This window comes from Chenopodium quinoa, unplaced genomic scaffold (assembly GCF_001683475.1).
Source record: "Chenopodium quinoa cultivar QQ74 unplaced genomic scaffold, ASM168347v1, whole genome shotgun sequence".
Taxonomy (NCBI): domain Eukaryota; kingdom Viridiplantae; phylum Streptophyta; class Magnoliopsida; order Caryophyllales; family Amaranthaceae; genus Chenopodium; species Chenopodium quinoa.
In genome coordinates this window covers 344,351-416,439 of record NW_018745275.1, presented here as the reverse complement: position 1 = coordinate 416,439, position 72,089 = coordinate 344,351, and the positions used below count along the sequence as shown (strand labels likewise).

The 72,089-nt window shown below is 40.4% G+C and overlaps 3 protein-coding genes, 1 long non-coding RNA gene and 2 pseudogenes across 4 annotated transcripts; 3 read left to right on the top strand and 3 right to left on the bottom strand.

Annotated features, from left to right (window-relative positions):
* Positions 1-35,223: 35,223 nt before the first annotated feature.
* Positions 35,224-36,410, top strand: LOC110711440. Its single transcript, XR_002509360.1, has 3 exons — positions 35,224-35,656; positions 35,821-36,006; positions 36,286-36,410. It is a non-coding gene; the product is annotated as an uncharacterized LOC110711440 (long non-coding RNA).
* A 1,679-nt stretch (positions 36,411-38,089) lies between these two features.
* On the top strand, positions 38,090-40,518 carry LOC110711456. The gene is made up of 3 exons (XM_021889829.1): positions 38,090-38,129; positions 38,283-38,460; positions 40,110-40,518. The coding sequence occupies exons 1-3, from the start codon at positions 38,095-38,097 to the stop codon at positions 40,326-40,328; spliced, it is 432 nt and encodes a 143-aa protein (XP_021745521.1). The 5' UTR covers positions 38,090-38,094; the 3' UTR covers positions 40,329-40,518.
* On the bottom strand, positions 40,345-45,701 carry LOC110711465 (protein FAR1-RELATED SEQUENCE 5-like). The gene is made up of 5 exons (XM_021889845.1): positions 45,273-45,701; positions 44,548-44,861; positions 43,505-44,109; positions 42,732-42,965; positions 40,345-40,403 (listed from the first exon to the last, which is right to left on the bottom strand). The coding sequence occupies exons 1-5, from the start codon at positions 45,699-45,701 to the stop codon at positions 40,345-40,347; spliced, it is 1,641 nt and encodes a 546-aa protein (XP_021745537.1).
* Positions 45,702-52,204: 6,503 nt separating this feature from the next.
* LOC110711441 (DNA replication licensing factor MCM6-like) lies at positions 52,205-57,825 on the top strand. Its single transcript, XM_021889819.1, has 18 exons — positions 52,205-52,398; positions 52,497-52,649; positions 52,780-52,905; positions 53,108-53,270; positions 53,385-53,578; positions 53,672-53,870; positions 53,954-54,031; positions 54,513-54,742; positions 54,865-54,979; positions 55,324-55,398; positions 55,480-55,620; positions 55,742-55,945; positions 56,039-56,200; positions 56,281-56,336; positions 56,451-56,587; positions 56,870-56,992; positions 57,144-57,274; positions 57,358-57,825. The coding sequence occupies exons 1-18, from the start codon at positions 52,325-52,327 to the stop codon at positions 57,496-57,498; spliced, it is 2,502 nt and encodes an 833-aa protein (XP_021745511.1). The 5' UTR covers positions 52,205-52,324; the 3' UTR covers positions 57,499-57,825.
* Positions 57,826-59,169: 1,344 nt separating this feature from the next.
* On the bottom strand, positions 59,170-60,063 carry LOC110711442 (annotated as a pseudogene).
* Positions 60,064-60,478: 415 nt separating this feature from the next.
* Positions 60,479-61,252, bottom strand: LOC110711443 (annotated as a pseudogene).
* Positions 61,253-72,089: the final 10,837 nt, after the last annotated feature.

Below are 72,089 nucleotides of genomic sequence, written 5' to 3'. Positions count from 1 at the left end.
TACGCCGCAGAGAACTATCCAAGTCTTGGCCGTACACATGACGATAAACATCTCAGTTTGAGGCAATTTCACTGTACATCAACTGACGCACTAAAGCGTAGTTGTCTTCACCCATCTGAAACACATCAGCCATGACCCGAAATCCGCAATTACCATCTGCAACCACATCATTCCACCCATACAAGTATTCCATGGTGATGTTAGGGATCCTAACCTTATATGAAACCGATCAATATCCACTCTTCCTGTTGCACATATCAATAAACACAATTAACAAGTCAATAAACAAAACAAACTAAACAAACATTCTAAAAAGTAAATTAAAGTAAAGTAAAGTAAACTAAACAAACATTCTAAAAAGTAAATTAAAGTGAAGTACTATACAGTACCCGGTTCCGGGCATATTCACCGACAAAGAAGATTGGCTACGACTGGATGACGATGAAAGACCACGGCCATGACCACGACCATGAATGTACTTAAACGCACTCATGTTTCGTCGTGCTTGTCGACCTCTAGGTCGCTCGACCCTTTAGGTTCCTCGTGATCCAAGCATGACGTGTTGAACATGTCATGAAGTACGTGGGTAGCATCACGAATGATTGAAGGGTGACTGGAGGACACTCGGTCAAACATCAAACGAAACTGCTTCAACTCCTCCTGTTCACGGTCGACCGTCTGTGGAGCACCATGCTCTCTAATAACGAGCGTCCGCCAGAATGGATGAACCTGATCAACATGTAACGACGCCCTATCTTGGGTAATTACGCGGTGAATGGTGCATGCACATGGTAGTCCATGAGTCACTGATATAACACATCCACACCGAATATCCACTTCATCATCCAACTCCTTCATCCTGTTGTGCTCGCTCAGAATCAACCCCAAGCAGTAGTGTGACACACGACCATGGAGAATCTTAAATATGAAATGGCAATACTCATGTCACCGTCTAGAGTCCTCGAGAGAGTTCTTGATGTTGTTCTTCTGAGTATCAATAGCCTTGTTATTCTCTCGAACAGTGTATCCAGAGCAGAGGTGGAAGAATCAATCTAGTCCTTCAAAGCTCTATGAGCGCTCTCAACTCTACATGTTGTAGTGTTTCCTAAATGAAGAACTTGGTTTGTCCAATATTTGACAAACTTTACCTTGTGAGGTATCCACTACTGCATCACATAGTTTACCACTGCCGGAAACCATTAGTACGCATTCTTAAAGTTATCCAAGGCTCGACTGTACTCTGCCTCTGTGGTAGCTTGCAGGATCTTTCGCCACTTACCATTTACCAATCTCTCTGCTGAATCTAAATTCTTGTTGAAAAAGTTCTAGGCTTTGACTTTCACACAGTTGTTGATGTGCCATGTGCACAGTAAATGCTTCGATTATGGAAACAACTCTGTTATAGGGGAAAAGAGACCTCCCTCACAATCACTGACAATGGCTGATGGCTGAACATTAGGGCCGATGTAGTTTCTCAACTTCTCCAACACCCAATAATAACTCACAGCCGTCTCATCCTTGATGACTGCATAACCAATCAGAAAGTTCTGGTTCGTTGAAGCCATCCCAATCATCTCAACCAGTGGGAACTTGTACTTGTTTGTCTTTTATGTTGAATCGATCAAAATCACAGATGGCCAAGACTTGATCATATCAGCACAATCAAGATGCAGAAGGAATAAATGAGTCACCTCCAAAGTCTCTTCATTAGAATTAAACTAGAACAGGTAACCACGTGCTTGTGCCTTGTGTAGAAGCTGTTGTATAGGGTTCCTTCCCTCTGACCGTTCAAACCTCAGTTTTTGTCTGACATTGTAGATGTGTCTTTGGTTTGGCTGGTCTTTAGGAAATTTCTCTAACACAGATGCTAATATTTTAGCAGGCTTCACTTGAGTATCACTCATTTCTTTGACAACTAGTTTTGCAGCAGGACTTAGGCCGCTTAACTGTCGATGACCCACTTCATGTACTATCATCTCATGGTTGTGATACCCCCATTTAGAGTAACCCTTCACTTCCCAACCGTCACGACTGTGGTGATGTCGAACATTTACTCTGAACTCACACCCATAACCTTTCCGCTTTGTATCAAACCGAATCGCTGTACTGAAATCTCGTTCCTCCCTTTTGCGATAACGGTCGCATCTCAAAATGCGATCCACTCTACCATATTGTTGAGATTTATGAGTTGCTACTACTAAATAAAAACCAGATCTAATTGCAACCTATTTTGCCCAATCAATCGCTTGTTGAGCATCTTCGAAGGGACCATCATGTACAAAAATCCCACTATAATCATTTCCGTCTCCACATAATCCTGCAATAATGACATATTATTTTTAAATACATATAATTATATAAAGATTAAATTAATACATTTAACACAAATTAACTCATAATTAATTTCTAAATTTTTTATTTGTAAATTTCATATCTATATTTAACGTATAATACATTTAATTTCTAAATTTACACATAATTAACACATAATTACGTATAAAAGTTGTTTAGGGGATTTTTCCCGCCATGTGAACCAGTCAGCACCTACCACGTGGACCATTCAGGGGCTACCACGTGTCATCGCTCCACGCCACATGTCCCACCATCTGCCAACCTGGAAAACGGCCAACTGGGCCCGAATCTCGAGGTAAGCCCAATCAGTCCTAGGTTTACCATTTAACTTAGTATTGGGCACGTACTTCAAAGCTATAAATGCAGTAATTAGCCTTCATTAAACACATTTAGAATTAATTACTCTCACTAAGAGAAGCCAAAATACACGTGCATACTACTTGCTAGACCAGACTTAGCATTAATTGCACTCCTTGATCACTCCTCCCCTTAGAGGAACCAGATCACCTTTACTTTCCGCACCTTTTACTCCTAAAACACGTTCTAACTTGATCGTCGGAGGCGGAGCTCCCACCAACCGGAGTTTTCGTTGTTTTGCAGGTACAGCTGCACGGATCCAGTCCCGAAATTGTAACTCTCCCGCAGGACATCAAAATCCCTCTAAACATTTTTGGCGCCGTCTGTGGGGAGAGTACTTTCGAGATGGAATCACAGTCTGTACCGATTCTAAGTGAGAAGCGTCCCATGGACGACCCCCTGGTTCAGACGGACCAGGATACTGACAATGAAATTGAAGTCAAGACTCATACGGCCTCTGACGGGACCTTAAGAGCTCGATGCACCCGACCCACCGAAAGGAGGGAACGGGAGGACTGCCTGGCTGGATCTAGTAAACCAGCCGGCCACCCGCTTGATCATCAACAGGCGACCGAGGGATCTGCCCCCATCACTAGAAACGAACTCATGACCTTCATGAATAGTTTCAAGGGGGAGATCCAGGAGCTTATCAACAAAAGGGCCACCGTTCCACCAAAGGAACAGTCGGCCAGAAGACCTTCCCAATCTGGGAGGAAGAAGCTTGTAAAGGATCAGGAGGCGACTCCTTACCCTAAGCCTAGGGAGAGGGAGGCACCAGTGATCGACCTAACTAAGTATCGCTTCCCCTCACCAGGGAAGAGAAAGCCCATCCGTCATATTCAGGCGGACGGGTCAAAGAGAACATACTCTGATGCTCGAATGTTGCTTGAGCAGAAGAAGAATGACCGACTATCAAAATCGGCCTCTACGTTTGATTTTCAAGACAATCTACACAATACCTCCTTGAGGTATTAAAAATCAAATTATGAGAGCCAGACGCTAGGAGCCTCCTCCCGTTCTGATTCTCAGAAACATCATGCGGCCCCGTATGTGCCTCCTCAACCATACGTTCCGCAGTCCCAATATTTTATGCATCCTACTCTTTTTGGAGGACAGGCGGCAAGGAATGTCCAGCCTTTGGACTGGAAGCTTAGGTTGCTCAAACTTGGAGAATAGCCCTCCGCTTTCTCTAAGGAAATAATAGAGGCCGCCTAGCCGGCCAAAGTAAAAAATGTGTTAGTGGGGCATATGATGGCACTACCAACCCAGAATATCATTTGATGGCATACACTAACCTTATGTACCTCCAAGCGTTGGATGACGCCACATGGTGCAAGTGTTTTCCGGCCACATTGAAGGGCGTCGCCCAGCAATGGATCGGCAACTTGCCGACCAGGTGTATTAACAATTTCAAGACCCTCGCCTACTTGTTCACATCAAACTTCGCAATGAACATTCCTGCTAAGAAGACCACCCTTGATCTGGGGGCCATACAGCAGGGAGAGAAAGAGGGACTGCGCTCCTACCTCAAGAGGTTTAATCTAATGAGAATTCAGATATAAGGACTCTCTGATGAAGTAGCTTACACGGATTTTTTTCAAAGGTTTGAAGGACTTCAAATTCGACCTCGTCAGAAAGAGGGTGACCACCCTCCAAGAAGCAATGATGGAGGCGGACGCCTACATTCAGGCGACTGGCCTTTGTAATGTTGGAAAACAGTCAGACCACAAAAAGTTCGACAAAAGAGAGAGTCGGCCAAAGCAGTCGGCCAATAAAGAAGAGAAAAAGAGAAAAGAAGTTTGGGCAGCCGACTCCTCTGAACAGCCGTCCCAGAAGAAGAAGAGGGAGTTTAAACCATACTCCCCCAAGTATGAGTTTAACAAGGATAGCTATACCATCCTCAAGGAAATCAAGGACCGACTCTCAATTGAGAAGCCGGCTGCCATGAAGAGTTCTGTCAACAATCGGAACAAAGATAAATATTGCTATTACCATGAGGACATTGGTCATGACACCAATAAGTGCATCAGTCTCAAGCGCCTCTTGGACCGCTTGGCAGACAAAGGAGACCTCAACTCCTATGTCAAGAAATCAAAAGGTACCCAACACCCCAAACAGAAACAGGCGGACCGGAAGAGGGCGACACTTGCTGAAAGCTCCGATACTAACGAAGTGCTAGTCTATACAATAGCAGGCGGCTTCGCAGGAGGAGGCCCTACTATCCGGGGCAAAAAGGACCACATCAGACGTCTAGATGTTAACTCCGTCAACCAGGGACGGGCCTCCAAAAGTTCATTTCCAGAAGTTGTTATCACTGAGGAAGACTTTAGGGAAATCATGGGGCCGCATGACGACCCCACTGTAATTGAATGCAAGGTGGCCAAGAGAGTTGGCCGGATTCTTATAGATACTGGGAGTTCATCTAATCTCATCAGCAACAAGTGCTTGGCAAAGCTCAAGTACAAGCCCGAAAGCATACACCCGGTCTCCCATCGCTTAGTGGGATTTAGAGGAGGTGTCGTACATCCAGTTGGACGGGTGGATCTTCCTATCCGCCTGGGCGAGAAAGGGGAGGGCCGTCACATGGCGGTCCAGTTCTTGGTGGTCGAAGAACTGTCTGCCTACAACATGATCTTAGGACGAACCACCCTGAATAATTCAAAAGCTGTCATCATTCCCTCGCTCATGCTTCTTAAGTTTGAGAGGGATGACGGAACCGTCGGCTCCCTAAGGAGATACCAAAAGATGGCCAGGGAGTGTTATCTCTCTGATATCAAGCCCACTGTGGAGGCATCCAGCCCCAGTGGAGAGACTACGGACCTTGAGCAAGTCAAGGGAGTCGAGCCTGCCCCAATAGTAGCCGACAAGAAAAGAAAGGCCACCCCTCTGGAGGCCGAGAGAAAAGAAAAAAATAGCAATCATTAGCTGAGGAGCGGTCAGATGAGTTCCACCCTCAGCCGGCTTGTGAACTTGTAGACCTCGTCCTGGATGAATCTCGCCCTGAGCGAACTATTAAAGTCGGGACGATTGCTTTTGCTGAACTTGGTGCTGACCTCCACCAATTGTTAAGAGAATTCAAAGATATATTTGCATTTGAAGTTCAAGAGATGCAAGGCATAAGCCCGGATCTGGCCGTACATAAGCTTGCTGTGGATCCAAAAAAGAAGCCGGTCAGGTAAAAAAAGAGGAACCATGGTGAAGAGCGAAGCCAGGTGGCAGCCGCCAAGGTTAAAAAATTGCTGGACGCGGGATTCATTCGACAATGTTACTTCCTAGACTGGGTAGCGAATGTAGTACTTGTCAAAAAGTCGAATGGGACCTGGCGCATGTGTGTAAACTACACAAACTTGAACATGGCATGTCCCAAGGACAGTTACGCACTCCCAAAAATCGACCACCTGGTTAACTCTATAGCCGGCCATGCCTTGATGAGCACTCAGGCGGCACCAGGTCATGCTCAATCCCAAGAAATATGTTTTTGGTGTTGAGTCTTGGAAGTTCCTTGGATTTCTAATCAATCAAAGGGGGATAGAGGCTAACTCCGAGAAGGTACAGGCGGTCATAGACATGTAGTCGCCCCGCACTATCCGAGAAGTTCAAAGGCTTACGGGTTGCGTGGCAGCATTGGGGAGATTCCTTAGCCGATCGGGCGACAAGTGTCTCTACTTTTTTAAAGCAATCAAGAAGACCATGTTTGAATGGGGGCCGGATGCAGAGGCAGCCTTCTAGAAATTGAAGCAACACTTGCACTCCTTGCTAAGATTGGTCAGCCCCCTACCCAAGGAAGTAAAATACATGTATTTAGCAGTCTCTGACCATGCTCTTAGTGCCGTCCTCCTTGCTGAAAGGGACGGCTGCCAGCTCCTGGTCTACTACATAAGTCACGTCCTAAAGAACGCTGAGTTACGGTACCCTATGGTTGAGAAGTTTGGACTTGCCCTCTTCATGGGAGTTAAAAAATTGAAGCCTTATTTTCTGGCACATCCGGTGGTGGTCTACACTGACTAGCCAATCAAGTGGCCACTGACAACCATGGAGTCGTCAGGCCGGATGATCAAATGGGCCATCGAGATCCAAAGTCTAGAGATCACTTTAGAGCCAAGGAAAACGGTGAAGGGGCAAGCATTCGCTGATTTCATAGTGGAACTAACCAGGCCGATTGATCTTAAGAACTTTGAGTAAGTTTGGAAAGTCTATGTGGACGGGAGCTCTACAATGAACGGTTGTGGAGCAGGCGTCATATGTCAGTCCCCTGAATGGGACAGGTACGAGTACGCACTACGATTTAAGTTCCAAGCCTCGAACAATGAGGCGGAATATGAAGCCCTTTTGGCCGGCATCCGCATGTGTAAGGCGGCTGGGGCAAGAAAGCTAGTCGCCTGTTCTGACTCACAACTGATCGTAAGCCAATACCATGGTGACTATGAAGCCACACATCCGGTTATGATCAAGTACCGACAAGCGGTAAAGCAGGAGGCCGAGACAATTGAAGAATTTCACCTAAATCAAGTGCTTAGGTCCGAGAATAACCAGGCGGACGCCCTCTCTAAATTGGCATCATCAGCTTCCTGCGACACACCAAGAACCATTTTTTAGGAAGTAATGGAGAAACGAAGCATCGAGGAGGACCCTATTGGGATCCTAGACAGAAGCTCCACCTGGATGGACGACATCCGGACATACCTAACAGACGGCACCCTGCCGGTTACTCACTTAGAGGCGGTCCTACTGAAAAAACGGGCGTCCAAATTTGAAATGCATAAAGGGGAACTCTTCAAAAAGGGCTATCTCCAACCTCTCCTCAAATGTGTCACCCCGGAAAAGGGGCGAGAGATCTTAGAGGACTTGCACTCGGGATACTGCGCCTCCCATGTAGGCGGAAGGGATATTTCTGGCCAACCCTAGAAGCAAACGCTATGGAGATGGTGAAAAAATGCGACAAGTGTCAGAGGTTTGGCAAGCTAATCCCTCGTCTGACCACTGATCTGACGGCCATACATAGCCCCTAACTATTCGCCAAGTGGGGCATGGACGTCTTGGGTCCGTATACACCAGCAACAGTCGGTCGAAGATACATCCTGGTAGCAATCGACTACTTTACCAAATGGGTATAGGCCGAGGTTGTCAAAGGTATCAAGACCAAGGACGTTATCTCATTCATTTAGAGGAACGTCATTACACGATTTGGGGTGCCTATGTCAATGGTCTTTGATAATGGTCCTCAGTTCGAGACGCCTGTTCTTAAGAACTGGTTAGGGGATCAAGGAATTGCATACACTTTTGCATCAGTTGGCCGAACCCAAGCAAACGGCCAGGTAGAAGCATTCAACAAGATTATCTCCGACGGAATCAAGAAAAAGATTGAAAAAGCAGGCGGCCTATGGGTAGATGAACTTCCACATGTTCTCTGGGCCACAAGGACGACTGAAAAATGGGCGACTGGGGAAACCCCATTCCTCCTGACCTATGGGGCAGAAGCTGTTCTACCCATTCAGCATTATGAGCCGACTCTTCTTGTCATGCTGTATGACGAGGCGGCCAATTGGGAATCCATGCGCATAGAATTGGACTCACTCCCCGAGCGTAGGGGCAACGCTGCCTTACGCCATGAAATCTACCGTCTAAGAATGACCAAAGCTTATAACAAGAAAGTACACAGGCGTCCACTGAAAGTGGGGGACTTTGTACTACTGAAAATGGAAGCAGTCGTTAGGGCTAATGAGTTGGGAAAGCTAACTCCCAACTGGGAAGGACCCTACCGGGTCTATGAGGAGGTTAGAGACGGCACCTATCGCCTGGAAACACCAGACGACTGGCTCCTACCTAGAACATGGAATGTAGACAATTGGAAGAAGTATTACTTCTGAATGATGTAATTGTACAAGGGTTATTAACAAAACTTGCAATTATTTCAATACCTTGTACTTTTATCAGAGGGATATGCCGCCTGTACATTTGCAGTCGGCTACTCTCCAATATGTATTTTACTCTTTCATTAGAGGGGCATGCCGTCTGAACATACAATCGGCTACTCTCCATAGAAGAGGGTCGTCTGAACCTAAAAACAGACGGCTACTCTCCTATACTCCAGCCTAAGGTAACTTAGCATCTACGTTCACCATGAACTAAAAAGGTCTATGGCCGGATGATCAGCCCAAGTGTTAGGCCGACTGATCCTATCTAAAAATTAAATTAATACGACTTGTCCTAACAATATAGCAGGCATCCAGCAACATCCCTCCGGATGAGATTCGTCGCAGAGAGCAGCTCCCATTTAGGTGGAATAATGCTCTATAAACTATAAACAAACGGACCCGAACGACTGTCCCCAAGGACAACCCTATTTTCGTTTACACTTTAGACAAAGATAACTACTGCCACTAACCGAACCAGTGGTAGTCAGTTTACATCTGAGTCGGATGACCGCTTGTCATTACTTGGGATAAATGTAGACGGTACCTTTTGAGTTAATAGCCAAGCAAAACTTGGCGAATCAAGGGGGCCAGCCGGTCTACGCCGCCTGGTACCTCTACCACTCAAGTCAGTCTAGTTTGGAACCTAAAAGGAACAAGAACACCTGCTTTTTGGCAAACAAGGGTACTTGGCCACAATTCCAACTAGGTCCACCAATATAGGCGTAGTTGTACAAACCAGGTGCCTCGTCCACATGAACAGGCGACCTGTCTCTACCAAAATATCAACGTCCTGTAAACTGTCGAAACATTTTGGCATAATTTGGGTTAATAGCCAACGAAACTTCGCGAATAAAGGAAGTCAAGCGGCCTCCGCTGCTTGACCCTCCTACCACTCAAACAAAAGAGGAAATGACTGGATAACCAGTCGCCCTCCCTTGAATGGAACCAAAAGTGCTAAAGGACCACCTGTTGCGGCTGTTCACTACTGTTCCCTCTAGACCTAATAAGGAAACGTCTGTAGCAAATACAGGCGGATCCCATCAAAAAGGCATCCCGATTACATACGACCTGTTCCCATCAAACTTTAAAAACAATTAAAATAAAAGTAGGCGTTCAACCACCTAGGTAGCGCCCTTATAAGATCAACGTAAGGCCTACTAAAATAGGATGATTGTTCCTCAACTAGGCAGCTTCCCACAATGGTCCAAGGCTTGGGGAACCCTGCTAAGATCTTGATACTTGGCCTCTCAACTATGCCTACTACGACCATTGCTTAAAACCCTCAAACAGCCGCCTGTGCCCAAGCGCGACCAAAAGGCGGCCCGGGTAATGTTCCTAAAAAAAATCCAAGTTTGGAAAGTCTGCTATCCCAATCTTTCAGGAGAAGGCCGACTGAACTCATGACCGATTGACTGATAAAGAAACAATCAGTCGGCCAGGGGCAACAATATCAGTCGGTTGCGATACCTACTAAGATGTCTTCTATACTTAGCAACATTCAACATTCAAATGGCAAATTTTGATGCAAAAAGGAAGAGAACAAGCGAGAACAGTCGGCATGATAAACAAGCGGTGGTTAAAGATTCTCTACACTTGGCAAAAGGAAATAACAAAATAAAGATTGTTGGATAAGACGACCAAACAGTCGTCACATTCATATATAAACAGCCGGCCAGAAAGACCGGCAAAAATATTCATAGACCTCGACCCCTTGGTCGGGTAAAAAGATACAAGAACAAACGGCTCGCAGGCCAAAGAAGAGTTCAAAAAATAAACAGCTAAGCATTGGAGAAGGGGGTTTCATTAATGGCGGCCGCCTGATCAGCTTCGGCAATGGGCGCCTGCTCTTCTGGCACATTCTCTTGTGGCTCATTAGCCGGCGCCTGATTTTGATTGGCGTCCGCCTCCTCTTTCTCAGTCTCCCCTTAGTCGACGTCCGCCTCCTCCTCCTCCTCTTTGTTCCCATCCTCACCATCGAAAGAGGAGCCGTCCGCCTCATCCTTCTCTTCATCCTCATCAGCCACTTGCTGCATAATCTTGATGTTATACTCTTTTGTGCAGGCGGCAAATTTGGACTCCCATTGCTCATAGCCTAAGTCCGGGAAGAGGGCAGTCCAAGTCATCCTCATAATGTTTGAGGTGTCCTCCATCATATCTTGGGCCAGGGCCATCTTCTCAGTCTCAGCCTTAACACTAAGTTGCTTGGACAAGGTCTCCTCTTGGCTGGCCAGACGCTCCTTAAGCTTTTTTTTCGCCTTTTTGAGCTCATCGGCCGTATGTTTTACATGTTTAAGCGGTTGCAGCTGGTCTTAAAGATCCTTAACCGCATTCTCCAGCTCCAAGTTTTTCTTCTTGACCGCCTCCAATTTGGCTTTGACCTGCAAGGTGGCATCGCCTGATCATACAGAATGTCAATTGTCAAAATATTATTCTAGGCAATCTGAAACATTGCCCAGTCACAATCAGAGGCGGTCATGGCCTTCGCAGCCTTCACCTCATTCTTTTTGTTGATGGGGCGGCGGAGACCATGTATACGAACCAAGGCCTGTGAATCAACAAAATAGGCGTCAGAGTCTTTCAAAAAATTGGCGGCAGTTAAATGCTAATGATTGTTTAATGACGAAGAAAATTTATCAAGTTTACCTCAGAGAGTAGACCCATGATAGAGTCCAAGTCAAGGGTACCGACTCCCCTGACCGTTTCCCTTTCATCTAGGGGAATGGCCTTGACCATAGACTTGGTCATCTGGACCAAGTCCGGCTCCTGATGGCTGCCTGCAATAAGAAGTATGGAAAATTTATCAGATAAGAGGGAAGCAACATGCCGCCTGATCCAAGAATGTTTAAATTGACAAGGTAATCCAAGAAATCAGTTATACCTCTTGGACGCCGGGTGTCCCTAGGGACGATTGTTTGTTTCGCCCCACTTTGGGGGGTCCTCGCCTGTTTATTAGACGGCTGTTTCCTAGAAGAACCAGGCTTACTCCCAGCCGTCTGCTTTCGAACCTTAGGGTTAGGTTGCTCCGAGGGAGAGGGTCTGAGTGTCCCACCCTGCAACAAGACGTCAAGATCATTAAAAAATAAATAAATAAAAAGAAGAAGAAAAGTAATGCAAAGAGCATGACCAAGTTTTGAAAGCTCACCTTAGACGTCTCCCTTGAGGGAGAGTCGGTAGAAGGCCGCTTCTGGTTAATTATAGCTGCGCGAAGAAGGGCGGTCGCCTTCTTGGAAGCAGAGATCTTGTCCATGGCTTTGTCTGCAAAGGCATCTCAGAGTTAGTAGAAATTCAAGCAAAACAAAAATGTAAGAACATAAAAGGGGCCGACTACCTCTAGGGGTCCGTTCACTAAGGCCACAGGCGGCCAAGAAATACTGGTCATACAATCAACTGAATTTGGGTATGCAGTTTAAGGGGATTAACTCTCGTACCCCTGTAGTAGAGTTGGCTCTGATCTCCACTTTGAAGAGACCCTAATCAAGGATCTCCTCCTTGGCTTTACGAGGAACAGGCGGCAGGCTAGAGTTGTCGCGAGGAGAGGTGGATCCCTATTCCACCTATTGTACCTCTTGTTAAGAAGTTTGTTGGGGCTAGAAACAACAAAGAAGGTGTTCCTCCAGTCCTTCCACTTGTTCTTCTTCCCCCTTGTCTATAAGTAGCCCTTATGGCTGGAAATCTGGTACCACCCGGTACCGCTTGCTTTTGGGGTCCGACTCAGATAGTTCATTTGGGCGAACGCTGCAAAATTTGGTTCAACCCCATACATTTCACAGCCGGCTACGAAGCCTAGAATGTTAAACCATGAGTTTGGGGCCAACTGACAGAGCCACAACTGGTATCCATCTAGGATTTGTTGAACAACCGGATGCAAGGAGAATCTTAACCCAGCCTTAATGGCCGGCTCATAGCAGCCAAAACAGGCAACCCCATAGCTGGCCCCCTCTGGCCAGACTACTGCATCCTTAACATCCGGCACAGACAGAAAATAATCAGGGCCCATTACATGGTTCGCATGAAAGGTCCCAAACCTCTCGACCATGGCCTTAATTTGGCCTTTTGGGACATGACAATAGTAGGGAATGTTCAACTCCCTATGCCAGCTGACTCCCTTTTCAACTGCATGAGACGCTCTCGCCTCATGAAGATGAGAATGCCTCTCTTTTGAGTCTAGAGACTGCCGGCTGGAAGAGCTGGACTCAGAATCACTTGAGTTCTCAGAGGAGGTCGACTCCTCTTTCTCAGAAAGGACCGGCTCCAGTCCTGACATATCAAAAAGCATGGGAGTGGCCCCCTAAACCTCCTCAAATTCTCCCAAAATTGAATCACTCGAGGTGCCTTGGGGACCAGGCGGCTGGTCCGAGAGCTCGCTCATCTGAACATAATATGAGGAGCCGTCCGAATTTGTATATCTGGCCGTCCTGTTTGTTCTGGCCATAGTGTCCTGCACAGTCACAAAGATAGTCGGACTTGGAGCACAGGGCAGAGATTGGTCCAAAAAGGGGTAGGCGGCACTCCTAGTCCTAGATTCAGCCGTCCCCAGTTACCGACTAATCACTAACTTAGGTCGTGCCGGGTGCTTTTGGGATACCATATCTTCAAAAGAAAAATGCAAAGAAATGAAAAAGAGCAAGAGCAGACAGTTACCTGAAGTGTGTGTACTGAGAAAAGGAGATGGGAGTCTTAAACAGCCGGTCACCATGAACAGTTGGCTAGCGCAAACAGTCGGTCGATTATCAGTCGTCCAGAAGTCTCAGAGCACAAGTTCAGGGTTTCGAGTTCTCTTGAAAAGTTCACAAAATGTGAACTAGACCATGGTCAACATGCCCTTATATAGGGTTATTTGAGAATTTGAAGGGTCACACCCCAAATTCAATAATAGGCGGGAAAAACAGACGGCCAACCACAGGCCGACACCCGTCACAGGACGTTGCACAGCTATAGGCCGACACCCGTCACAGGACGTTGCCAAGCTACGGGCCGACACCCGTCACAGGACGTTGCCAAGCTACGGGCCGACACTTGTTACAGGCATCACGTAATAAATCACGTGACCCTTATGAGGGGCAAATGTTTAGGGGATTTTTCCCGCCACGTGGACTGGTCAGCACCTGCCACGTGTTTGCCACGTGGACCATTCAGGGGCTGCCACGTGTCATGCTCTAAGAGGTCCAGCATGAACCAATCATGCCACGCCATGTGGCCTACCATCTGCCAACCTGGAAGACGACCAACTGGGCCCGAATCTTGAGGTAAGCCCAATAAGTCCTAGGTTTACCATTTAACCTAGTATTGGGCACGTACTTAAATGCTATAAATACAGTAATTAGCCTTCATTAAACACATATAGAATTAATTACTCTCACCAAGAGAAGCCAAAATACACGTGCATACTACTTGCTAGACCAGACTTAGCATTAATTGCACTCCTTGATCACTCCTCCCCTTAGAGGAACTAGATCACCTTTACTTTCCGCACCTTTTACTCCTAAAACACGTTCTAACTTGATTGTCGGAGGCGGAGCTCCCACCAACCGGAGTTTCCGTTGTTTTGCAGGTACAGGTGCACGGATCCAGTCCCGGAATTGTAACTCTCCCGCAAGACATCAAAAAACCCCGAAACAAAAGTATTCATACACATACAAATTTAAAACATAATTTTTTTTTTTGAAATTATTAACACATATTTAATTTCAAATTTATCAAAGTTAAAAATACCAAAAAAAAAAACAAAAACAAAAACTTTAAATAAAATTAAAAAAAAATATTACGATTTGTGGCGGTGGCGTCTGGCCGGGACGCCACCACTGTGGCTGTGGCGTTCTAGCCAGATGCCACTACCATGGCAGTGGCGTCCTGGCCAGGCGCCACCGCCACAGTGGTGGTGGTCACGCCAAACGTCGGCCTGCATTTCGTAGATTTTTTACCGCAGTGTACCTCGTTTTCCGGCGACGATGACGACTCTCCGGTGTCCCTCGGTGTTCCAGTCCTGCTCCACATTTTTCGTGAGAGAGAATTTTGTTTTGGGTAAAAATTAGAAAAGGGGAAAAAGCGTCAAAGTAAAAATAATTGTGGGCTTTATGTAGAGATTTGTGGGCGATGTTTAACAAATCCCAAAAAAGCAATGTTCAATGACTAATGTAGAAATGCCTACATGAAAAATTTACCCGACGAATAAGGAGATTAAGGGATATTTAGTCCCTCCATCCCCCCTCTCCCAAGTGGTTGGGGTTCGATACCATACCTAGTCCCCCTTCCTGTGATAGAGTAGGGCCTAGGGCCTACCCCGTATCATACCGTATAAAATTTAATGAACAAATTCACCCTTCATCATTATTTGTTCCCTTTCTTGTAGCATAGCAACTGCTTTAGAACTTGCTAATGTATAATTGTAGAATTCGTAGCCATTAGACCTAGTTGGGTTAGATTAATGCGGGTCAATTATGAGTTGGGTCAAATTAGGTCAAAGCGGATCACAAGTCAATATCAAGCTGATAATGTGTGGGTCAATAATTGAGCTAGAAAACAGAAAAGAGGAGACAAAAGTAAATACATATCAATATTTGATAACTATATATTGAGACGTACCTAATACATGATACTTTTTTATTTATATATATATAAATCACTAATATGGGCTAATGTGGATTATGTAAATAATACAAAAAAAAATATTTTGAAACTGAAAGAGTAAATACCTAACTCCTCACTCCCACTAACAAAAGTAATGGTCCCCACACCTTGCTAACTACAATAAAAAAAATAATAAATAATCCATTACATGTAGGGTTTCGTAGTGACCCGACACTACGCGGAAGGAAACCCCCAAGACCCGCCCCTTAATTAAAGCAATTAACAAGCATAATAAACTTAATCAAACAAGATTAAGAACAAGAATTATACCTTTGTTGCGTGCTTCGCTCCCGATGAGCTCTTACATCAAAATCCCGAAACTACGAGATCTCCGACGGATCGTACCCTCGACCCGACCCGAGCGTCCCAAGTCTTGAAGGTTAGCCAAGACCCGGACAAATAAAACTATGAGTTTTACGAATCAAAGGTTTACTCTAATTATTAGAGTTGCCTTTTTATTTCCACTCAAGGTTGTTTATTTCCCAATACCATGCCTTTGGTATTTATAGGGAAATGCACCCTTGAACTTCATTCCCCAACCAATGTGGGAGAATGAATAATTTGGCAATTAATTTATTTCTAAAATAAATTAATAATTAAGTTCAATCACAATGCAACAAGTGTCAAGGGGAGAGAGAAGGTTAGGTGAGGACCATGGAGAGGTGGGGGGGACCATTGCCTTGCTCCCCAAGGCTTTGCCCACGCCTTGGTCCCCACCCCTCACAAAACCGCCCTAAGCAAAAGGGCTGCTGGGCTGCTGCCAGCTAGCACGCCAGCTAGCAGTGCCAGCTAGCCCAGCCAGCTAGTACCAGCCCAGTCAGCAGCCTCGCATCCCAGCCAGGCAGTGCTGGTCGATGCTTGGCGCTGGTGCTTGCCAGTGCTAGGCGCTGGTGCTGGCCCTTGCCTCTCTCGCACATGCTCGCATAACCAGCATGCGTGCTGCTAGCGAGCCACCCATGCTGGCCCCTTGCTTCGCCAGCCACATGCACCACCCTCGCATCCCTCGCTGCACCTCTCGCACACGCATCAGCCATGCACCCCACGCACATGTGCCACACGCATTGCTAGGCCAGCCAGTGTCTCTACGCACGCAAGGGACTAACATGCGTGTTGGGCGATGCTGCCAGGTGCCCTCGCACTAGCACACATCAGCCAGTGCCTAGCACTGCTATGCTTGGTGCGAGGCACGCACACACGCACATGCACATGCGCCAGTGCCTAGCACTGCGATGGCTGTGCTTGGTGCGTGTGTGTCCCTGCCATGCGCACTTAGGCATCCAGGCAAGCACGCTGCTAGCTGCGATGGGTTGCCTGGTGCTTGTGGTGCTTGCGATAGGCTGCTAGGAGCCCCTGGTGTGCCTATTGCTTGCGGTAGGCAGCGATGGTGCCTAGGCATCATGCCATGGCTGCGATAGCGCCTAGGCATGATGCTAGGGCTGCGATGGTCGGCGATGGTGTGCCTAGGCTGCGATGGTGCGCCTAGCACACCTAGTGTGCTTAGGCTTGCGCCTAGCCATGCTAGGTGCATGTTAGCTCGAACTAGCCTAGCATCCACATGGCTAACCCAGTGTGGTGCTAGGGCTATGTTCATACTTGTTGCTTTGTGATTTTGCGACGCTCGGTCTCGACGCCCTAGGCTCGATATCCGACGTCTCTATTCGTAAAACTCTGTCGACTCATTAAATACTTTCGGATTAATTCGTCGTCTCGGACCGGTGATTCAATTGGGTTCGACCCGAAGGGTTCAGTTAAGATTATGCTGTAATATCAATTGTACGTCAATATTACTGATCGGAAGCGGCCTCCACCTAGGCATTCCGATCACTTGATCTTACTGAAGAATTAACTCTGTAATAATTCTAACCCTCTATTAGAATAATACACTTGTTGGAAGGACTCCATTCCTTTCAATCTCCCACTTGTCCTTCCGGACAAGTGTGCATACAGTGTATATCCCATTTCCTATGTCTCTTAATGTTTCTTCGTGAACTATAAGGTAAGATTCATCGTCATCCTTAATACGTTCAGAAGTGTTTCTCGATCTCCGAGTTCGACTGTCAATAAGCAGATGATTTCTAAAATCCATCTGAGCACGGCCATGCATTTTTCACAGTCTCGCTCTCCGAGCGGCCTTGTAAACAACAAAACATTTTCCCTATTGTCAATAGGGAGACAATCCCAGTCTTGCATTGTAAGTTCCTCTTACTAAGAGGACTTAGTCTCCCGAGTGTTCCCGTTGTGATCCCCCAGTTACGGCAGACGTTAGGAAACATCAAAGAGTCTAGTACTCAAACAAGAAAACTTCACAATACTCATGGTTGGAGGAAACAGGTTCTGATAGTCATAATGAGAAATGTACTTATGACAATTTGAAATTTCTTAAAGTACTCTCATAGGTCTTATCCAGTACGGTTCCAAACATTACATGTGCAAATGATTTATGACTGTCACGTCCTCGCAGCACAAGAAACGGTGTTGTAAATCATACTACTCACTAATCTATGGCGGTCATCAATCGTCCATCTGTTAGATGACCTCGTTTAGGGATAACTTTTCAATTTAAATATTCAATGTTCACTTAACAGGTGTTTCTTTATCCAAGACATGGTCTTGATACCCTGTTTTGAATATTTTTGTAAATCGAATGGACTCATTATTTAATTCTAAACCACAATTAAATAGTAATGGAGTGAATGATAATTTTGCACAAAAATTAATTACTCCATAAATGAATGATTTCAATACACTGTCTTACATTAAAACTACTAGTTTAATTAAAACACATGTACAGGGAATTTCAAAGCCAGTCTCCAACATGCTTGATTCCCATCGCCTCAATGTGCTTGTTGTGTTTCACCTGAGACAGCGGTTTAGTCAAAGGATCGGCCACATTATCATCTGTGCCAATCTTAAAAATTCTGATTTCACCTTCGGATTTCCATTCCCTTATCATGTGAAATCGCCTTTGCACGTGTTTGACCTTATGGTGTTCTCTCGGCACCCTGGCCTGAGCGATAGCTCCATTGTTATCCAAACAGCTTCCTTGGCAGCTTCTGAAGCAGCCAAGTACTCGGCTTCAATTGTAGAGTCTGCAGAGGTGCTCTGCTTGGCACTCTTCCAGCTAAACGCTCCTCCATTTAGGCAAAATATGTACCCTGACTGTGACTTGAAGTCGTCTCTGTCAGTCTGGAAGCTAGCGTCGGTGTAACCTTCAACAGCCAGTTCTTTGTGGCCTCCATACACCAGGAACTTATCCTTGTTCCTTTTCAGGTACTTTAGGATATTCTTTAGGATATGCTGAGAGTTATGCCATGGGACATGGGTAAATGCCCTCTCTTGGCATTCTCCATGTTGAATCGAGCCAGTACCTTATCAATGTAAGTACTCTGGCTTAATCTAATCATCCTTTTAGATCTATCTCTGTAGATCTTGATGCCTAATATGTACTGTGCCTCTCCTAAGTCCTTCATTGAAAAGCACTTTCCCAACCAGCCCTTTACGAACTCAAGTAATTTTGTGTTGTTTCCAATGAGAAGTATGTCATCGACATACATGACTAGGAATGCAATATCACTCCCACTTACCTTCTTGTATACACAAGATTCATCTGGATTCTTGATAAAAAAAAACTTGCTAATGGCTTCATCAAATCGCAGATTCCAACTTCTGCTGGCTTGCTTTAGTCCATAAATGGACTTCTTCAGCTTGCAAACCTTTCCAGCGTTGCCTGGATCGACAAAACCTTCTGGTTGTGTCATATACACAGTTTCTTCCAAAATTCCATTAAGGAAGGCGGTTTTGACATTCATTTGCCATATTTCATAATCGTAATATGCAGTAATCGCTAGGATGATCCAGACGGATTTTAGTATTGCAACTGGTGAAAAAGATTCATCATAGTCAATCCCGTGGATTTGTCTATAGCCTTTTGCCACCAATCTAGCTTTGTATATCGATACATTGCCATCCTTTTCTGTCTTCACTTTGAAGATCCATTTGCAACCAATGGGTGTATAACCCTCGGGCAAATTCACCAAGTCCCAGACTTGATTTTCAGACATGGAGTCCATCTCGGATCTCATGGCCTCTTGCCATTTTGCAGAGTCGGGGCTCGTCATAGCTTGTTTGTATGTCGCCGGCTCATCACCATCCATGACTAGGATGTCCTGATCATCGGTTAAGACGATACCGAGGTATCTGTCTGGTTGAGATCTTTGCCGTTGCGACCTACGAAGGGTAATCGGTTGAGCATTTTCAGTGTCAGTTTGATTCTGACCAATCTTCTTAGATGCTTCCAAAGCATCTAGATTGTCAGTTTTGTCAGGTTGACATTGTTGCTCGTCCTCTCGAACTTCGTCGAGTTCGATTTTACTCCCACTTGTCATTTTGGAAAGGTGTTCCTTCTCCAAAAAGACACCATCACGAGCAACAAATACTTTGTTCTCGGATTTATTGTAGAAGTAATAACCTTTGGTTTCTTTTGGATATCCCACAAAGAAACATTTATCCGATTTGGGGTTAAGTTTGTCTGAAATTAATCGCTTGACATATGCTTCGCATCCCTAAATCTTGAGAAAAGACAACCTAGGAGGTTTCATAGTCCATAATTCATATGGAGTCTTTTCAACAGCTTTTCACGGAGCTATGTTTAGTGTTAGTGCTGCAGTTTGTAGCGCATGTCCCCAGAAAGAGATAGGGAGTTCACTAAGACCCATCATTGATCGAACCATGTCTAACAAGGTTCGATTCCTCCGTTCGGACACTCCGTTCCATTGAGGAGTTCCGGGAGGTGTCAACTCTGAAAGAATGCCATTTTCTTTCAAGTGATCGTCGAATTCATGGCTTAAATATTCGCCACCTCGATCCGATCGAAGTGCTTTAATTTTCTTGCCAAGTTGATTTTCAACTTCTTTCTGAAATTCTTTGAATTTCTCAAAGGATTCAGATTTATTCGACATTAAGTAGATATAGCCATATCTACTAAAATCGTCGATGAAGGTGATGAAATATCGGTAACCTTGTCTTGTGGGTGTAGTCATTAGTCCACATACATCCGTGTGTATTAGACCTAATAAGTCACTTGCCCTTTCTCCCAACTTGGAGAATGGTTGTTTTATCATCTTGCCTAATAAGCATCCTTCGCAATTTTCAAACGAATCTAAGTCGAATGAGTCAAGAACACCTTCTTGAAGAAGTTTCTTGATGCGTTTGATGTTAATATATGGCCAAGACGACAATGCCACAAGTAGGTTTGATTCGACTCGATGGTCTTAGCCCTTGACAGTAATATCGATGTTATAAACCTGTTTGTTTAGTGAAATCACATAAAGACCATTTTCTGAATGTGCCTTACCATATAAAACATTATCAAAATAAATAAAACAACTATTGTTTTTGATTCGAAATTCGAATCCTTTGGCGTCCAACGCCGATATTGAAATAATGTATTTGGTCACTCTTGGAACATGATAGCAGTTTTCAAGTTCTAGAATAAGCCCTGAGGGTAAAGATAAACTAAGAGTTCCAACGGAGACGGCAGACATACTTGCTCCATTACCGACCCAAAGCTCGACCTCTCCCTTCTCTAGCCTCCTATTTATCCTTAGTCCCTGAGCATTGGAACAAAGGTGTGAGCCACATCCGGTATCTAATACCCACGATGTTTTGCTAGCGAAGTTTAAGTCTATAACGAAAATACCTGATGAAGAAGCAACGTTGCCGTTCTTCTTATCTTCCTTGAATTTGAGGCAGTCTCGTTTCCAATGTCCCTGCTTCTTGCAGTAGAAACATTCGGAATCAGATTTAGAAGAGGCTGCCTTTTTGTCCTTGTTGCCCTTGGCAGATTTTGACTTAGGCGGGAACTTCTTCTTTTTCCCTTTAAAGCTCTTCTTTTTGCCCGGACGTTTGAATGGCTTGCCCTTCCTCAGCATGAGCATGTCATGCTTTCCCTCATCCTTGAGGGTTTGCTCGGCTTGCTTCAACATACCATGAAGCTCGGTGAGGGTTCTCTCCATAATATGCATATTATAGTTCATTTTGAACTGATCATAGCCTTTTTGAAGCGAGTGGAGAATGATGTCAATTGCCATCTCGGTTGAATACCCAGCATCAAGCCTTTCCATGTTCTCAAATAATCCAATCATTTTGAGGACATGCGGGCTGACTGGCTCTCCTTTCTTGAGCTTGCTCTCAAGGATCTGCCTGTGGGTTTCGAACCTTTCAGTTCTGGCCTGCTCTTGAAACATATTCTGAAGCTCAGAAATGATCTCAAAAGATGTCTCCTTTTCAAAGAAAGTCTTTTGAAGATCCGGAGACATTATGGCCAACATGATGCATTTGACATCCCGATTGGCACTTTGCCATCGGTTAAGGGCAGCCTGAGTGAGTGACCTCCTCATTGGGATCGTCGGGCATTTCCTCATCAAGGACGTATTCCTTTTGCTCTTGCATTAATACAATGCGCAGATTTCTTTGCCAATCAAGAAAGTTTGGCCCGCTCAACTTCTCCTTGTCGAGAATTGAGCGCAAAGAGAATTGGTTGTTGTTTGAGTTACTTGCAGACATGGTTCTACAATTGAAAGAATTTGAAGTGAAAAACCATTCATAAATCAATAAGTTGAAATTTAAAACGTTCATGCATATTTTCAATCTTATTGAGCATTTTATCCACGCATTTATAAAAACGTCCCTTTTAAGCGAGAATAAAATGATTCCGAGATCCCAAAGATCAAGAAATTGTTAAGCATGCTTTGGCTTGTCTTAATCATTAAATATCTTAAGGTAAGCAATCCAATTGCTAATAGCTCCAAGCTACTCTCGGTTTGATAAAATGTCGCATCTAATGCATCCTTGACATTTTATCTCTTTTGCCACGACATCTAAGGACTCCTTACTGATATCGTTGAGCTTAACCAAGACAACTTGTATACCTAGTATACCTTACGTTCCTAGGGAAGTAGTGATGTCTCTCTTTGGCGTAGTACATCACGTACGCGCATTAGTTCGATAAGTGTTGTTCTTGGAACGACAAATTTTAGCTCAATATTATTAAGGGACCTAGGGTTTCTATGTTGGTTGATTTAAGTGAACTTAACTAATCGTCGCAACATGTAGAAATCCTATACATGCATCTAGCAATCATATATAATACCAAAATATATAAAGCATAAAATAGATGCATTTGGAAACTAGCATGACCCCTTGAAATCTTCAATTTCCATGGGTCTTCATCTTGGCTTGTCTTCATCGAAAACGCCGTCTTGAGACATCTTGGCCAAAATAAAATAAATCTAGCTAGAACGACTAAGATTAATCTAATAGTACAAAAATACTTAACGGTTCGCAGACCGTATTTAGATTTACAAAAATACATAACGGAACGCATTTCGTATTTTCTATCCTAGTCGGGTCCCACTAGTTGCCATTTTCAATAATCTGTTTTGAAAAACAATCTTCCATTCACCCATTCACTATTTGTGAATGGCCCAAGAAATTTTACGAAATACATAATTAAACACGCAAAACTAGTAACTAACTTAGGTGGTTAATCCGATTAACGCGCCTAATTAAAACTAGTCAAAGTTGTTTAATCCATTATTTCTAAACGCAAAATGCTCACGCAATTAATTAAGCTCCCACTAAATTCCGCATCCATACTTAATTAATCCGATTAATTAAGTCGGCATAACCCATAATTTGTCAAAATTTTGCAAAATCGAAAATCGAGGTTTTTAACCTCGTTAAATAATTATTTAAAATTATTAACACGACAATATTTTCGCAAAATCGTATAGCTCAAAATCAAGCAAAAATCCCACGCAAATGCTTGGTGGGTGCGCACCATGGCTGCTAGGCAGCCATGCCTTGTGCTGTGGTGCGTGGTGCTAGCATGCTGCGCCCAGCACAGCAAGCCACGCTGCTAGCACCAGCAGCCTGCCAAGCATGCTACGCATGCTGGCTAGCAAGCTGGCGCCTGCCAGCAAGTGGTGCGCTGGGCTGGTGCTTGCTGCCATGCTGCCCAGCAGCATCCTTCCGCAAGCCAGCTCTCACCGCTGCTCCACACACTCAGCCCCAAGCCTCCCTGCCACACAGCAGCGCACGACAGCATCATGGCACACCCCTGTCCGCACCATAGGCAGCCACATGTGGGCTGCTAGGCAGCCCGGCTAGCCTTGGTGGCGCTTGGCTGTTTTTGCCTTGATTTGCGTGCCATTTCTCGGAGTTTAATTCCGATTTGTGTGTGACATAATTTAATTCTAAATTACATTTTAGAATTCATTTGAGGAAAAATAAAATAAAATAAGACTTAAATAAACTTATTTTTCATTAGTGCACAAGCCTAAGTTATCCAAAATTTTATTTTGAACAAAATTAGGTCTTACTTAATGCTTGAAATAAAATGAGCTATGTCCATAATTAATTTTGCCAATATGAAAATTAATGATGGATTTGACAAATGGGAGTTGGAAAAAATAAACTAATCATCTAATGAAATTTTTTCCAACTTTCATACTTGTGTTAAATACCAAGATTATATCTTCCAATATGAAGATTAATCAAATTTTACTCACAAGTATTTGAACTTGATGGATTTTAATCAACCAAACATGAAAAATCCAAACTTTGTTCAATATGGAATTTAGGGTTAGGGTTCCAATCATTTAAACCTTTTAAAGATTAGAACTTTTAACATTATAGGAACTTAAAATTACAAGATCACAACAAGCTTTCACATTTTATTGCAATTTATTTGCAAAATTTGTGAAAAACAAGTTTATGTGAAAAATGGTATATCAACTTAAGCACTAATAAAAACTCCATTATTATGCTTAAGGATATTTTAAAACCAGTAGATTAGTGATGCAAATGTGCATTTAATCTAACCTTGTAATGCTTGCATTAATCAAGGCTTAAAAAGAATTAAAATTTTCGTTGAAAAACGAAAAACCCCAGAAAAAATGGGTTTTTGGTTCGAATTTGGCTTCTGGACAGCCCTACAGTAGGGTTGAATCTGTTCCAAAATGTCGATTCCACCAAAAAATCACTATTTTGAGCCAAAATCTGGGTTCGACATCCAAATCGAGAATAAAATCGAGTTTTAAAATTAATTAAAACGAGCATCTAATCTAATTAGAAGAACATGAACCAGAAAAATAAATTCCTTTAAACACCTTAATTAAAAAAATTAATTGCAAAAATTAAAAGGATCGTGACTCCGATACCGCTGTAGGGTTTCGTAGTGACCCGACACTACGCGGAAGGAAACCCCCCAAGACCCGCCCCTTAATTAAAGCAATTAACAAGCATAATAAACTTAATCAAACAAGATTAAGAACAAGAATTATACCTTTGTTGCGTGCTTCGCTCCCGATGAGCTCTTACTTCAAAATCCCGAAACTACGAGATCTCCAACGGATCGTACCCTCGACCCGACCCGAGCGTCCCAAGTCTTGAAGGTTAGTCAAGACCTGGACAAATAAAACTATAAGTTTTACGAATCAAAGGTTTACTCTAATTATTAGAGTTGCCTTTTTAATTCCACTCAAGGTAGTTTATTTCCCAATACCATGCCTTTGGTATTTATAGGGAAATGCACCCTTGAACTTCATTCCCCAACCAATGTGGGAGAATAAATAATTTGGCAATTAATTTATTTCTAAAATAAATTAATAATTAAGTTCAATCACAATGCAACAAGTGTCAAGGGGAGAGAGAAGGTTAGGTGAAGACCATGGAGAGGTGGGGGGGACCATTGCCTTGCTACCAAGGCTTTGCCCAAGCCTTGGTCCCCACCCCTCACAAAACCGCCCTAAGCAAAAGGGTTGCTGGGCTGCTGCCACCTAGCACGCTAGCTAGCAGTGCCAGCTAGCCCAGCCGGCAGCCTCGCATCCCAGCCAGGCAGTGCTGGTCGATGCTTGGCGCTGGTGCTTGCCAGTGCTAGGCGCTGGTGCTGGCCCTCGCCTCTCTCGCACATGCTCGCATAGCTAGCATGCGTGCTTCTAGCGAGCCACGCATGCTGGCCTCTTGCTTCGTCAACCTCACGCACCACCCTCGCATCCCTCGCTGCACCTCTCGCACACGCATCAGCCATGCACCCCACGCACATGTGCCACACGCATTGCTAGGCCAACCAGTGCACCTATGCACGCAAGGGCCTAGCATGCGTGCTGGGCGATGCTGTCAGGTGCCCTCGCACTAGCACACATCAGCCAGTGCCTAGCACTGCTATGCTTGGTGCGAGGCACGCACACACGCACATGCACATGCGCCAGTGCCTAGCACTGCGATGGCTATGCTTGGTGCGTGTGTGGCCCTGCCATGCGCACCTAGGCATCCAGGCAAGCACGCTGCTAGCTACGATGGGCTGCCTGGTGCTTGTGGTGCTTGCGATAGGCTGCTAGGAGCCCCTGGTGCGCCTATTGCTTGCGGTAGGCAGCGATGGTGCCTTGGCATCATGCCATGACTGCGATAGCGCCTAGGCATGATGCTAGGGCTGCGACGGTCAGCGATGGTGTGCCTAGGCTGCGATGGTGCGCCTAGCACACCTAGTGTGCTTAGACTTGCGCCTAGCCATGCTAGGTGCATGCTAGCTCGAACTAGCCTAGCATCCACATGGCTAGCCCAATGTGGTGCTAGGGCTATGTTCATACTTGTCGCTTTGTGATTTTGCGACGCCCGGTCTCGACGCCCTAGGCTCGATATCCGACGTCTGTATTCGTAAAACTCTGTCGACTCATTAAATCCTTTCGGATTAATTCGTCGTCTCGGATCGGTGATTCGATTGGGTTCGACCCGAAGGGTTCAGTTAAGATTAAGCTGTAATATCAATTGTACCTCGATAATACTGATCGGAAGCGGCCTCCACCTAGGCATTCCGATCACTTGATCTTACTGAAGAATTAACTCTGTAATAATTCTGAACCCTCTATCAGAATAATACACTTGTTGGAAGTACACCATTCCTTTCATTACAAATTTTTACATAGCCCCTCTTTTTCGTAATAATCATAACATAGACATATCACAAAGTTTTATGACAATTATAGGGTAGGATTATTAGGGAATTTTATGAATACACAATAGATTATTAGTTTACTAAATTATTTATATCAGATAAAAAAGTTATCTCTAGGAGTAATAATTTGACTAAAAAATTTCTCCATTCTCTCTCTTCAAATCTAGCCACCATAGTAAAATTTAACGGCTGTCAACGATTTAAATCGATGGTTAGCCCCAAATTCTTCTTCAATTTAATGTTTTAGCCGATAAAGATCACCAACTGTATGATGATTATAGTCAGTCCCTCCATGTAGGGTTTAATCAATTCCCTAACGGTGGGATGTTTTTCTTGTGTGCAGGGATACAAATTTGAAAGATTCATCTTGCAAATTTGTGGAATTGCGAGTCTGTTGGTATTGGGGTGCAGATTTAGAAGATTCGTCTTGCAAATTTCCAAATCCCTGAGAATGTGGAGGATTTCACCCAATTTGAGAAGATGGCTCGAAGCGTAGCAGTCTTTGACAGCAATCCCTGAGAATGTGGAGGTTGTCACCCAATTTGAAAAGATGGCTCAAAGCGTAGCAGTCTTCGACAGCGCTCCCTGAGAATGCGGAGGTTGTCAAACAACCCAACTTTGATTCAACAAGATGTCACCTAGAGACATGTGCTCGGAAAATCCAGATACGCGTTTCTTTACCCTTAATTCCTTTATTCGTAGAACTGACACTCTCTGCAGGTATCGGTGTTAAAAAGGATGATTTAGGATCGTAGAACGTTTTGAAGCATTCTCCGTCATTATCGATCTACTTTGACTTTTGTTTTTGAAACTTACGTTTCTCCAAACTCAGTCAAAGTGGGGGCTTCTATAGACACCTGATTGTGTCTCCCCAAAAACCAAACCCAGTGATGAGTACTTTTCACGCCTTTGATTAATGAGTTTGGTAAAGAGGTGAAGAATCTTGTGAAGTTTCATTAAGCCTTAACCGTATTTCTAACCTTTCCTAAAATGTTTTAACCCAAAATCATTCATTTCGTGTCTTTAAACCCAAAATCATTCATTTCGTGTCCAAATCTTAAAAACGTCCAAACCAGATTATTTTGGTCCATAATCCTATTCCAATTATTTTTTAGTTGGATGGGGTTTGAAAAGAGCTTTCCAATGATATATAATAATCTCAAATCCGATTTAAAACAAATAAGTTATGGCCAAAATACTAATCCGAGGCCAAAACTTAGTCGATACTTTGTAAACCGAGCCATTCAGAGTTTTGTACCTCATTTTTTTTAATCCAAATATTGGATTGTTGGATAGCCCTTGAAGTTATATTTCCAGTGATATATCATAATCCTAATTTCGATTAGAAACGAAAAAGATATGATTAAAATACTAAACTCTAACTGTTCTACTATTTCGATTGTATCTCAAATTCTAAAAAAGATATCAATATTATTCTAATTGTTTTGGAAAGAAGACTTCTAGATCTTTTTGACGATATATTATTTATCTTATTTCGATTTCTGGATCAAAAGTTATGATAAAAGCAAAAACCGCAAAACTGCAGGACCATCGCACAACGTCAGTCCTAACGCGCTGCGATAAAAAGAGTTTTATTCCGTTCCAAATTTTGATCTTTTCTGATCGCTTCAACTCTCTTTTTCCCTATAAATAGTGGTTGTTTTCCCCGTTTTGAAATCAGCTAGAACCATCAATCATAAGCTATAACCACCTAGCTCCAATCATCATCAATCCTTATCAATCATCCATGTTCTTAGCCTAAACACATCTTTGAAACATCTAAATCATCCACAATACCTCCTTCGCGAGATTTGAATACTCCAAACCATACTCAACGTTGCCTTTGACCTCAAAGTTTGATAGTTATGAGGGTTTGGTTCCAAATCTATATTTTAATTCATATTTACTTTATTGATTTAACTTTCTTGAAGTTTACTAATGTGTGTATTGTTTTAATAACAAAATGGTTGAGGCATCAAAGTGAGTAATTCATTCACCATTATGATTATTCTTTGATTTTTAGAGTAAAAATCATGTTTACAATATTATGTTAATTCCTAGTATCATGTTTAGGATGTTGATTATATTAATTCCTAGTATCATGTTTAGGACGCTTATTATGATTTCTAGTATCATGTTTAGAATAATGCTTTGATTTGATAATTAGTGACATGCTAGGATTTTTTATTAATCTGTTTAGTATCATGCCTAGGATCTTATTAATGATGTTTTGATGATGTTGTTTATGCTGATGATTGTTATATAAATCATATGTTGCTTGATTATTCATGATTTATTGTTATTGCTTGATCACGCCCTTTTTTTGCAGGTTTAAAGGGATTTGGTACTTGAAATCACGCTTAATAAGATAATTAATAATTAAATTTAGAATAATATGATTTTAATTCAAGTGATTACCAATAATAGATTTGATTGTGCATTAATAATCAACCAACGTAGATTAAACAGGTTTAGGATTAATTTGATGTATGTATGTTGATCGAAAAGCGCACATGAATATCATAAGAATTAAGTACAGACCTATTTAGGGCGGGTTCAATCTCTTTTAGGCTGGATTTGTACCATGGAGTTAGTGATCTATGTGATTGTGAATGGGGTGTAACCGTTTACACCCGTGAACGGTTTACAAGTTCCTAAAACTTGTTGGTGACTCTTTTTCACTATCTTCTTTTCCTTGGAACACCGCCATTCCTAAAAACATGAACCACAGTAGTGCTCAAAGAGTTTGGAAAATTCCCTACATTTATGATTTTCTATGGGCGGGACACCAAGGCATACAATGCACCAAGGCACTTCTAGAAGAGGTATACTATTGGCCTCATATGCGGGATGACATTAAGGCCTATGTCAAGACTTGTCTTGTGTGCCAGCAAGACACGGTGGAGCAGCGAGTGCCGGCGAGACTATTACAGCCTTTATGTGTACCGAAGTGGCCTTAGGAAAGCGTCTTCATGGATTTCATGTTGGCCTTACCCAAGTCGGTGCGGCTCAATCATGGTTGTTGTGGATCGCTTTTCCAAGTATGGCACATTTATCCTGACACCGAGGGATTGCATCGCTTAGCAAGCCGCCAAGTTATTCTTCAAGCATGTGGTGAAATATTAGGGCTTGCCACCGCGGAGCATCATTAGTGACAGGGACCCAACGTTCACAGCTAAGTTTTGGTCGGAGTTGTTCAAGCTCCTTGGTTGGGACTTCATTTCTCTATAAGCTTTCACCCACAATCAGATGGCCAAACAGAGAGGGTGAATGCCTTGTTAGAGTTATATTTGAGGCACTATGTAAGTGTCAATCAGCGAGATTGGGCGAAGTTTATGGATATAGCCCAACTTTCCTTCAACTTGTAGCTGTCCGAGGCTACACAACAAAACCCTTTTGAGATAGTCATGGGCCAACAACCCTTGACACCACAAGACATTGAATCGGGCTACACGGGTAGCAACCCCGCTGCCTACAAGCTTGCCAAGGGTGTGGCATGAGCAATTGGATATCACAAAGGCATACCTTGGCAAAGCCGCCAAGAAGATGAAGAAATGGGCGGACAAGCATAGACGTCCGTTGGAGTTCGAAGAGGGCGACTTGGTCATGGTTAAATTGCTGCCCCAGAAATTCAAGGTCTTTCGCAAGGTACACTAGGGGCTTGTGCAGAAGTACAAAGGTCCCTTCCCGATCATTAAGAAGGTTGGGAAGGTTTCCTACAAGCTTGAGCTACCACCCAAGCTAATAATTCACTCGGTGTTCCATGTTAGCATGCTCAAGCCCTAGCATGGAGATGAGGACAATCCTACAACGGGCGAGTAACACCGAGCACCAATGGCGGTCATGACATCTTTTGATCAGGACATCAAGGCTATAAAGGCCAAAAGGGTCATTCGAAGGAGGGGTGTGCCAAGCTACAACGAATATCTTGTCCGTTAGAAGGGTCTTCCGGAGAGTGAGGCGTCATGGGAGAAAGAGGAGGACCTATGACAGTACAAGGACAAGATAGCCAATTTTGAGAGTCGACCTTGACGAGGACGTCAAGAATTCAGTCGGGGAGCATGTCACAACTCATGTCCCATACCCTTGGTCTCGTCAATGCGATCGTATGGGCGGTAGGCAACAACTTGGGCCAAGGGAGATGCCCATGGGTGCCAGTCAGCACTTTCCCCCTATAGAGCTTTAGCTATGGTGCTAAAATAGTAGTGAACACAACATTGACAAGAACGCAATAATGGGCCTTTTGGAGGCCCAAATGAAGCCCAAACGGGTTGAAACTTGTGGGCCCACTGTTTTTGGACCCAATGAACATATGCAGTTAGATTTTCAAGGTGGGCCCCAGAACTTTCCAGATTCCGCTAGGAGTCTCAGGATACGTCCAAAATCTTCTAGAACTTTCTAGGATACTCTTGTACATTCTTGTAGTCCTAGAGTTTTGTAGAACACTCTGAAATAATGTAAATATGAGTTGTAACCAGAAATTGTATAGAACTCTCTAGAGAACTAGTTTCTAGGACCCGCCATTTGAGGAGGTTAGAAGGTTCTAGAGAAGAAACCTCTAGGCCATTGGGAGCCCTATAAATAGAGCCTCCCCCTTCATTTTTTGCATCATCCAAGCATTTTGTAAACACTCACATTCTCAAGCAATCAAAGTTTTCTTAACTTACTCTCTTGTGCTTCCTCTTACTTACTTTCTCACTTACTCAAGCTTTCGTTGCCTTCTGTGCTAGAAGCAATACTCGGGGTTAAGCCTTGACTAGTAGCCTTAAAGAAGAAAGTTAGTGGGCGCGGATGCACAAAACTAGGGGGATTAGTCAGCATGGGACAATGTGCTCCCTAATTACTTTTCTCTAACTTATTTTGTATTGACATTCATGATGAATTGCAACAAATAATGGATTATGTTTGGCAAAATAAAGAATTCTGGTGTCATTAATCGAAATATCACGACACAAATTATAATAATTCAACCAAACAACACATCAATTTCAACACCAACTAATACTCTATTTTCATGAAATTATGAAAATAAGACAAATAACCAAATACATGTATTCAGCACAGGGTAGAAATTGAGTTTCAAAATTTACCAAAGTACAATTTAAAGAATGTCTTGTGCCAATTGATTGCCTAGGATTTTAGGATTGGTTTATGTTTTCTTCCTCGTTTATATACATTGGTGTTATTCAAGGAGTAGTAAGTAGTAATTTTATTAATTGGGGGAGGGGGTAATGGGTGAATTATAATAAAGGGGGCATTTTCTTAGTACAGTAAAATAATTATGTAGATGAGAGAAAATTAAAAAAAGAGGTGAAATTTGTTAAAAATATTAAAATAATAATATGCTTTTCGGCAAAATCACCGGTCTCCGATATCATTTATGACATTTTATGCACCAACCTTAATAGTGTGTGATGTAGATGCACTTGATTAAGGTTGTGCTATTCTTTGCACAGTACCTATAGTTGGTGCTATTGAGGCCAATTTTGCTTAAAAAAATGTAGTGTAAGTGGAATTAGAAGGAGATAGAATAATAAAATACTTGTAGTAGATACTTACCAAATAATGAAGTGGTGCAATTATTATGAAAATAGACGTTAAAAAAAATAAATAAATAAATAAAAAATTGTTGCGATTCTTTTGAAACGAATATCAAGGGAAATTATTGCGATTATTATGAAACAGGGAGTAATAAAATACTAAAACTAATAAAATGCTTAAAACACTGTGTCGATCAAATTATGTTAACTAAATAGGGACAAATGGAGTAATAATATATCATTTCCTCCATTTTGTAATAATTGCAACATTTTTCTACCTATCTTTCCTAACTAGTTTAGCTTCCGTGCTACGCACGGTAATCAACTCCAAAAATATCATCTTAAATTAATTATATGTAACAGTTAAAATTGAAAAAATAAAAGTAAAACAAATAGGGTCAAACACGACATTTGGACTTTATTAATGCAGTTACATGTTTCCTTCTTTTATCATTATTTACTAATTCATTCTCTTTGGTTTTAATCATCTTAAAAAAATTGTCAATTGGTGATATTATTTTTTTGTCATCTAAAAAAATGCCGGACAAAAGTTGTTGCCCCTAAAAATCATCATTTTTCTAATACGTATTGAAATGATTGAAGCTATATTATAGTAATAATTATTTTAAAAAAATTGCATATATATATATATATATATATATATATATATATATATATATATAGGATCATATGAGACCACCTCCCTTATGTGAGAACCCTATTTTATGTGAGGACATATTACAACCGTTGGATCAACTACATCCAAGGGTCATAATACAACCCGGTAAAACAAACAAAACAAAGAAAATTTATTTCAAAATTTATTTCCTACGTTTTTTTCTCTCTCCTTCTTCTTTTTCGCTCATTTTTCTTTCTCCTCCTTCAATTCAACGATGTTCTACTCTGCTGCTCTCTGATTTTTCATCACAACTTCTTCAATCTTCATCAATTTTTCGTTAATGTGAGTCTATTGTTTATACATTTGCTGTTTTTCAATTAATTTTAGGTTACATTCATTGTTTTATTTTCGTTTTGATGTTCGTTTAATTTTTTTTGATTTTAGCTCATTAATTTTAATATGCAATGTGTCGATTATGTTTTATTTTGTTATTTTTTGTTGATTTTAGTTTTATTTTCGTTTTCTTGAGTGATTATCCAGTAAATTTTAGTTTTATTTTGCCTGAATTTTGGTTTTACTAAGTGTTCTTGTTTTGGTTTTGTATTTGCGATATTATGTTTTTTTGTTGCGATTTTTGCTTGATTTTGTTGCGATTTTTGCTTGATTTTCGTTTTGCTTTTCGTTTAATTTGTTCTCATTTTAGCTCATTAATTTTAGGTTACTTTGTGTCGATTATCTTTTAGTTTGTTTTTTTTTTGTTGATTTTAGTTTTTTTTCGTTTTTTTTTTAGTAATTATCAAGTTATTTTTAGTTTTATTTTCTCCGAATTTAGGTTTTTACAAGTCTTCTTGCTTTGGTTGTGTATTAATTTTAGGTTACTTTTTGTCGATTATCTTTGAGTCACTAGTGACCATGACTCTGTTCAACTGTGTGTCTGAGTGTATATTGACTCAAGGCTGGGTCCCAAGGGGCAAGGTAGTCAAGGTACTTAAGGCTGCTGATGGTGATATTGTTTGTGCTATTATGGAATTGACCACCTGATAAGTTTGTGTTCTCTTCTTTTGCGTTTTTTGGTGCTTAGTTAGTCATTAGTGCTGGGTGCTGGATAACTCTGGGTCACTTTGTCGTATACTCTGGTAGTAACTTTAGTCCTAGCATTCTTTCCTTACCATGAATTCTTACTACAATCTTCTTAATTTCTCAATGATTAATGTTGCTCTATTCCATGCTTTGTGTACTTGGGTCAATCTTTATGGGTGTCTTCTTTCGTCTGTATATTCCTGTACCTTGCTCTTTGCAGGTTTTTAAACTGGTTCATTCTGTACCTTGAACGTTTAATGTAATGATTTTGCCCAGAACTGAATTTGGGGTGGTTTGTTTCATGTAAATAGTGGGAGCGTTGAATGTGTTATATTATCTAACCGGTAAAGTCGATGGTTCCGAGTCTTTTGTAAGGTCCTCCATGATGTGTAATTGCACCTTTATGTCATGTAGTCTACCTAACCTGCTGAATTTTGTTTAATCTCCTGACCTTACTGAGCTTTTTTGCTTGAAATATTACATCTCTGTAACACATGTAGCTGTTTATATTTTTATTGCAATCTAGAGCGCTCTATCACTATTCACTAGTTGTTACACTACCTTTCCATCATATTCCTTTCGGGAAAGGGCTTCTGGGACAATATAGGCCGGTGTTCCTACCGTCGATTTTGGTTGAGAATGTAGCACTGCAGACTATTATAATTAACAAAGATTAGTCATGATTAGTAATTGATTATAAACAACATGATAGATTCAGAGGAGTTTCCCTGCCTTAGAGTAGCCAAAGTCGCAGGTTTTGAGACGCGATTCTAAACTGCCATCTAAGAGAGTGTTTTCCAGCTTAAGATCTCTATGACAAATTTGCTGCATTCAGGAAAAAAAAGCATTATTAGCCTTGTTTATGTGTATAAAAAGCTTAATTCATTTGAAATTAAGCTTTAATAACAGAACACAAATCTAATATCAGAGAATAAATATAATGAAATGTACTCCATAATTACTCATTCTCTCCTGTTTGTTTTGTCATTATGGTCTTGTAGTAAATGGAATTTACTCATTTAAGTCTACTGATACAAGGTCTATCCAACATTGGGGGAAATTACAATCAAAGTACACTCATCCACATTTTAGGAACACACTATAGCCACAGTTGGGTTTATGGTTGGTTCATCACTTTGATGCTTACACATGCTCTTTAAACATTCCAGATTTTGAACCTTTTTGTATCACTGAAGAGCATGTGCATCAAGTACTTGGGCTGCCAATGGGTGGCATAGAAATTGACAAAAAATAATTTTTCCAGAGATAAGAGAGTGATTCAGCAATGGAAGAAGCAATTCAAAAGCAACTCACTCTCTATCAAAATAGGGGAGCTGAAAGAGTTTCTGAAAGAGCATAACTCAACTAGTCTTATGTTCAAAAGGAACTTTGTAGTGCTATGCGTTTCTACATTGATAGATGGTAAACTTTTTATTTTTATTTTGCTTATTTTTAGTTAAAGTTAGCACTTAGCAGTTGTGTGCTATATATAGCAATTATATTATCTAAGTTGTTGGTCATATATGTATAGAATCAGTTACTTGAAACTATACATCATTAGATAGAGACTGTTGACACTTTCAGAATAAGATATATATATATATATATATATATATATATATATATATATATATATATATATATATATATATATTTATATTTTGTTCTATGTATTTATCTTTTGGGCTATCTTAGTAGTTTGTATAATTTGTTGGATTATTGTTGTTAGTCAATGATGAGATGGGTGAACAAATTTGGAATAGGATTTGGTACATACTTCATATTAACATACTTGTCAAAAAATTTCAAGTTATATTATAAATTAATTATATCATCGGGAAAAGGTGGAGAGTCAACATCGTGGTTTTAAATTTTATAGGAGTTTTCTCATTTTCAATTTTGTTTGCTTATTTATATTATATTTTGTTCATTTAAATTTCCTTTTGCTCATTTTTCTTTTGTTTTGCTCATTTTTTTGTCAGGGAAACAAAATGTGAATATCAATTCTGATATTCTCACATTTCTTTCTGATGTTGATAAAATAAAGGACTTGAGTTGGTGCAAGTATATCCTTGATTCACTTGTGAAGGCCAAGCTTTTCTGGGAAGAACGTCAAACTCGTTCTTTTCCTGGGTCTTTACTGTTTCTTATGGTATTACTTTAATATTGTTGTTTTTTTAATGTAGTATTTTTTACTTATTTGTTGATTTTTAATTTACTAATTATTTTTTCTTACTTGTTTGTAGTTATTTTATGTATTAATTGTTATTTGTTTAATTTTAATGTACTAATTTTTTCTATCTAACTTGTTTGTAGCTTTTATACGTTGATCAGTTTGTCATTGAGGAAGTTAGAGCCAAACGAGAAACTCCAGTTCTCAACGGTTGGACAACCAATATGTTTTCAAGTCGTGAGAAATTGGAAATTTTTAAGGGGAGGCTTGTAGTTTTTGATAAAAATCAGAAGCTTGTTGGTCCTTCTGGCAACAAACAACCAAAAATGGTATTTCACTTGTAACCAATACTTAGTTTTTCTATGTCTTTGGCATTGCTTGAAGAATTGAATTGGAACAAACCTTGATTTTAGGAAAATGATGCAATGTGGTGCTCTTTATAGAACATTAATTGACCTCCTAAATCAGTAAAAAAATATTTGCTCATTTGTCAAATGAGCAATTATTTTTTGCTCATTTATCAAATGAGCAATTATTTTTTGCTCATTTGATACTCTGTGATTTGGATGAAAATTACACAATTACCTTTTTTTTTTGCTTGATTTTAGGAACAATCTGATCCAATTCATACAAAAAATGAAGAAATTGAACAAGATCCGAAGAAGGTATTTATATGATTTTTCTGGAAACTTATATTAATTTGCTCATTTTTATATGACTTTGCTCATTTTTTGTTTTTGTTTTTTTTTCTAAATTTTTGTTATTTTTTACTTAATTTGTGAATTTGTATTGTTGTTTTGTGAATTTGGGGATTGCCGTGCGATGAAAGAGTAGGGGGTTAAAAGGTTGGGGGTGTGCGAGTTGTTATGAGGTGAGGGTGACTTTCATGGTGAATATCCTTTGAGTTGTGCATATTAATTGAATCCGATATCATTTTTTTTTAACTATCAGCATATATCTAGTTAATTTAGCCTCTATGATTTTGAAGATTAGGGTATTTTGGGTTGTTCTCTATACTGAACTCATTGTATAATATCTTGGATTGGACTATTTCTGTTGCTTCTGCTTACTGGTTTGTTAAGTTCATTTGTGCTACTTAGTTAATATCCAAAATTATAGTTATGCCTTGTTAAAATGTCTTTGATTTGCCTTTAGCATATAATTTTTAAATTGTTTAAATGCTGAAAATGTCTATTCTTTAGAACTTGAATATGTCATAAGAGGTTTGTGGCTTTGGCATATAACTATGGATGTCCCATATGTAGCTTACCTGTCCTACCCTTGTACCATATTAGTGTCAGACTTCTGCCCAGACCTTGTAAAATAGTGATTTGTGCCTCCTCCCCTAAGCTAACCTATGAAAATTTGTCTGAATCTACATCATAATTATCAGCCCAATCCGTATCCTCCCTAAGATACATCTTCTGGTTGTATCTTAGGGAGGATAGGGTTAATATCACATTTCTGTACCACATTTCTTTGCTCATTTTACATCTACTTTGCTCATTTCATATTCACTTTGCTCATTTCATATTTTCTCTTTTCAATTATATTAACCTTATTATGTATTTTTTTTATAGAAATGTCTTTTGGAGCTTGCAACAGCATATACAAATCTAGTCTTGGCATACATGGATTTCAGTGGAAAAACATGAAACTGCTGTTAAGTATTTTCCAAACAATGAGAAGATTCAAGAGCTGAAGGAAGATGCAATGACTGTTTGTGATGAGCAAAAGATGAGCTCTAAAGCTTTGACTGAAGATATTCCTCTCTCATTTAGCCAAGATGCACAGTATTGGCAAGATCAGCTGTAATTGAAGTTTGGGATAGGTTTTCAAAGATTTCAAGCAATGACAAGCATGTTGAATCTACAATTAATGCTAGGGTTGATCATCTGATTGAATCAGAACCAATTGATGTTACTAAGATTGCTGCTGAATGTGTTCACATAGCAAGTGGTATACCTGATGTTGAAGTTCCTTCTGTTATCATACAGCCTAAGGTTGCAGAACATGTGTTTAAAAAACTTGGAGAGTCAAGTATAAGATATAGTTTAAGAATTTCAGTTGCCAAAGGATGTGGAACTCCTTCATTCAGCTTAGGAATCTCTTCTCAAGAAATTGATTCTCAGGAGAAGTCCCCTGGCATTGCACCTACTGATGAACGTGTAGTTGCTCCTGTCAGTGCACAAGTTGGTGCTTCTAAATCAACTGTTGATGTTGTTGCTGATGATGCTGATGCTGATTTTGTGAATGCTCAAGAAGATCCAATTACGCTTAAGAGAAAAGGAGATGTTGAAAATGAGAGTTGTATTCCAAAGAAGCGTAAAGTGCAACCATCGTTGCAGATAAGATCTCCTTTTAAGTCTCGGATTATCAACATATATACACCATTAACAGCAATTTAGAAAGGTGTTATGGATTCATTTTTTCATGAGAAGAAAAATCGTTTGTAAGTATTTATTCAATTTTTTTCAGTTCTGGAAATTTTGGCAACTGACTTTATTTTTCTTTCTTATAACAAGTCTAGCTCTATATTCTCACTTTACATATCTACGATTGAAATTATTTTAACTTCCCTAAATCTTATATGTAGTGATGCAAGGTTTTTATGCGAGGGTGAGCCTGATACTGAAGTAATGCTATTTCAACTTGAAATGCTAAAAACTCAAAGCAAAATTCATGGCGATATCATTAATGCATGGTCTAATGTTCTGAATTTTAATGAGCAATATAGAGATATCAATTCTAGTGGACGTTTCTTTTTAGGTCTTAATGCAGTTGTAAGTTCAACTCGTTCATTTTATTTTGTTTTATTTTGTTCATGTTCACTTTGCTCATTTCATATAATTTTTTTATATTTGAATGTAGATGTTGTTTTGTATTTGAAAAAACTATTATTAGTTCTTTGCTCATTTGTCAAATGAGCAAACTATTCAATGCTCATTTGTCAAATATTCTTGTTCATTTGTCAAATGAGCAAAAAATAAATACTAAACTAATTCAAGTCTCTTATTGGATACTAAATAACATAAAATCTTTTGATAAAATATTTGAAATACAGAACTAATTTAAGAAATTTGCCTATTATAGTTATCTTCAAGGCATAATCATGTCATGGTTGTTTGTTTGCACTTTGTAGCGTATTGTCTTGCGTTTGCTCATTTATCAAATGAGCAATTAATTTTTGCTCATTTGTCAAATGAGCAATTAATTTTGATAACAATATAAATTCTGACTTCCTTTGTCCAAAAAGTAGCCGATTTAAGAAATTGATCAATGTCCCTAGCAAATAGAAACAAATGATGTGTTATGAACTTCTAATAAAAATTTGGGAAATTTCCATTGATAGCGTTGTATTTTACACTTTTCCCATCGCTAGCATTAAAGTTTTAAAAAATCCCAAAAGTAACTATATACTTTAAGAATTGTCTTAAACATAACGTTAGTAGCTAATTAGAAGTTAAAGGGCCATTAGTTTCTATTATTTCACTAACCAAGGTTAATTATTGGAGAATAGTTTAACAATCAGGTCTGAATTTTACAATGCAACGTATTTTGGTCTAATTATCTAACACTGATTTTGGTCTGAATCAATGTATAATCAGTGTTTATGAGTTGTATTATGGTCTAATTTTGGTCCTGCACAATTCAGACTCTTATTTATGACCTGTATTATGGTCTGAATCAGTGACGAGCGAGAATTCACAGACACGTTGCATCTATAATTCTATATATTCTATGTACATCCACCACACTGCCTCACTGGATAAATGTGGAGAGCAGGTTGTAAGTGTTCAGAAAATGAGTCCTAGTTCACTAAGCTATTAGGAATTCCTCAATCAAGATTAGCAAATGAATTTTCGTTGTATGAATTTTGGAAAGCCAGCAAACTAATGTATTCAGAACTCATGATATATGCCACAATCATTATATATTAAAGCATGAACTATCATATATCAGATCAATCTTATTCTTTTTAAAATATTAAAAGAACAAGATTAAAGCATAAACTAGCATTAGCATGAACTAACTTTCATATATTATAGCATGACCTTTAATTACATTCGTAATTTTCATGGCAGATATCCGTGTAAGCACAAATGAGACTGATAAAATAAAGCTTAAACCAAAGGTCTTAATTCTTTAAGTTTCTGATGCTATCTGATAACTAACATTCTGCATGTTCTGTAATTACATAAATAATTGAATGATAGCAGCAATTAATTTTTTGCTCATTTGCCAAATGAGCAGTTATTTTTTTGCTCATTTGTTAAATGAGCAAAACATTCACTTGCTCATTTGTAAAAAAAATTCAATTTACTCATTTTATATGACTTTTCTCATTTCATATTCACTTTGCTCATTTGTTATTTACTCTTTTCATTTATATTCATCTTATTTATATATTTTTCTTTATGTATTTTTTTAGGATTGCCTTTTTCAATACGAAAGTGATCGTGCTCAAGAAAGGAATAAAATGTTTTGTGAGGTTGTGGAGTTGGAATTCAGCAAAACAATCATCCCAAAGAAAGATATTGAGCTTTTCTTTTTCCCAGTATTTGAAAAGGATCATTATTATCTGGTATGTTTTAACACCACCACAGACTGTGGTACAATTGAGGTTATTGATTACAGTGAAGGTCCTTGAGAAAATAAGAAACTGCTTAAAAATCTGGTATGTCTTCTGCCACTTCTTCTTCATCATCAATATCCTCATTGATGCCTGTCATATTGTAACCAGATTCCTTATTCATGTCTCCTCTCATTATATCACTGGTACCCTAACCCTTTCAGGATTCTCCTCTGAATTTCTCCTTTCTCCCATAACAAGAAAATACACACACACACACACACACTCACGCACACAGACACACACACACACACACACACATGCACACACACACACACACACAGGCACACACACACACACATACACACACGCACACACACACATACATACACAGGCACACACACACACATGCACACACACACACGCACACACACATGCACACACACACACACGCACACACACATACACACATACACAAGCACACATACAACCTGTAATAGAATCTGAAATCAGATTCTGAAATTAGTTTCTGGAATCAGAATTGTGTAATGTGTGGGTAGGTTTGTGTGGGTAGGTGGCAGTAATGGCTCAAGATTTTGTTAGATTATTTTAAAAAATTGATTTGAGTTTAGTTGTTTATCTTGATCTTGTTTAGCTTATTCTAACTATATTTGTTCCACCTGTTTTTTTTCTTATTTTAACTTATTTGTTCATTTTCAGAAAAGTGCATTTTCATATTTCATGAATGGTGAAGGAAGTATACAAGTGTTGTTTTGTCAAAACAGATCAAGTCTATGGAGTCTGTCGTGGTTGATTTACCTTGGAAGTCTTCAGATGATCATCATTTGCATTGCGGCGTTGCAATGATGAGGCATATGGAAACATATATGGGTTGGCAAAAGTGAAATTCAGGTTTAAAGAAAAATAATGTAAGTCTTTCACATTTCATGCTTGTTGTTGCAACTTATAGTCTTTCACATTTAAAGAAAAATAATGTAAGTCTAACCAGAAAAAGTCTAATTGCAATTTTTATAATTTGCTTCTTCTAGAATGAGAAATCTGCACTTTTTAGGTTAAAATTTGTGAGCAGCTTGTTGATATACATTCATGAAGCCATTACTTACCCTATACTTACTCTGAATTATTACTTCATTTTTTCTCTTTGCAGGACATAATTATTGAAAAACTTCGTTTAAAGTATACCCTCTCAATTATTTCAAGTGAAGTAAATACTATTAAACCTGTTAAACAAGTTGTCCAACAGAAAAAAAAGGCTGAGGAAGCAAGTGATGCTGAAGAAAGCTAGGGGCAGCAATCCAAGAGCAATTAACGGAGAGAATTGAAGACTGAAGTTAATCAATTGTTCTTAGGATTTGTATAGGTTTTGTATAGAACAATAGAAGTGTTAGTTTTATGATGTTCTTAATAGGACAAATGTGATAAATGTTCTTAGTTGATCAAATGTTTTTGTGATGTTGTTAGGATTTTCTAAGTATAACTTTTGCTATGTCAATGTAATGGATATCATTTTCTATCTTATTAACTAAGTTGTTGGTCATTTGTTAAATTGCTAATTAACTATTTTCTCATTTGACAAATAAGCAACTAACTATTTGCTCATTTGACAAATGAGCAACTAACTATTTGCTCATTTGACAAATGAGAAACTAACTATTTGCTCATTTTTTAAATGAGCAAAAAATTAATTGTTCATTTGCCAAACAGTATATAATTGTTCATTTGCCAAATGACCAAATAAATATTTGCTCATTTGACAAATGAGCAACTAACTATTTGCTTATTTGCTAAATGAGCAAAGAAATGTTTCCTTATTTTTTAAATGAGTAACTAATTATTTGCTCATTTAAAAAATGAGCAAACTAATGCTTACTCATTTCACAAATGAGCAAAGAAATGGTTGTTGATTTAATGTATTATTAAAAGGAATGTTTACTCATTTGACAAATGAGCATTAACTATTTGCTCATTTCAACAAAATTAAAAACACAAAATGCTAAATCTTATATTTATATAAAAATATTAACTTTTATATTTGTATAAAAGTATCATTATACAAATATCAGCATATATCTAGTTAATTTAGCCTCTATGATTTTGAAGATTAGGGTATGTTGGGTTGTTCTCTTTACTGAACTCATTGTATAATATCTTGGATTGGACTATTTCTGTTGCCAAGGACATTAGAATAGCTTTGGTATAATTACATGTGTGTATGATAAATAACAGAGCTTGCAAAATATTTTCTCATTTCAACAAAATTTAAAACACAAAATGCTAAATCATACATTTATATAAAAATATTAACTTTTATATTTGTATAAAAGTATCATTATACTTTGTTTGGACAATTTCTAATATCATGATGACTCAATTCACCACAACCTCTACATAATCTCTTCTTTTTCTAGTTTTGTTCTACAACCTTTTCTTTTTCTCCCTTCAGCCTTTTTGCACTTCTACCTCTTGTTTCAACATTTGGCACATCAATCTCAGCCCCTTTCTCTTTTGAAGTCTCTACATTTGATACATGAATTCCAGTCCCTTTATTCTTTGAAATTTTTGGAGGTTTGAGAATTATTTCAGTTAGCACACTAGCTCTAATCAATAGCTCAATGTCTTGTCCTTTGTTGTTTGCACTTCCTGTTGTTTCATTATTCCTTGCAATCCTCTTAGCCTCCAAATCCTTTCTTATTCCTTGAAGATTTATCACAAGATCTTAAATATCTTCATCATTGCCTTCTGCCAAACTTACACAAGTGTGTATCTCTGACCATAAATCATTTAACAATTTTTTTTGTCAATTAAATTAGCACATTGCTCCAACAGGTTTCCACCCAAGTTAAAAATTGGTTTTTTCAGTGCCATAGTAGTCCATCTGTGTAGCATATACTGCTCAGGAATGGTTTCAAACCTTTTTGCTTTCCAAACCCAAATCATATGTCTACATGGAATTCCTTGTCTATAAAATAGCTTGCAAGAACATGTGGTGTCATAGTTAGTTGGATTAAACACAACATCAAATGTTCTAATCCGATTTCCTTCACTTACTTTTGCAACTTCCAATCCATTTTCTTTCTTCAATTCATCAACACCACAAGAAAAACAAGCAATTTCAACCTCATATTGAAATTCATAAAAGACAAAGTTAGTATATAAATGTGAGGCATGCTTTTCTATCCCTAGTGGTGTTTTGCACTCATGATATTTGTGCTTTGAATCATTATCATTCTGACCTTGAGTGTGTCTTTGGGCATCAATTGCAGCTTCATATCTCAAGTAAAACACAACAAGTGACACATGAGGATTGATAAAGGAGCAGAAAAAGTTGTTTTCACTTTCGGATCTTGATGTTGTACGCATTATTCCTCCAAGGTACACATCTCTGAAATACGCCGGAATCCACTTGTTCCTTATCTTGTACATATAACCTAACCACTCATGTTCTTCCAAGTGGTATTCAACCATCACCTTGTTCCACCTTTCTTCAAACTCAGCAGGTTCAATTTCAAGATGCCAAACACAAGCATATAATTTTTTTAGGAAACCAGTTTCTTCTTGCATGATTGATTTCTCCACCTTATCTGGTAACTTTTTCATTATGTGCCACATACAGAAGCGATGTTCAGTCTTGTTAAACACACTTTTAACAGCAATTTTCATTGCTGGATCTTGATCTGTAATCATACAATTCGGTTCATTTCCACCCATTGCCTTGAGAAATGATCTGAACAACCACTCAAATGACACTATATCTTCCTTTGCTATGAAACCAGCAGCAAAAGTAATGCAGCTCTTATGATGGTCAACCCCTGTAAATGGAGTAAACACCATGTTGTACCTGTTTACACATACAGATTAAATTTTAAATGATCAAATAACTACACACACACATAAATACACATACACACGTACTTAGACACAGACACACACATGCACACACACACACATACACATACATACACGCACTCACAATCTGTAATAGAATCTGAAATCAGATTATGAAATAAGAATTGTCATCAGCTACTGAAATAATTCAATGCTCATTTGACAAATGAGGAATCAATGCTAACTCAATGCTAATTTGTGAAATAAGCAAACAATTGTTTGCTTTTTTGTCAAATGAGCAAATAATTGAATGCACATTTCTGAAATGAGCAAATAAGTCAATGCTCATTAATGAAATAAGCAAACAGTTATACTAAGTTCATTTAAAACAAAGTTATTAATTTAAGCTATAGTTATAACATAAAAATGAATTGTGATTTTTATGAATTACCTATTGGTTTGGTATGTGGTATCAAAGGATACCATATCACCAAATAGAGCGTAACTCTTTTTACAAAGGGGATCAGCCCATAATGCTCTACGAAGGCAATAATCTTCATTCATCTCAAAATCAAAGAAAAAAGCGCTCCACATTAGCTTTTTGTTGGTAAAGTTATCCGCGAACATTTGAGCATCACTTCCTTGAATGTATGCTTTCAAATCTCTATGAAATTTTTTGAAATCTTGCTTAGATGCACCAATGTTATCATATCCTCCAAAAATTTCCTTCATCATTCGAAAAGTTGTAACAGGACCAATATTCACCTATTCAAAGAACGAAACAGTTTGTCAAATGAGCAAATAATTTAATGCTCATTTTTAAAATGAGCAAACAATTCAATTATTTGCTTGCTCATTTGAACAATTTAATGCTCATTTTTCAAATGATCAAACAATTTAATGCTTATTTTTCAAATAAACAAACAATTAAATACTCATTTTTCAAATGAGCATACTACTTTTATTAGAACATACAAAGAATTCATGAAACATAAGAGACATTGAAAGTCGTACCTTAGAATTATTCACAATTATTTTTTTGTGCAATATGTTCATTTTTCTTCCTTCTTTTTGGAAGAGATTTCAACTAGGTGTATAAAGTGGATGAGTATGTCCCTCATGAAATTGTGACACTATGAATTTGTTATCATCACAATGCTTTATGACAATATGTGCCTTGCACCCAACACGAGTAACGAGTCTCTTCCTTTTGATTGAAGTTTTTTCTTCATTGCTTTCTCCTTCGTTGTTATTTAAATCTTTTTCAACAGTAGGCTTTCTTTTCTCTTTGTATCCTTCTTTATTGCATAAGATATACTGTGATTTCAATTCTTTGCTTCTTCTTTGCCTTTTAGTTGTAGACTTTCTTGTGTTGAATCCAGCAGCAAATGCGTATCTTTTATAAAATTCAAGGCCCTCTTCAAGATTATTAAACTTCATCCCTATAGCTGGTTTCAACTCATTGGGGCATATTGGAAGCCATTCTTTTGTTCCTCCAGGAGTGAGCAAAGGTGCTACTTTAGGAGAAACTACTATTGTAGGAGTAGTTGCCACATTTGTGATTGTACTAGAATGACTGTCAAGTTCTTCGTTGTTGCTCATCATTTCTGACATTAAATATAATAAAAATAACAGGTTAGTAACAATTCCATAAAATAGACTTAGTTTAGCGGTTGCTCGACCTAAATCTGGTAAACGAGGAGAGTTTAAGGAAGCTCATTAAAAATCTCATATGTGCTGCTGAATCATGTTTTTAACCATACTAATTACTACTTACAGCATAACTCTTACACTTACTCACACACACACATACACACAAAATAATTTCAGAATCTAAATTAGATCTGAAATCAGATTCAGAAATCAGAATTGCAAACTGAAAGATGAGGAGGGAGGGGGAATAGGTTTGTATAAAGAAGTGTAAGAAGGGAGTGTGGATGGTGTGCAGGAAATAGACCAAGAAAGAAGGGGGGTGGGGCTTGTGTGCAGGCAAGAAAACCAAGGAACTCGACGCTTTGATAGCAGAAACTAGATGATTTGAAAAGGAGTAAAACTTGATAATGCTACCCTTCACTATGATTTGAAAAACCTAGCATATATAGCATTCAGTATAGCATATTTGCCTACAAAAACCATACATTCTTAGACACACACACACACTCTAACACATGCACTCTTACACTCACTTACACATACACACACACACACACAGTAATTTCATATTATCACAGCACACAGAAGTGCTCAATCTAAGAAGCACAACCACTTGCTCATTTGATAAATGAGCAACTAAATATTTGCTCATTAGCTACAGCTACCTCTTTCACTTTCACTGCTTCTGCAACTCATATTAATGAGATGAATCCCATTTCTCACCCTCTATCTTACACTGTATAATCACCACCACCAAACTCTCTCTCCTTCCTCCACCCATGTCCATGTACCTTACCACCACCAATATCACCACCACAACCTGTCTCACTCTCACTCCCTCGCCACCGCCCCTGTCCCCTACACCCTACCACCACCACCATTACCAACTTATTTTGCTCATTTGCTCCTTTTTATATTTGCTCATTTTTTTTTTGGATTTGCTCAATTTAATTATGTTTGCTCATTATATGTTTTTTATATTATTACAAATATTTAGGTTTGCTCATTTTCAATTCATTTTCTCATTTTAAATTTGATTGCAAATTTCCAATTTCTATCAAATTAATCAAACTTAAATTTGATGAGTACAATTACAATTTTACAACAAATTTAAAAGATTAATTCTATGAGTACGACGAAAGTAGTCATACAATATCATACTTTGTATATATATAAAATTAACATTATATTATATTTTTACCTCAAAAATCAAAAATTATCATGCAATTAACATGCAATTCAATAACCTGGTGATTGATGCAATTAAATATGCAAATTAATAAGAATAGAACAAACCAAAAAATCAAAAATTATCATCCAATTAACATGCAATTCAATAACCTGGCGAATTTGATTTGTAGCAGCGATTGCAATTGCGATTAGTAATATAGCGCAAGGCGAGCAAGGTCGGTGTGAACTTGCTTATGATTACTTTGATGAAGCAATTTGAAGCAATTCAAGGCGAGAAACATTGTTACTGATTAGGCGCCATTGATGAAGCTCGTGGTGGAGAGAGAAGTTAGTTAGCTAGGTGGAGAAAGATGACAGTTAGGTGTGATTTAGGAGTTTTATGTGATTAATCACATGCGTTGGATTGAATACAATTTGATGGCTGAGATTGTTCTCACATATAGGATGTGTTCTTACATAGAAGGTGGTTCTCACCTGATCCCGACACTATATATATATATATATATATATATATATATATATATATATATATATATATATATATATATTTAGGTAGTATTAATGTAATATGCAACGTAATTAATACAATACATTTTTTGTTAGGCTTTAATTTAATTTTTTTAATATATTGTATAGATTTTTCACATATATTTAGGTAGTATTGATGTAGTATGAAACATAATTAATACAACACGTTTTTTGTCAGGCTTTAATTTAATTTTTTTTTTAATATATTGTATAGATTTTTCACATTCTTTCCGGTTTGTGAATGATATGGTTGACTTATATATATTGTTATTAACTTAATATGCTCCACCTTTTCAATTGTTTTCCTTAATTTCCATAAATAAAAGATAGGAGAAGAAGAAAAGAAAAACAAAAAAAGGCGGGAAATTTTTTCATAAGGTAATAAGAAGTGTCATTGATTATTCGCCTTTAGTATAGGTTTATAGATATTTGCAAGACTTCCTTATTTGGTAAGGATCCGCTACTACTTTATTATTTTTCTATCTTATCACCCCCATTTACACTATTTTTTTCCCAGCTCGTTCTGTGTGTGGGCAGGCCACATCATGTGGCCGCTTGAAAAAGAACAAAATAACTCTAATGACACTGACTAAGTAACCCTTATAACACTAATCAAGTAACCCCAATTACACTGACGAAATAACCTCTGTAACACTGATGAAGCAACCCCTATAACACAAACGAAGTAACTCCAGCTCCGTGATGGCTGGCCACACGGTGTGGCCAACAACATATAAAAATTTGTATTTATTTTACGGAAATTTTGATTTTTATCACCACAAAAAAAACACGAAACTGGTTTTTAACACACCAAAAAAAAAGTTTATTTTAACACCTCTAAAATTTTAAAAATTGGCTTGTACCACCACTTAACTAATTCATGGATAAAAACTTGTTAGTGGGGCCATAATGCCTATGTGTCAACATATTATTGGTCCAAAATAATATAAAAAAAACAAACACACTAAAACTAACCTAGCCACCCTACCCCTATCGCCGGTAGCGCGTCACCCTTAAACCCTTGTTTCTAGCCTCGTTCACCCCCTCCCCTTCCCCCTCCCCAAAAATAACAGCCCTCCACAATGGCTCCTAATTACGACCACCGCTTTTTCATACCCCCTAAAAATGGCTACCAAAAACGGCCTCTAGCAGTTGAAATCGGCCGGTTTAAGGTTGAAGTGGTTGATTTCGACCATAAATCGGTCGATTTTAACCGTTAGTGGCGATGCTATTGGGCGATTTTTGGTGGTTTGAAAAACGAATGGCTGTTTTTGGTGGTCGTTGGGGAAGGGCTAGTGAATTTGAGGATGGGACAAGGGAGGAGGAGGAGTTTCCAATGGCTGGGGCTGCGAACGGGAGTGTTAGGGTGGGGCTGTGGTGGCGGCGCGCCGTCGGCGGTAGGGGTGGGATGGCTTGGTTAATTTTAGGGTTTTTGGTTTTTTTTTAAATTTTTTTTTCTTTTTTTCTAAACTAATAATATGGTGACACGTGGAACAATGAACCCCCACTTAACGACTTTTTAAACGGAAACTATTAAGTGGTAAAATCAAATTTTTTAAATATTCAGTGGCGTTATAATAAACTTTTTTTTGTAGTGTTAAAACCATTTTCGTGTTTTTTTTCAGGTGTTGTAAACCAAATTTTCCTTATTTTAATTATTATTTTTCTCTCCTACTTACAATTGAATAAATTCCCACTAACAATATTTTATATTAGGAAATTTTGTCAAAAAAACCTTTTAGAGCAACCTTTTTGTTTAAGAAAAAATAAAAAAATTTCTTGGCAATTTAAAACTTTATTGTAAATTTTCGTTGTTGAAATAGCCAATCCTAACTTTCTAACATTGGCTGACATTTTTCCGGCGTTGACCCCCCATGTGTAGTTGACACGCTCTTTTTTTTTTTTTTAATTTTTGTTTTAATTTTTTATTTATTAAAAAAAAAGAAACTAATTCCCACCCTCTTTCTTCTATTCCCCTCCTTTTGGCATTTAAACTCTTCTCTCTCTCTCATTAATTGACCAATGTCTCTCAATCGAAGGTCGTTCAATTCGACCAAGGTACTTTTTTTATTTTTATTTTTTTATTGCATTTAAAGACTTTACCAATTAAGTTCAGCCAAGGTAATTGTTAAACTTTTACCTAATTTGTGCGTAGTTCATCTCTTTGAAGGTTTTCAAAAAAATTAGGGTTTGTTGCCCCTTTTTGCTCTAATTACTATAGTTTTAGTATAATTGGTCCCCCAAGTACTTTTCGAAGAAGATGACGGAACACTCATCTTTGCTTTATCCTTAGCCATGGCTGAGCAATTGCAGAAATTATTAGTTTTAAATTTACAAAAATGGAAAGAAATGAATTTTATAAACATCATCAATTAAATATTTATTGTATTGGGTAGGGTGTCAATTGATTCTATTTCACATCTTCCTTTATGACGGAGCATGCCTCATGGCATAGAAGGTTGAAGGCGATTAATTGCCTCGATTGAAGATTTCTATGAGAGAAGGGTTTAAATGAGAGGGAGCAATGGGGTAATTAGAAGGGAAATAGAAGAAAGGGGTCGGTATAGTAAAAAGAAGAGCACATAAGCTGCACATGGGGGGTCAACGTCAGAAAAAATTCAATCAACGTCGGAAAGTTAGGATTAAATGTCCTAAATAAAATAAATTTTAGACCAATTTCACTTTTGTTACCACCAAAAGACATGCATCACAGTTTTGCTACCCCTCCAATATATATATATATATATATATATATATATATATATATATATATTTTTTTTTTTTTTTGCTACCACACAAAAACACATTGTTAAAATTTGCTACCACTTAACGGAATCTGTACGGATTCCGTTAAGTTTATAAAAAAAAAATTAAAATGTTTAAAAAAAAAAAAAAAAAAAAAAACCCAGCCACCCTCAACTGCCCCATCTCCCGTCAGCCACCATCCCCTCATGCCGGCGGTCGGCGCCCAAAGCTTGGGCCAACGCCGGCGACCCCACCACAGCCCTTTTCCCCCACCAACGCAACCCACCCCCCTCCCTTATTCCTTTCTCGCTGCCCTAACCCCCACCCCGAAATTGAAAAACAACCCTCCCTCCCCATCCCCCCACCGGAATCGACCCCCCTCCCCTTCCCCCACCCTAAATCGACCCCCCCTCCCCTTCCCCCACCCAAAACAACCACCCCTAACCCATAAACACCGCCCCTAAACCACCATAAGCGATAAAACCCGTTTAGGGTGGTTTCGGGCTGGTGGTTTAAGGGTTAGAGGTGCCGGTTTTTGGGTGGGGGAAGGGGAGAGGGGGTCGATTCAGGGTGGGGGAAGGGGAGGGGGGTCGATTCCGATGGGGTGGATGGGGAGGGAGGGTTGTTTTTCGGTTTCGGGATGGGGGTTGGGTCAACAAGAAAGGGATAAGGGAGGGGGGGTGGGTTGCGTGGTGGGGGAAAGAGATTGGGGTGGGGTCGCCGGAGCCGGCCAAAGCATTGGGCACCGGTCGCCGGCGAGAGGGAGGGGGGAGGGTGGCTGACGGGAGGGGGCTGGCTGGGCAATTGAAGGTGGTGGGCTGCAAAGGTGGAGGAAAGGGAGGGGGGAGGGTGGCTGGCTGGTTTTTTTTTTTTTTTTTTTTAATAAACTTAACAGAATCCTAACCCATTCCGTTAAGTGGTAGCAAATTTTAACAATGTGTTTTTGTGTGGTAGCAAAAATAAAATAAAATGGAGGGGTAGCAAAACTGAGATGCATGTCTTTTGGTGGTAGCAAAACTGAAATTGGCCTAAATTTTACAATCATGTTTTAAATTGCCAATAAATTTTCACTCCGTATAAGATTTTTTTTCTGACCAAAAAGTTGCTTAAAGAGGTTATTTCTAACAAAATTTCTTAATAGTACTTTGTATAAAGAATTCTTTTAATTCCCAGCCTATAGTTTTTCCTAAACCTATTATTGCGATTATTCCAAAATAGGGATGTCAATGGGGCGGGGCGGGGCGGATGTTGGCCTTCCCATCCCCATCCCCATCTAAATTTTTTATCCCCATCCCCGCGGCGGGTCTAAAGTTTATCCCCATCCCCGCCCCGACGGGTACAATTCCAAAACCATCCCCGCCCCAACCCCCACTTGGATATCCACCCCCACCTAAGACCCGCCTAATCCCCTCCTCTCAAATACTTAATCCTTCATAATTAATAAAGATTGCAAAAAGAAAAAAATTATTGTTAATATTACACATTTTTTTGTTTATCATATAAGTATATTACAAAGTATTATATTTACTTTTTATTTTACATAATTTTTTTTTATAAAATAATATAAAAGTATATAATTTTATTTTTAAAAATATATGGATGCGGGGATAGGGCGGGTACAATGTGGGGTAGGTGGGGATGGGGCGGGTACGAAGTGGGGCGGGCGGGGCGGGGCGGGTACAACCTAAAATCCACTCCCGCCCCATCACCTATGGCGGGTATGGTGTTTATCCCCATCTCCGCCCCATCACCCGCCAAACCAAGATCCATCCTTGCCCCGTTGGGACGGGTTTTCTATTTGACCCGCCCCACTGACATCCCTATTCCAAAATAAAGGGAGAAAATTTTTAAAAAACGAAGGTTATATATCCGACTAGTTTCAAAACCTTGGGGCTTGGTTCATGCAATCTGCTGATAAACTAGTAGGCCCAATAAGTGTAATTGGCGGGAAAAGCATTATACATGTACTAATTTTCCCGCCAAACTCGTTACTCTTTCACACTTCACTCACTCTATTTCAGATACACCCTAACTAAACCCTTCCCACCTACAAACCGGCCGACCACTGAGAAAGAGAGTTAGAGAGAGAGTCAAGAAATTCCGGCTAAAAAATGGACTACGGTGCTTTCTTCATCGACGAAACGGCGGCTCCTGTCGAAAACGCCTTTCTTGAGTTCCTTAGAAGGTAAATACCTCTTTTTTTTTTTTCCTTTCAATTGGATTTTGTATTTCTACATTTTGCTGCATTTTTTTGTTTTAAATTAAATTTGATTGTTTGCTTAGCTTTCGTTCCGATCCGAATTCACGGAATCCGTATTACGACACCGAGGTTACGATCATGGAGGAGTGTGAATCAACCACTATGTTTATTGATTTCTCTCATGTCATGCGATTTGACGATGTTCTTCAGAAGGCAGTTTCTGATGAGTATTTGAGGTATGATACTCGAAGCCTGATCACTTGTTTAATCATCAAGTTTGTGCTAAATTAAGTTTGAATATTAACAATTTTTTGTTGAATTAGGTGGTTAATTAATTTATGTTTTTGCTGATTTTTTGTTGAGTAGATTTGAGCCTTATTTGAGGAATGCTTGTAAGAGGTTTGTGATGGAGCGGAAACCCAATATAATTGCTGATGATAACCCTAACAAGGACATCAATGTTGCATTCTACAATATTCCTCTTGTTAAGCGGTAATCATCTAAATCAACCGCCTTTTTATTTTTAATTTTTTCATTGTCATAAGTATCATTGAGGCAACGATATCTTTGTTCTTCTTTGTTTTTGTGTTTTAAATTTGGATTCTACTTCAAGACCTTAATTTATTAATTTATAATTTTTTAGCTGTTTTTAGGTCATTGTACCCTAAATTACTTGAATTTGTTATCAACGCAGACTGAGAGAATTAAATACGGCTGAAATAGGCAAATTAGTATCTGTAACTGGAGTGGTGACTCGCACGAGCGAGGTTAGGCCTGAGTTGCTCCAAGGTACTTTCAAGTGCTTGGATTGTGGAACTGTTGTTAAGAATGTTGAACAGCAATTTAAGTATACCGAGGTTAGTCAGTGCTGTTGTATATGTTTTGCTGTTGCCTGCTTGTTTTTGAATGTCATTTGCAATTACTCAATCTATCGAGGTTAGTTTAACTAATTTGGTCTAAATTTGTTGTAGCCTACAATCTGTATAAACGCAACCTGTGCTAACAGAACAAGATGGGCGTTACTTAGACAAGACAGCAAGTTTACTGATTGGCAGAGGGTTAGAATGCAGGAGACCTCGAAAGAAATTCCTGCAGGGTCTCTTCCCAGATCACTTGATATCATTTTGCGCCATGAGATTGTAGAACAGGCTAGAGCTGGTGACACGTAAGACCTAATGAAACATTGGTTTCATTAAATTGGATCTAAAATGATTTATCTGCTATTGACATGTTTTTATCTTGTTTGAAATAATGCTAGTGTCATTTTCACGGGGACTGTTGTCGTTATACCGGACATTCTGGCATTGACATCTCCGGGGGAAAGATCAGAGGTTCGTAGAGATGCATCATCTCAACGCAAGGCTGCTGCCACTGGAAATGAAGGTGTCAGGGGTTTAAAAGCTTTGGGAGTGAGAGATCTCTCATATCGACTTGCCTTTATTGCTAATTCTGTCCAGGTTTGCTTTGAATCATGTGGTTGAGTTTATTGCAGATAATAGATATATGGCCACATTTTTCTAACTTTAAATTTGGCACTTAGATTGCTGATGGTAGAAGAGATGTTGACATCAGAAATCGAAAGAAGGATGGTGATGATGATGAAAGCCAACAGTTCACGGTGTGTTCCTTGAGCTATTCTTTGAAGTTTGAGCTACCCAATGTCATGCAATGTCTGCATTTAGTATCTTCTGAACCATTTGAATCATGCATAGTCCTATCTAGTATAGTTTGGATCTTTCGTTGCATGTTTATGTGGTTCTATTTACAGTTGAATAGTAAGCATGCATCTTTTATTATCCTCCGTTATGTGTCTAGCAGATACAGTATCCATGAATCTTGCTTTAAAGTTTCCTTTGGCCTCTATCATTACCAGAAAATAGCTGGTTCCACTGCACTAATTATTTAAGAACATACCTGGATTTTCTTTTGTTTCTTAAGACATGTTAGAATGTGTTGATAGCCTTTATCAATCATATATTAAACATCTAAATGATTATTTACCAAGACCATATGATGATTTTCTATTCATCAATTTTATATTGAGATTTCTGATACAATTGGATAATTATTATTATTATTTTTTTTGTTTTCAAATGCAGGCAGAGGAACTCAATGAGATCCAAAGAATGAGAAATAGTTCTGATTTTTTTAATAAACTGGTTGACAGCATTGCTCCAACTGTGTTTGGTCACCAAGAAATCAAGAGAGCAATTCTTCTTATGCTGTTAAGTGGTGTTCACAAGCATACACTTGAAGGCATTAACTTAAGAGGGGATATTAATGTCTGCATTGTAGGGGATCCCAGCTGTGCAAAATCTCAGTTTCTCAAGTATGTTATTCTTTAAATTTTTTCTGACCTTTGTGTTCTCAATTTTAAGACTTGTTTTATCTCTATCCTCCTTATTTTCTTTTTACCTAAGAGATTAATCATGCTATTATATTTATCATCAGATATACTGCTGGTCTTGTCCCTAGATCAGTCTACACATCAGGGAAATCATCCTCGGCTGCTGGTTTGACTGCTACTGTTGCAAAAGAACCAGAAACTGGAGAGTTCTGTATTGAGGTAAATTGCCAATGGATATTATTTGATTTGGCTCTTACGTGTTTCATGCTGACTATCTAATCCTTGATTTAAAGTAATACAAGCAAGTGGTAACTTCTACGTTTATTGCTTTGTTATTGACTTATCATATCAGCTAAACATTTTGATTATAAATTAAGGAACTGCTTTAATAGTGAATTATTGAAGATGTTTTAATTGAGAATGGATACTTAGAAGGGGAGATACAATTTGGATAGATTTTCGATTTTAAGCTCTAGAGTGTGTTGTTTTACCTATTCTGCTGTTCTTATGCATCAGTAAAGAGTGGTTGGTTAATTTGATAGCATTTCTTCTCTAAACTTTAGGCTGGGGCATTGATGTTAGCCGATAATGGTATCTGCTGTATTGACGAGTTTGACAAAATGGACATCAGAGACCAGGTAATATACTCCGGATAGTTGTCATGAAATTTCTTATAGAATTCTATTCATTGGTGTAACTTTTGCATGATCAATTTAAAGGTTGCTATCCATGAAGCCATGGAGCAGCAGACTATAAGTATTACAAAAGCAGGCATTCAGGCTACTTTGAATGCTAGAACTTCGATTTTAGCTGCCGCCAATCCTACTGGGGGTCGATATGACAAAACAAAACCTCTTAAGGTAGAGTATTTTAAACCAAATACATTACTATGATTAATTTATTGCATATTACCTGATTTTTGTAGAGTGTTGACTTTTGTGCTGGTTCTCAGAATTTAGACTGTCGTCCTTTTTTCTGCAGTATAATGTGGCTCTACCTCCAGCAATCCTCTCAAGGTTTGATCTGGTATACGTTATGATAGATGATCCAGATGATCAAATTGATTACCACATTGCTCACCATATTGTTAGAGTACATCAAAGGCATGAAGAAGCATTATCACCTACCTTTACTACAGCCCAGATAAAACGTTATATTGCTTATGCAAAAACTTTGAAACCTAAGGTCATATTTCAAACTTCTTCTGCATCAACTTGGATTAGGTAGCTATATAACAGGTTGTTTCACAACACTCACTTTTCTCTTATATTGGAGCAGCTAAGTTTGGAAGCAAGGAAATTGTTAGTTGCCTCATATGTCACTCTTAGAAGAGGGGATGCTGCTCCAGGTAGTAGAGTTGCTTACAGAATGACTGTAAGACAGTTGGAGGCATTGATCAGGCTATCAGAAGCTATTGCACGAAGTTTCTTGGAACTAGAGGTATTTATAATAATTCAAGATCTTTATATGTATTCATTGTTTTTAAGAGCTCAACTTAATGTGTAGGACTTGTCTTTTAGGTACTACCACGCCATGTCACTATTGCGGTTCGACTTCTAAGGACATCAGTTATTAGGTAAGAAACGTAAAGGCAGTCATCTCCTATTTTCTTCATGCCCTTGTCTTCATGATCTTTTGTGACCATTTTACACTCTCATTGAAGCTCATATTGATCATGTATATAATGCAGTGTGGAATCAAGCGAAATTGACCTGTCCGAGTTTAATGAAGAAATTAATGATGGTGGAAACGGAGCAGATGCTTCTGGGGGTGATGCTCAGCAGCCTCAGCCTAGTCCTGCAGGGGATTTAGCTTCAGCTAATACAGGTGAGACTGGACATAAAAGCACAGCCAACTGATCTGGCCATATCTGCCCTCATATTAAATCTTCATCATGATATAAATATCAATTTGTCAATGTTTACTTGGTTCTTTAATGAATTGAGGTGGAAATTGGAAGCAAACGTCCAAAAAAATAGGTTTTTCCCTGTCAGGTTTTTTTGGACAACAGATCAAGAACTTTTTTGTGCTCTTTCTATGTTAAAAAATAATCACCTCATGATTTGAGTATAATACAGGCATTAACAGGTAGGCTAATTAATCTTGCAGGAAATGCTGACGGAGCTAAAGTTCAGGAACAGAATTTGGTGGTTACGGATGAACATTTTGACAGAGTGACATATGCGATTGTCATGCGGCTTAGGCAGCTTGAAGAGACTGCTGAGCAAGAAGGTGAAATTACTGAAATAACCTTAGAACACCTGTTTCCGTGGAAAAAAATTTAAGCTGCAGTATATATGTTGTGACATTAATGAAACTAGAGAAGCCTGCCTTTGTGTGTTGACTGTCATTCATTAAGCTTGTTGTTTCAAAAACTTTACAGGGAAAGGTCTTCTTGGGACTAGACAGAAAGATTTGATTCAATGGTATGTGGCACAACAAAATGAGAAAAATAGTTACAGTTCTATGGAGGAAGCTCGTAAAGATGTTAAAATAACCAGAGCTATCATTCAGGTATAGTAGTTAATATGCCTTGTACCTGAATGTGACTGTCAACATTATACTAGCAATATATTCTGAATATTTATTGTCTGCAGAAATTGATTAAAGATGGGAATCTAATAGTTGTGGATGATGGTACGCAAGCAGTGGCTGAAGGTGAAGATTCTGGGCATCTACCTTCAGTGTCTAAAGACGACAGGATCTTGGCTGTTGCTCCTAATTATTTTATAGAGTGAGTTATTCTGTTATTGAAATGTGGGTGTAACTTAATACTCGTTACTTCTAAGTTTAGGGTCTACAGCAGCCTGAGCTTCAGGTGAAAGATCATGCATATGTAATTGATCATCTATTACCCATTTGTAGAGTAAATTGTAAAATTGCATTCCCTGATTGTCTCCTGAATTAAATCCTGTAATTTCAGGAGGTTGTTTCGGGTTAGGAAATTAGAAAATCATGATTGGGTCGTCAGATGTATTTGGTTGAAATGCGATTTTTTTTTTTTTTTTCCTTCTAAATTTTCCTCAGCTCTTTGTTAATCTTAAACACTAATTATTAAAATTAAAGTTCCCTTTTTCTGTTGTGGCTATTGAATATTACTTTGCGTGATCATCCATGAATATACAATTAAACTAAACTCTGGAGCTAAAAAAGAACTGCATCTATTCGACATGTGGTTCTTTTTAGGTAGAAAACATAGAGGATCCTTGAACATATTGTAAGATTCTCTGTAAAGGCTAATAGGAGAAACTCAAAATCTCAATTTATTCTCTCTTTTAAAGCCTGAGATAAATGTCTGCAACTCTAAATCCTAAGGATTGTGATTGGATTGTACTCCTTTCTTGAGTCATCTCAGTTGAACCAGAATAAACGTAGACGTGATCTATTTGTAAAATCCGTTAATAAAGGAAGGACTAGAACGAGATTACGTAGTAAGATCAGAGAATCATCACTACACGTCTATGCCCACCATTATAAGTGCAATAATGTTCTTCATTTGCCAATATAAACACTTGATAGAACCAAGTCCTACCTAAAAAAAAAAAAAGGTCTGCAACAAGGTCGACTTAACCTCAGCAGATGAGGAACTGCGCTGTCTATTATCTGTCAGTATTGTGGACAAAAGGAGGATCTACAACACATTATTAGGATCTGTAAATTTTCCTAGAAGACTTGGGACTGTTGGGAGTGGTAATCTTGTCATTCACTTAGAAATTAATAAGAACCCTTCACAGAATGGAACTTATTTTACAATTCAGCTTTTTCGGATCCAGGATAGTGTAACTAGCCCATGGTGCTACATTCTGAGGATTAAGGTTAGCAAGAAATAGTCTAGTATTTAGGGGAAAAAGATTTGATATGAAATCTATTCACCGGAATATCAAAGGATTAGCTCAACATGATTTGATCCATGTACCCAAAACAGGAGCTTTAGAATACCTGCATCTGCTGGAAGCGGATCCTGCATCCACCAGGATGAAAAAGCAGAACAATTTAGATAATGGCTCGTGGAAGAAAAGCACCAAGAGGGCAGGGATGGAATGGTTTTTAGAATCCCAATATTTATACAGTACAAAGTCCGCGGGTGGAGCAACTTCTGGTTAAGCAGATGCAGCACTTCAAATGGATGCACCAGCATGTCTACAATGGACGTCACAAGCTTCTATGGATTCAATCGATATTCTAACAAACTCAGAAAATCTCGTTCCAATACTACAGGAGGGAAATGCAGGTGATATTCAGTTGATTTGGGCGCAGTAATAAATCTGGGAAATCAGCTGGAAGTTCAAATGGTGCAGTATCAACAAAGCAGAAAGACAGTACATCAAACACACCTACTTGCAAAAGGAGCTGCAGCTACTTTAAAATCTCTTTAACTTCAGTAAATTTTATTAGCCTATCTTTAAAAAAATGCCGATATAAATTAAGCTAATTTTTTTTTATGTACAGTGGTGGAAATACATCGGTACCAAAATCCACTTCTACAAGAATACAATAGCAATGCACAGACTAATTTAAACAAGAAACTTGTATAATATAAGTGAGCCTTCCCATGCTATACTGTACAAAAGGCCTGAATGTAACTTAACAGGTCCAAGAAATTTTTTGCTGACCAGAGAATCAAAACTGCTTAGGAAGCTGTGCAAAGGTTCCCAAGTTGGGGCTACAGCCACCACTCGTCATCCTCTGATAGATAGCATATACACGGTTAGGATCTCCAGATATGCCATACCCTCGAATGAGAGCATTATATGTGAACACATTAGGCTCCAATCCTTTTAGCAAGAGCTCATCGTAATGCTCTGCTGCTTCTTCCATCATTCCTGCGATTCCCAGATGTAATATCAAGGAATTGTAGGCGTACAAGTCAGGTGAAATCCTCCTTGTCTGCAACTCATCAAAAACAGAGAGCATCTCTAATTCGCCCAGATCTCCCAAGACCATTGATCATAGAGTTATAACATACTAAATCGGGATCAAGGCCCTGCAGTTTTAGTTCCTGAAATAGTCCCACGCATCATCCACTTTCCCTAACATCAAAAGGCAGTCAATAAGAATTGAATAAGATTTAACATCTGGTCGGATTCCTTCTTGAACCATCATCCTGAATAAAGTGCAAGCAGTATCTATATCACCAGATTTCCCAAAGCCATTCATCAGGATATTATAAATAGCACAGTTTGGTTCACATCCATAATCGATCATTTCCTCAAAGAAACCTTTTGCATCATCCAGTCTTCCTGACTTTGCCAATCCATCTATCAAAGGTCCATACGTACAAGTCATTTTTGCAGAGGCAGTTTAAGAGCGTATTAAAAATAATGGTGTTTGGATGACAACCAATTTTTATCATGGCTGAGAATAAAATAATAGCCTCTTGTACTCTGCCTTCCTTCCTCACGCCAGATAGTAGCGTGTTGTAGGTCACTACTGTTGGAGTAAGCTTCATTTGCTTCGATCTTTGATACATATCCCATGCCTCGTTCACTTGATCAGCCTTTTAAACCATGTCAATCAGCGAGTTCATGACAGCCACATCAGGATCACAGATTTCTACCATCTCAGTGCGCAACTTGAATGCATCATCTACTCTCCCTGCCTTACTGTAGCACTTCATCATCATGTTGTATGTAATAGAATCTGGAGTGATACCCCTCAAAAAAAAAAAAAAAAAGAAAAAAAAAAAAGGCATTATAAGCGACAATATTCGGAACAATTCTCCTACTTTTCATACTCTCAAATGTCTCCAGAGCTCTGTTTGTCGCTCCTGATTTCCCAAAATAATCTACTTCCTCCGTTTTTATTTTCTGTTGCATCATTTTCTATTTGACTCCAAAGTTCATGCACACTATCCAAGTCTCCACATTTACTGAATCCATGGATGATGTAAGTTACTCGATCAGGTTTGTGACAACTATCTTTCATCTTTAGGAACAGATTCATGCACAGTTTTCCAGCAACACAAAGTGAATCAATGAGAGACCTTTTATATAAAAACATCAGCCCCAGGCCCTTCATCATTCATTCTTCCCAAGATTCTAAATGCCTCATTGATTTTTCCCACCCTCCCAAGAACTCTAACGCATACAGTGAACGTGTAAACATTAGGCTTTAATCCCAAACTCTCCATTTCTTTCAACAGTCCCATTACAGTTTCGGTATCCCTTCGTTTACCAACTACAACCATGAGTGCAGAATGTGCCTTCAAACTAGGCTTATTTCCTCCCTTAATCATTGTTTTTTACACCTCCAAAGCCTCTATACGATATCCTGACTGAAGAAGCAAATGAATCAATCCAGTGAATGAATAAGCATTCAAAATAATCCCAGCGGATTCCATCCGCTCAAGGTCAAAGGGAGCATGCCTCATTCTACCCTTTACATTGAGCAGCTAAAAAATTGTCAAGTGGTCGAGTTCCTGTTAATTATTTGCTTCTGCATCAAGTCAAACACAAAACCCGTATCCCTTACTCTCCTATGCACCATCAACATTTCATGAACGCACGTAATTATGTTATGGTTATATGATGAAGATTTAATATATGATGATGATTTGATTTGATTTGCTTAGGATATTATTAGTTGGCAAAAGATAGAATTAAGTTAAGTTGTGATATTAGCTTAATATTTTTGACATATTTATCTTGTACATGTTTATATATATTACGGCCAAGAGCCATGAATACAGGCTAAGCAATCATTCTCCATTATTATTGTACATGGTATCAGAGCCAGGTTCATCGTATGGGACCTCTAATGGCTTGAGTGTATTGCCAGGACCAAGGTTTGGGACCTTTAATGACATTAAGTATTGTGGGCCAGATTGAATTGGATCAAATGATCTTTGAGTTAAAGGGACCAAGGGGCTACTTATCCTATTACCATATGGTTTTGGGATGAAACCTCCTTTGGACTTGTGAAGTGGACTGTCTCTCTTGGTTTGCGGGTCCGGCCCAGACCCGTATTTAACATGGTATCAGAACAAGGTTACTTTTTTTTAACCTAACCTATGACAGGCGGCACATCATCATCGTCACCTGTTTCTCAAATTTTCATAGCAAATAAATCGAAGATTATTGCACCTATGATTGGTAACACTATGGTGTCAGATAATAGGATGAATGGTACATTCAATACTGATTTTTGGATAATTGATACGGGTGCCACACACCATGTCACGGGTATCGACACTTGGTTGTTTGATACAACACCCATATTTGATTGTCCGGTTGGTCTACCTAATGGTGAGACCGTTCTTGTAGAAAAATAGGGTTCAGTTTGTTAATCAAACTCAATTGTGCTTAAACATGTCCTATATGTTCCCAAATTGAGTTGTAATTTGATTTCAGTTTCTCAATTAAATGATGATTTGCATTGTATTATCAAATTTAATTCCTCTATGTGTGCTGTACAAGACCAAAAGGGAACACTAATTGGAACGGGAGCTAAACGAGATGGACTTTACTACTTCCGAGGTAATTATGTGCAACATGTTTCGGAGAATGGGGCAAAGTCACAGTTGAAGTTATGGCACAAACGACTTGGTCATCCTTCAGAGAAGGTAGTAAAATTACTTCCCCTTGATAGCCTCATGGGTAGCTTAGATAAAAATTGTGAAGTTTGTTTTCGGGTTCAACATCCCAGGGAAAAATAGTGATAATAAAGCGAGTCGCATATTTGAAAAGATAATTGTGGTTTGTGGGGCATATAGACATGCTTCTTCTTATGGAGCTTGTTATTTTTTTAAAAATAGTTGATGACTATTCCCGTGCTGTCTGGATTTATTTGTTGGATGATAAAACGGAGGTTTTCTGTGTCTTTATGAATTTCATTGCAATGGTTGATCGTCAATTTTCTCAGACTATTAAGATTGTTCAAAGTGATAATGACACATAATTTAATTTCTTGCGTGATTATTTTGCTGCTACTGGGGTTTTGTTTTATACTTATTGTATTAGAACTCCTCAACAAAATTGTCGGGTTGAACGGAAGCATAAGCATATTTTAAATGTTGCTAGGGCCTTGCGATTTCAAGAAAATTGCCAATTTATTTTTGGGGGAGTGTGTCCTAGCTGCCGCCCACTTGATTAAACGCACTCCGACTCCTTTGTCAGATAACAAAACTCCTTTTAAGATTCTATTTGGCTATCCTCCATCATATAATGCTATTCGGACTTTTGGTTGTTTGTGCTTTGCTCATCATCAGAAAATCAAGGGTAATAAATTCGAAAGTCGAAGTCGAAAATGTGTATTTTTGGGGTATCCTTTTGGAAAGAAAGGATGGAGATTGTACGATCTTGATAAAAAGGAATTCTTTGTCTCTAGGGATGTGAAATTGTTTGAGGGTGTTTTTCCATTTGTTGATACGAAAGAGGTGAACATTGACTCGAGAAATATTGTTTCTGTTTCGGGGTTTTCTGATGTCCTGCGGGAGAGTTACAATTCCGAGACTGGAACCGGACGCCTGTACCTGCAAAACAAACGGATGCTCCGGATGATTGGAGATCCGCCTCCGACGGTCAAGTTAGTACTTGATTAAGGAGTAATTAATGCGGAAATTAAAGTGATTGGGTCTCTCTAGGTGAGAGTGTTTAATGTGTGTAATCTGCGTTCTCCCTCTTAATGAGGATTAAGGGAGGTATTTATAACCTCGGGAAACGTGCCAATCTAGGTTTAGGTTAACCTTGGGCTGATTGGGCTTCCCTCGGAAGTTGGGCCTTGGTGACCGGCTTCTCCATTAGGCATGGAGTATGCCACGTGTCATGACATAATAAGTCCAGGGTGGACGAATAAGCGTGTGCCACGTGGCAAGCCCTGAGAGGTCCAACTGGGGGACACTTGGCAGGACCTGATTGGCCCACGTGGCGCATTCCGATTGGTGGGAGCAAAATCCCCTAATCATTTGCCCCTCACAGGTGGCACGTGACTGGTCACGTGTTACCTGTGACAGGTGTCGCCCTGTAACAGGCGACGGCCTGCTACAGGTGTCACTTGGCAAAATTTTGAATTCTGGAAGTGACCCTTCGCCTTCTCACTTCGCCTATATAAAGGAGTGTTGACTTCGGTCATTTTCACACTTGAAAACTTTGTGAGAGAACATTCGGACCCCTGAACTTGCTCTGACATTCTTCCTACCGACTGCTCTGACAAGCCGACTGCAAAGGATTTTCAGAACTTCATCAATCGTCACTCGTTCAGGTAACCGTCGGTTCTCTTACTCTTAATTTTCTCTTTACTTTATTCTTTTTTGAAATGGCACCACGGAAGCACACGACACGACCTAGGTTAGTGATCAGCCGGTCACCGGGGACGGCTGAATCTAGGACTAGGAGTGCCGCCTGCCCTTTTCTGGACCCATCTTGCCCTTTATACAAAGTCCGACTGTATCTGTGTCTATGCAGAGCATGATGGCCAGAACAAAAAAGACTGCCAGGATCTCAAACTCAGACGGCTCCTCCCACATGGTGCTGATTAGTGAAACATCTGACCAGACGCCAGATGTGGAAGTGAAACAAAGCGGCTTGAAAGCCGGCAGTTCTGAGGGAGGAGTCAAAGTGACCCCTTCCCATTTTACAGTTGACAATTCTACATTCTCTCCTGCTCCTTTTAAAGGAGAGGAGGCGGGCCCCTCCGGGAGAGGGGAGGAGTCGTCCTCTTCGGACTCGTCAGAGGACGATTCCGAGTCTAGCTCTTCTGGCCATGCTTCTCTGGACACAGAAGAGAAAAACAGTCGCCTACAAGAGGCGAGGCTTTCTCACGCAGTTGAGAAGGGGGACGATTGGGCGGAGCCATCCGCCTCTCACCGAGAGCAAAATACCACCTACTACTGCACGGTACCTCGGGGCCGGATCACAGCCATGCAAGAGAAAGTGGGGAGCTTTATCGCAAACCACACAATGGGCCCCGACTTTTTAGTGTTCGTGCCGGATCCAGAAGACACAGTCGTCTGGCCGGCTGGTACCAGTTATGATGGCGCCTGCTTTGGTTGCTACGAGGCGGCCATCAAGGCTGGGCTGCGCTTCCCACTACATCCGGTTGTTCAGCGGATCTTGGATGGGTATGAGTTGGGGTTATGGCAGTTAGCCCCGAACTCCTGGGTCAACGTACTCGGCTATGTGGCCGGGTGCGAACTGCACGGGGTGGAGCCAAACTTTGAGGCTTTTTCCCACATGAACTACCTCAGCCGGACCCCTAAGGCAGGCGATACCGCCTGGTATCAATTGACGAGCCACAGGGGCTACCTCATGACGAGAGGTAAAGCAAACAAATGGAAGGACTGGCGGAGCACCTTCCTTATCATTGAGAGTTTAGACACAGAGCTGAACAAGCGCTTCAACAAGTGGAACAGGAATCCGCCCCTTCTTGCAGGCGGCCGCAACATGCCGCCTGTTCCCCCCAAGGCTAAGAAAGAGATCCTAGATAAAGGACTCTTCAAAGTAGAGTCGAAGGTGAACTCTACTTCAGGGGTACAAGAGCAAGTGCCCCTGCACTGCGTCCCGAGCTTCAAAATGGCTCTACGACGAGTACTTTTTGGCCGCCTGTGGCCTCAGCAGTCGGTGCTCAAGAGGTAGCCGGCCTGTCGAATACTCTGTTGTTCCGTGCATTTCTTGTTATGACTTTTATTAACTTTGCTATTTGTTTTTGTAGCGGACGCCATGAGCAAAATTACCGCCTCCAAGACTGCGGCGGCCATGTTGCGGGCCTCCATCATGCAACAGTCTTCAACCGACTCCCCCGACAAGGGGGCACCCTTGGTGGGCTTCGAACCTTTCACCCTCTTTTTGGAGTTGTGCTTATGCATATACTGACTCTTTTCTTCTTTTTTAGACGGGCGCTCCAATAGCTTCTTCTTCCCAACAGCCGAACCCCAAGGCCCGGAGGACGACTGTTGCGAGCTCTCCTGGTTCTGCCAGGAAACATGTGGAGGCTGAGAAGCAGCCGGCCACTTCTTCTAAAACTCCAGCTGGGCCACCTAGAAGTATGAAATTATCCTTGTAAATTTTAGACTTGCTCCCTTCTTTACTAGGTCTAATCCGTTTGTTTATGCTTGATGCAGCCGGCCCTCAGGAGCCTGACTTGGTCGAGGTGGCCAAGTCTATGATCAAGGTCGTTCCTCCAGCTGAAAGGGAGGCGGTTAGGGGTGTCGGCACCTTTGACCTAGACGGGATTGCAGGGGTCCTTGCTGAGGTATACTTAGCATATTTTTGAGTATTTGAATTCCAGGACGCCTGTTTTCTATTTTGTTTGGAAACTGACGCCTGTTCCCCTTTTTACTTAGACCCTGCTCTGAGTGAACGGCCTTCGCAAGCCGCTTGACCGGAAGAACAAAGAGGTAAAGGCTGCAAAAGCTATGGTTGCCTCTGACTGTGATAAGGCAATGTTTCAAATTGCCCAAAATGAAGTTCTGACCATTGATATTCTTTATTATCAGGCGCAGGCTACCGCCGCTATCCGGGCTCAGTTAGAGGCGGCCCAGAAGAGGAATAGCGAGCTGGAGGCGACCATCAACAACCTCAAGGCCGAGCTGAGACCTCTTCGCCAAAAGATGTCCTCATACGAAACCTTGGAGAAATCCTTGGCGAGCGTAAAGGTACGCCTGGTGACCCAGGAGAAGAGTCTTACTCAGGAGCTCTCGGAAAAGGCCGAGCAAGAAAAGAAAGAGCTGGTCCGGGAGATGATGGAAGACTCTGCTCAAATCCAGCGCATGACTTGGGGCCGCCTCTTCCCCAATGCCGACTTTGCCTCATGGGAAAAAACGTACCGCCAGTGTTCTGATAGATATAATCAAGAGATCCTGGCGGCTGCTGAGGAAGAGGCGTTGGAGGAGGAGGAGCAGCCGGTAGTGGCGCTTGTGCCGCTTGGGGGTAATGCATCAAAGAAGGATGCAGCTGAAGCCGAGTCCAGCAAAAAGAGTGCTGACCAGGCGGCAGCTGCTAATATTGAAGATCTGCCCCCTTCATAAGCTGTATGTCTTCTTTCCCCGGCCTGCGTGCCGTTTGTTTGTATTTACCCGGCCAGGGGGCCGGGGCTCTGAATATTTTGCCGGTCTTTAATGACCGGCTTCCTTTTAATGAATATTTTTGTTTTGCTTCAAATTTGTTTAAGTATTGAATATTCTGATATCCAATTGTACACTATACCGACTGTTTTACATGGCCGATAGTTGCAGACAGGTACGGATAGTTAGTCACGCCGCCTATGCCCCTGGACGACTGGTTGTCTGTTTCCAGGCTAGACGATCAGTCGGCCATTTATCCAATCGGTCATTTGTAAAATTAACCAAGTAGGAAAGTGGTTTCCTACTTGTCATGATTTTAGGCTAGAGACTTTAGGACGTCTAGGCCGACTGTTCCCCGCCATATTTAATCTAGTGTGAACAGGTGCTGTATGAACACCTTTTTAGTTTCATACTAAATTTTTAAGGAGTGACCAAGTAAACATGATTGTTACCTAGTCGCCAAGTAACTGAGTAGTAGAGGTATCAGGCGGTGGGTACCGGTTGTTCCCCTTTATTCGCCAATGTTTGTTGGCTTTTAACTCATAGGTTGTTAACCTAGCAGGAGTAGTGGTTGAGAGCCCCTGTTTGCTAAAAACAGGCGGACGAATCATACCTTTTAGGCTCCATACTAAGTTTGAGAGAGTGACTATGAGTTAACTTTGGTGTTACTCAGTCGCCGTCACTCCTGCTTGAGTAGTAAAGGTACCAGGCGGCGGAGGCCGGCTGAACCTTTTGATTCGCCAATGTTTGTTGGCTATTAACTCAAGAGGTACCCCCTGCATTTATCCCAAGTAATACAGGCGGTCATCTGACTCAGATGTCAACTGCTACCACTGGTTTGGTTAGTGATAGAGTTATCCTTGTCTCAAAAACGGCTACGTGGTTGCCCTTGGAGACAGTCGTATAGGTGTCGTGGAATTAGTTTATAGAGCAATGTTCCACCCAAAAGGGAGCTGTTCTCTGTGACGAATTTCATCCGGAGGGATGCCGCCGGACGCTTAATATGATGTTGGGATAGGTCGTATTAGTTTTGAAGATTGGATCAGTTGGCTTGGCGCCTGGTCTGATCATTCGACCTGTGGCCTTGGTTAGTCCTTTGGTGGACGCAGATGCTAAGTAAGAGGAGGGAAGCTGCCTATTTAGGCACAGGGTCGGCCAGGCCACCATCATTTTTTAGCTAAGTATAGGAGGGTGGTCGTCTGTCTTGGAATCGACTGTATGTCCAGACGGCATGCCCCTATGGTGATAGAGTAAAATATTCAATGGAGAGTAGCCGACTGTAAAGGTACAGGCGGCATGCCCCTATGAAGATAGAGTAAAATACTCAATGGAGAGTAGCCGACTGTAAAGGTACAGACGGCATGCCCCTCTGAAGATAGAGTAAAATACTCAATGGAGAGTAGCCGACTATAAAGGTACAGACGACATGCCCCTCTGATGAGAAAGTGAAATACTCAATGGAGAGTAGGCGACTGTAAATGTATAGGCGGCCTGCCCCTCTTAAGTAAGAATAAAAATTAAACATGGAGAGTAGCCGACTGTTTTTCAGTAGGCATGCCCCTCTTAAGTAAAAATGAAAACTGAGTATGGAGAGTAGCCGACTGTTTGTTAGTAGGCGTGCCCCTCTTAGTACAAAATTGAATATTAAGTATGCAAACTTTTATTAAGTAGCCCTTGACTATTTATATCATTCAAAAGAAATATTTCTTAAGATTATCTACATTCCAAGTTCGAGGCAACGGTTGGCCGTCTGGTGTTTCCAGACGGTAGGTACCGTCCCTGACCTCTTCACAGATTCGGTAGGGTCCTTCCCAGTTGGGAGTTAGTTTGCCAGACTCATTAGACCTTCCAACTGCTTCCATTTTTCTAAGTACAAAGTCCCCCACTTTGAGTGGACGCCTGTGTACTTTTTTGTTGTATGATCTAGTCATTCTCAGGCGGTAAATTTCATGGCGCAAGACAACATTGCCCCTCCTTTTAGGAAGTGAGTCTAATGCCAGGCGCATGGCTTCCCAGTTTGCCTCTTCGTCATATAGCATTACTCGAAGAGTCGGCTCGTAGTGTTCTATTGGAAGAACAGCTTCCGCACCATAAGTTAGGAGGAATGGAGTTTCTCCAGTCGCCCCTTTTTCAGTCGTCCTAATGGCCCAGAGAACATGTGGTAATTCATCCTCCCATAGGCCGCCTGCTCGTTCAATCTTTTTCTTGAGACCGTCTGAGATGATTTTATTAAAGGCTTCTACCTAGCCGTTTGCTTGTGGACGGCCGACAGATGCAAAGTAGTGTGCAATTCCTTGGTCACCCAACCAGCTTTTGAGAACAGGCGTCTCAAATTGGGGACCATTATCAAAAACCATAGACATGGGAACCCCGAACCGAGTGATGACATTTTTCCAAATGAATGAAATTACATCCTTCGTCTTGATTCCCTTTACAGCCTCCGCCTCTACCCATTTAGTGAAGTAGTCGACGGCAACAAGTATGTACCTCCTTCCGCCTGTAGCAGGCGTATATGGACCCAGAATATCCATGCCCCACTTAGCAAACGGTAGTGGGCTATGAATGGTAGTGAGGTCAGTAGCCGGACGGTGAATTAGTTTGCTAAACCTTTGGCACTTGTCACATTTTTTCACCATCTCCATCGCATCTGCTTCTAAAGTAGGCCAAAAGTAGCCCTGCCGCCTTGCCCGTTGAGCAAGCGTCCTACCGCCTATATGGGAAGCACAGTAACCAGAGTGAAGATCATCTAGTATCTCTCGCCCCTTTTCTGGAGTAACACACTTTAAGAAGGGTTGAAGGTACCCCCTTTTCTGAAGTTCTCCCTTTATTATTTCAAAACTGGTTGCTCGTTTTTTCAGTGTTGCCGCCTGTTGATGATCATCCGGCAGGGTACCATTTGTCAGATATGCCCTGATTGGATCCATCCAGGTTGAGCTTCTGTCTAAGATTCCAATAGGGTCTTCCTCAATGCTTCTCTTCTCCATTACTTCCCAAAAAACAGTTCAAGGAGTATCACAGGAGGCGGATGATGCTAATTTTGAAGTGCATCCGCCTGGTTGTTTTCTGATCTCGGCACTTGGGTCAGATGGAAATCCTCAAGGGAGCCGACTGCTTGTCGGACCGCCTGTAAATACTTGATCATGGCCGGATGGGTTGCTTCGTATTCGCCATTGTACTGACTCACTATCAATTGTGAATTGGAACAGGCGTCTATTTTTCTTGCCCCTGCCGCCTTGCACATGCGGATTCCGGCTAGTAAAGCTTCATATTCTGCCTCATTGTTTGAGGCCTGAAAACTGAAGCGTAGAGCATACTCGTACCTGTCGCCCTCTGGCGACTGACATATGACGCCTGCTGCACAACCATTTGAAGTAGAGCTTCCATCCACATATACCTTCCAGACTTGGTCTGGAACTTGAGAGTCAGGAGGACGAGTCATCTCAACAATAAAGTCAGCAAAGACTTGCCCCTTCACTGCTTTTCTAGGCTCGAAGGTAACTTCGAGGCTCTGTATTTCTATGGCCCATTTGATCATTCGGCCTGACGACTCCATGATGGCCAGTGGCCGCTTGATAGGTTGGTCTGTATACACGACGACTGCATGTGCCAAAAAGTAGGGCTTCAATTTTTTAACAGCCATGAAGAGTGCAAGACCAAATTTCTCCACTAAGGGATACCTCAACTCGGCATTTTTCAGTACGTGACTGACAAAGTAGACCGGGAGCTGACAGCCGTCTCTTTCAGCAAGGAGAACAGCGCTTAACGCATGATCAGAGACGGTCAGGTACATGTAGAGTACTTCTTCGGGAAAAGGGTTGACCAGCCTCGGCAAGGAATGCAAGTGAACTTTCAATTTCTGGAAGGCCGCCTCAGCATCCGGCCCCCATTCAAACCTTGCCTTTTTCTTAATTGCCTGGAAAAAGTATAGGCATTTGTCGCCTGATCGGCTTAGAAATCTTCCCAAGGCCGCCAGACAACCTGTTAACTTCTGAACCTCTCGGATGGTACGAGGCGACTGCATGTCAATGACCGCCTGCACCTTCTCAGGGTTCGCCTCTATTCCTCTCTGATTGATAAGGAATCCGAGAAATTTCCCAGACTCAACCCCAAAGAAACATTTCCTGGGATTGAGCATGACATGGTGCCGCCTGAGTGTAGCGAAAGTTTCTCGGAGGTCCGACAGATGATCTTTCTGAAGTTTAGTTTTGACAATCATATCATCAATGTATGCCTCGACGTTTCTCCCAATCTGATCAAAGAACACAGTGTTTATCATTTGCTGGAAGGTAGCCGGGGCATTCTTAAGACCAAACGGCATGACCGTGTAACAGTATAACCCCTGATCAGTGACGAAGGCCGTCTTCTCCTGATCTTTCTTCCACAAAGGAATTTGATGGAAACCAGAGTAGGCGTCCATAAAGCTCATCAAAGCATGGCCGGCTGTTGAGTCGACCAGGTTATCAATTTTAGGCAGAGGGTAACTGTCTTTGGGGCACGCCTTGTTTAAGTCTGTGTAGTCTACACACATTCGCCAGGTGCCATTCGGCTTTTTAACAAGCACCACATTTGCAACCCAGTCTGGGAAGTAACATTGCCGAATGAACCCTGCATCAAGTAATTTTTTAACTTCGGCGGCTGCCGCCTAACTTCTTTCTTCGCCATGGTTCCGCTTCTTTTGCCGTACCGGCTTCTTTTTTGGATCCACGGCCAGTTTATGTACCGCCAGATCAGGACTAATGCCAGGCATTTCATGGACTTCGAATGCAAAGATGTCCTTGTATTCTTTCAATAGTTTGTGCAAGTCGTCACCCAGGTCCCTTAGAGCAGTCGTCCCAACCTTGATTGTTCTGTCAGGACGCGAGTCATCTAAGATCAGGTCCGTATGCTCACCAGCTGGCTGAGGGAGGAATTCATCCGACCGCTCCTCTGCCAATGATTGCTATTTTCTGTCTTTTCTTGCGGCCCCTGTCTGGGATGCCTTTCTCTTCTTGTCGCCTGCTTCTTGAACAGGCGCACTCTCCTTGACATTGTCAAGGTCTATTTTTCCACCGCTCGACATAGTGGCCATAACAGTGGGCTTGACATCCGAGAGATAGCACTCTCGGGCCATCCTCTGATCTCCCCTTAGGGACCCGACTGTTCCATTATCCCTCTCAAACTTGAGCAACATAAGAGATGGGATTATAACAGCCTTGGAATTATTCAGGGTTGGTCGTCCCAGAATCATGTTGTAGGCCGAGAGTTCTTCTACTACCAGGAACCGGACTACCATGTGGCGTCCTTCCCCTTTTTCGCCTAGGCGGATGGGTAAATCCACTCGTCCCACTGGGT

Coding starts and splice junctions, on each gene's coding strand:
- LOC110711456 (XM_021889829.1), top strand. CDS start 38,095: ATGGATTCATTTTTTCATGAGAAGAAAAATCGTTT. Junction 38,130..38,282: donor CATGAGAAGAAAAATCGTTT/GTAAGTATTTAT, acceptor TAGTGATGCAAG/GTTTTTATGCGAGGGTGAGC. Junction 38,461..40,109: donor TTTTAGGTCTTAATGCAGTT/GTAAGTTCAACT, acceptor GTATTTTTTTAG/GATTGCCTTTTTCAATACGA.
- LOC110711465 (XM_021889845.1), bottom strand. CDS start 45,701: ATGATGAGCAACAACGAAGAACTTGACAGTCATTCTAGTACAATCACA. Junction 44,110..44,547: donor ACCACATACCAAACCAATAG/GTAATTCATAAA, acceptor ATGTGTAAACAG/GTACAACATGGTGTTTACTC. Junction 42,966..43,504: donor TGCCCAAAGACACACTCAAG/GTCAGAATGATA, acceptor TAAATCTTCAAG/GAATAAGAAAGGATTTGGAG.
- LOC110711441 (XM_021889819.1), top strand. CDS start 52,325: ATGGACTACGGTGCTTTCTTCATCGACGAAACGGCGGCTCCTGTCGAA. Junction 53,579..53,671: donor CAGGCTAGAGCTGGTGACAC/GTAAGACCTAAT, acceptor AAATAATGCTAG/TGTCATTTTCACGGGGACTG. Junction 56,993..57,143: donor AGAGACTGCTGAGCAAGAAG/GTGAAATTACTG, acceptor AAAACTTTACAG/GGAAAGGTCTTCTTGGGACT.